This window comes from Antechinus flavipes, chromosome 5 (genome assembly GCF_016432865.1).
Source record: "Antechinus flavipes isolate AdamAnt ecotype Samford, QLD, Australia chromosome 5, AdamAnt_v2, whole genome shotgun sequence".
Lineage (NCBI taxonomy): Eukaryota > Metazoa > Chordata > Mammalia > Dasyuromorphia > Dasyuridae > Antechinus > Antechinus flavipes.
Window position 1 is genome coordinate 208,661,962 of NC_067402.1, and position 72,089 is coordinate 208,734,050.

Consider the following 72,089-nt stretch of genomic DNA (forward strand, 5'->3'; position numbering starts at 1 on the left):
ATTATATATTATATATCAAATCTGTTATTCGAATCAATTCAGTTCTATTCTATGCTTCTCAACATGAGATAGTTACCATGAAAAGTCAGCTTCATCTTTTATAACTATATGATCAACTTCCTTGCTTTCAACAGTGACAATTTATTTTATTATAGATATTGTTATATTATATCACATATGTAATATAGTATATATTATAATATATATTATGTTTAGTCTTCCTTTCCTCTAAATAGCAACCCCAAAAAACTGAAATTAATTGAGAGCTGATAATTTTCAAATGTGTTTCAAATGTTATTGAAAAATTGAAGAAGACTGAGTTATTAGGTTCAAATGATGGTAAAACTAAGGCAGAAGGGAAAAAATCAAGGAGAAAGAAATTATGCATTTGAAATGTGCTCATTATTATATTTATTACATGGAATCAAATCATATGTGTAAATTATATGCCACATGTAATTAAATTATATTATATATAAATTATATATAATCAAATATATTATAAATTATAAATATAACTGTGGAGTTAATACAGCTTTGTGTATCTAAGTGACCCAGGATATCTCTGATTCTGACAAATCATTTAAAGATAAGCAGCCACATGAACAGAGCTGCTCTGCTTTGTATATCTAGAGATATACAGAGAATAAGAAAAGGGAAGATCAAACCAAAGTGACAAACAAACCCATCAGGAATCAGGCTATGTTACAACCTTCAAAGTCAAGGCCAATGAGTTAAAAAAAGATTGGCCCAGTCCCAGAAGATAAAGGAAAGGAGAGACACTGAGAGAAGATTATAAGCACTTCCTGTGTTCCATCGGAAATAAATATTTCCTATGTTTCTTTCCTACAGTTACTTCCTAAGTAAATTGAGAAGGCACCAGACCATTTTATGACATGATGAAAGAAAAAAAGGAAAGCTGCTTCAGAATGCTTTGTGCCACGTTTGACTTCTTTATCTCCTTTATTTATGGTTTCATTAAAAGGGAGGGAAATGCCTGACAATGGAGGCTTCATTCTGTCCCTCTGCCTATAACCTTGCTACTTTTGGTTGTATCCATAGCATTTCACACACTGAGCTCAAAGAAAGCCCATTGAATTGATTGTAACTATGCTTTATAACTCTCCTAGGGCCCAGCACCCTGACCAGAACCCAGTAGAACTTTAATACATGTCCAGTAAATGAATGGGTGAAAATACTCCAGGAGGTCACCATGGTCCCCCTTTGCCATTTCCTTCCCCCACCACCCCCCAGTACCAAAGATAAGTTATATGTCCAACCTTCTTTATCCCTTGAATGGAGTCCTTCATCTGAGGAAGGCTAATAAAGCCTCAATACACTCAGAAGATATGTGGAAACCTCAAAGAAAAAGCTTTAATAGATTTTTTTTTTACTCTTCCTTTCCCCTAATAGCAACGAAAAAACTGAAGTTAATTGAGAGCTGATAATTTTCAAAGGCGTGGTCATTCTATGTTATTGGAAAATTGAAGGAGACTAAGTTATTAGGTTCAAATGATGGTAAAACTAAGACAGAAGGGGAAAAACAAATCAAGGAGAAAGAAATTATGCATTTGAAATGTGCTCATTAAAATACCAGTGAATACAGATGAGAAAAGTACAGAAACACTCTATTTAGAAGTCTTATGTGTAGATAGCTTGAGACCAGTTTCTTATCCTATGGAACTATGTGGGAGCACGAATAAATTATGGTATTATTAGTAATGGTTGTGGGAAACTTCTCATAGAGTTATGTAGGCTTAGAATTTGGCCCACTGTGTTTATCCAGAAGCTGTAACTTTTAAAAGAAAAGCATTTCTTTTCAACAGAAAATGTCCTTTGCTCTAAAATGTATTCCACGGAAAAGCTCAAACCAGCTTTCCCCACGACTCTTAGTCTTTAAAATAACATATTATCCATTATAGGTAGAATAATATTGCTGTTTTACATCTGTCCAGAATTTAAAATATACAAGAAAACTTAATGAATTACTGTTTTGTGAGCCCTGGGAATAGAAGCAGATGACCTGGGGTTCAAATTCTAGTTCTGAAATTTACTAATTTTTTGATCCCAAAAGTCAATGAATGTTTCTTACTCTCAGTTTATTCATCTGTAAAAACGAGGATAAAAATAGTATCTTCTATAAAGGGTTTCAGTAAAATTCAAAGAAGATACTATCACCCATGGTACAGGAACATGCAGTGATTGGGGTGGGATGAGGAATATACAGATGGAGACCCTTAGTGTATGTATATCCTGGACCATCGATGTTCCTTAAAGTTGGTAGTAATGGTAGATAGTCTCTATTTCTTCAGAAGCCTAGATAACCTCAGACCAAAATGGCTCCAAACCTTTGGTTTATATCCTCATCTAGCTTTAATCATACTGAAAGAAAATAAACGCAGGGTATGGATAATTTATTTAACTAAGAAATTGCATAAATTCTTTATCTTGTCCTCATTTCAGTCAAAGGTTGAGGAAAATAATCAAAATCTCTCTTTATTAAGTTTTGACTCCCTACCCTTTCAATCTCACATTGAACATCCATAGGTAGTTTCAAGGTAGAGGGCTATATATTTTCTTTAATAGATGTTTAAATAGCATAGAAATTGAAAGCAAACTCTTAGTGTTGTTGAGTTGACAACCCTCATGTGTAGTCTCAATGAATTGGTTCCCTAACCCCCATATGCCATTTGATACTTGACTCGATGCCAAATTCATTCTCATCAATCCAAATCCTAAGGCAATCTAGAGTTATGTTGGGATCTTTCCTTTTTAATTACAAAAATCACATCCTCTGTTTTGGCTGCTTTTAAACTTTATTGCCTTCATTACTTTCACTCTATTCTTGTTCCTTCTCCCACCACTGGATTTGGACTTTGCCCCTGAGATGATTGGTTTCTGTTATGTAGTTTTCACATTATCTTTTCTAGAACCAGACCACCATGTATCTTGCTAACAATTTCCAAATCATGTTATTCTATACCTTTGCCACTCATTTCACTTTTTACCTATAGCTTTCTATTTTGTGTTTTCCCCTCTTGGAATATAAGCTCTTTGGGGGTAGTAACTTTTTTGATTGGTTATTTTTATATCCTTATCATTTTATATTTTTTATCCTAATTTAAGTATATTTTATCCTTATATAAAGATATTTTATATCCTTATCACTTAATGCAGTCTGTTAATTAGCATTTACTAAGTATCTACCATATTTTAAGCACTGTGCAAATGCATGGTATACAAAGAAAGTTAAAAAAAAAAAAGAAAGTGCACAGTGTACAAAGAAAGTAAAAAAACCAAAATAAGCAACAAAAATAATCTGTCTGTGCTCTTGGAAGCTCACAGTCAAGTGAGGGAGACAACGTGTAAACATTTATGTACAAAATAAAATAGAGACAGGATAAATTAGAGATAAAGAAGAAAGGTAAGGAACTAGCATTAAGGGATGCTGGGAAAGGTTTCTTGTGGAAGGTTGGATTTTCACTGAGACTTGAAGAATGTTAGGGAAGTCAGAAGGGGGATAGGAAGAAGGAGAGCATTCCAAATACAAGTGGCTGCTTGTGTCAATGTATGGAGTCAGAACATCAGATGTCAGGTTTGCAGAATATCAGATCACAGAGAATATGAAAGAGAGTAAGATATAAAAAAACTGGAAATGTAGGAAGGGGCTCATTATGAAGGGTTTTTGAATATCAGTCAGAATATTTTCTATTTTTCCTGGAGGCATTTGGGAGCTACTGGAATTTTGAACAGAGGATGATGTATGATTCGACATGTACTCAAGACAAGAGCATCTCCATGGATAGAAAATTGACAAATCAAAAGAGTCTGAAGAATGCTCTTTTGAATCAGGGCAGAGGCCAGAGGCGTAGACTCTTCTATCAGCTGTGCAATATTTGGACATACATTAAGTGGGGGTAAATACTTTGTAAATAAAATTTTAAGAATAAGCCCACTTTCACCTCATTTCCAAAATATATAGAGAATTGACTCTAATTTATAGGAAATCAAACCATTCTCCAATTGATAAATGGTCAAAGGATATGAATAGACAATTTTCAGATGATGAAATTAAAACTATTTCCACTCATATGAAAGAGTGTTCCAAATCATTATTGATCAGAGAAATGCAAATTAAGACAACTCTGAGATACCACTACACACCTGTCAGATTGGCTAAGATGATAGGAAAAAATAATGATGAATGTTGGAGGGGTTCCGGGAAAACTGGGACACTGATGCATTGTTGGTGGAGTTGTAAATGAATCCAACCATTCTGAAGAGCGATTTGGAACTATGCTCAAAAAGTTATCAAACTGTGCATACCCTTTGATCCAGCAGTGTTTCTACCGGGCTTATATCCCAAAGAGATCTTAAAGAAGGGAAAGGGACCTGTATGTGCCAAAATGCTTGCAGCAGCCCTGTTGTATAGTGGCCAGAAACTGGAAAATGAATGGATGCCCATCAACGGGAGAATAGTTGGGTAAATTGTGGTATATGGATGTTATGGAATATTATTGTTCTGTAAGAAATGACCAGCAGTATGAATACAGAGAGGCTTGGAGAGACTTACATGAACTGATGCTAAGGAAATGAGCAGAACCAGGAGATCATTATGTATAATGTTGAAGTGTCTTCAACAACAATACTGTATGAGGATGTATTCTGATGGAAGTGAATCTCTTCGACAAAAAGAAGATCTAATTCAGTTTCAATTGATCAATACTGGGCAGAAGCAGCTACACCCAAAGAAAGAACACTGGGAAATGAATGTAAACTATTTGCATTTTTGTTTTTCTTCCTGGATTATTTTTACCTCCTGAATCTAACTTTTCCTGTGCAACAAGAGAACTGTTGGGTTCTGCACACATATTTTGTATCTAGGATATACTGTGACATATTTAACATGTATAGGACGGCTTGCCATCTGGGGGAGGGGGTAAAGGGAGGGAAGGGAAAAATCAGAACAGAAGTGAGTGCAAGGGATAATATTGCAAAAAAAAAAAATTGCCTAGGCATGGATTCTGTCAATAAAAAGTTATAATTATTTAAAAAAACAAAAAATAAAATAAAATAAAATTTTAAAAAAAGGAAAAAAAAGAATAAGCCCACTTTCCCAGCTACTGAGGTAATAGATAGAAGTATTACCCACAGGTTTGGGGAAATGCTTTGTAATGTCTGTTCTTGTTATATCCTCACAATGAATATTCCTTTGTAAAAGTTAGTTGATGTTAATTGATTCAATAAAATGAAGTCATTAATTGTTGGTGATTAACACTGGGGAAAAGAACCTGGTTGCAGTCCTGATAGACTCTAGATATTGCAAATTTGTACTGATTTCAAAACTTCTGGAGGGTCCATGGTACATGCTACAAAAGCACCTCTTCATTTCTCAGGACAATCACTTTGTGGAAACTGGCTTTGTCCCTTCCAGAGATCTCCACCAGAGAGGTGGAGATCTATGGAACTAATGGCTTTAAGCATCACTTAACCAAGATCAGACTAACTTCAGACCTCTGTAGAGAACCCATGACCAGAATGTCTTCAGGCTGTTGGCCATTTTCTTGTGCATAGATTGGGAGCTTGCAGGTGTTTCTTTTGGTTTTAATGAATCTTTGTTTCATCTGGCATGCATTTTCCCATTTGCTGGGGTGTTTCCCAAGGGAGCTCAACTTGGCTGGAAACTTTTACATTGCCATCTTTGTTGGAAGTTCTTGCCTGAATGGGATATTGATGGGATTCTAAAAGGATGTTTATATTGAGGAATCATACTGTGTGGGGTTTGCACGCAGGGTTTAAGGGAAGACATTAAACTCCCTCTCTGGAGGAGTGGAGTTATTGGTTATAATAGCTTTTTCATTAGGGAGGATTGTAAGTCTTGATTTCTCTTACCCCTTTGATCAGAGGAGGATGTTATGAGCTTTAAAAGAAAAGAGGATTTGGATATAGTGCCTCCAGAAGTTAGAACAGTGACTAGCACTTAATAAGAACTTAATGAATCTTTATTGACTTGAATTCTCACTGGTATTCTAACAGCATTCTTGAATTTACATAAATTTATCTCTATAAGTATATTGCAATATTTGTAAAGATGGTAGTGTCTTAATTAGAAGCCAAGAGCAGATTAGACACACTGAGGGAAAACAACTTCAGGGACGCTACAAGAAATACAGCAGAAGGCTAAACGTATCTAAAGGGAACTTGGTAGAAAATCCACAATGGGCGGGACGTGGTTGTGGAAAAGATTTTGAACTATTGGAATCTGGGAATTACCACTTTGCTGTATGTGCTCTCTAAGTTTGAACCCACTTCCCTGTGGTGGATGAGTGTATTACACAATCTTCTACCACCTTAGTAAATAATTAATTCTAAAAACTAGTTATCTGACTTGACTGACTAGCTGATGTCAGTGAATAATCATAGGATTAAAGCAGCAATACTGGTGAAGGCTTAAGAACTATAATAATAACAAGATTTCTTTAACCCTTAGGAACCCTACAGAATCCTGATGGGACAAGTAGTCAGTCTACTCTGGGGACTCAGCTTACCAATTGTGGTAGAAGTTGGAATAGGGAACTCCAGAATATATACTATATTATACTTTGGGGAGACAACACATTAAAGCATGTTTAGTTGCAGGAAAGATGGAAAGATCCAGAAATTTTAGTTATACAGAGGCAGGGTTGTATCTATTTAACAAATTTTTGTGTCAATGATAATATAACAAACCATCAGAATCAAAGTTTTCAACTTAATAACCATGGTTATTCCAACATGGCCAACTCAATAAATATAATATATTTAATAATACATATATTATAAATGTAATACATAAAAGAAATATATAGATATATTAAATATATCAAGCTCAATATGATAACTAAGTACACTAAACTAGTGAACTGGAATATATGTATTATTATTATTTTCCAAATTATTTAGGTGCTTTTTTGGTTAAAAATTTGACATTATTTAAAAGTTTTAGTGTATATAGTTGAAAGAATGTTGTTCCATATCTAAAAATCCTACCTCCTATATTTTCCAGTTGTGTAACCATGGACAAATCAGTTATTTGATCTCTCTTAAACCTCAGTTTTCTTTTCTCTAAAATGGGATGATAACAGAACTTATCTGTCCCAGTTGTTTTGGAAGGCAAATGAAGTTGTATATATGTACATATAAATACAATGTACATATATTGTATATATGTGCATATATGTTATATATATACATGTGAAGCATTAAACACACTATAAAGATATTTATGCCATCTATTTTCATTCTATTGTGTATTTTCCTCAACTGATAAAGATAACTAAAATCATGTAACCATGAGGTTATGTGAAGACAGGTTAAAAAGATAAATGATGGGAAGTGATGAAGGCCATATTAAATGGAGATATAACAGTGTACGTGGATCGAATAGTATACAAGTGGAGACTTATTTGCAAAGAATGAAAAAGTTATATGGCAAAAGTTTCTTCACATGAATATGCTATTAGAGGTTTCTTATAATAAAAATGATGGGAAACTCTTGATTTAAGATATTTTGTAGTGTAAAACATTGGTATAAGATATTTCTTCTCACTATTAAACAGTCACTAAGATCTTCCCCTTGTGAGTTCCATGAAGTTAGGGACCGTCTTTTGTTGTTGCTATTATTTTAACCTTTCTTTGTATTCCAAGTACTTAGACAGTCTCTGCACATAATAAGAACTGAGTGACAGAAAAATTTGAGCAACAATATACTACAGAAGAACTGAACAATGAAAAGCAACCCAAGAAAGAAATAGGTAGTGGGCTTAATGGAATGAGGAAAGGAGAAATGGAGATGAGGTGGGAATGTGAAAGTAAGAGATCTTGGAAAGAGTGTGGAGTCTGAAAACAGGAAGGAGATTGACCTCAATAATCTATGGCTCAACCTAAGCTGAATCAGCAGGAAGAGGGATGTCAGTACAATGAGTAAACCCGAGTTAGGAAGGAGAAGGAGAATGAATGGAGGCTATGTGAAGACAGGTTAAAAAGATAAATGATGGAAAGTGATGAAGACCATATTGGGGTGGAGATATAACAGTGTAGGTGGGTTGAATAGTATACAAGTGGAGACTTGTTTGCAAAGAATGAAAAAGAGTTGTATGACAAACGTTTCTTCATATGAATAAGACTAATTTCAATTTAGAGGTTAAACATGTTATTCCAGGCTTTTCCTGTGTAAAGTGGTTATTTTCAGGGTAAACAAATGGACCCACCGCATATCTGAGTCAGAATAATTGCAGTTTGAGGCTTCCTGGCTTCTAGTTTAATATTATTTTTTATTTTCTCCATGCTGCTTTATTTAACCTCAGTTTTCCTACCTGTAATATTGATTCCAGCTCTACTGACAACATTCCCTCCTCAACTCTCCCTCCATTTGGAGAATGAAGAAGACATTTTAATACAAATTATAGGGGATTTAGAACTGGGAGGGATTTTAGAAATCCTGTAATTCAATTCTCTTTTTTTGTCTCAAGTGAATATTTTACAGGTGGAAACTCAGGTGCAAAGAATTGCTCAGCTAGAGGGTCTTCTGAGTCCAATCTTATTTCCAGGTTAGTACAATAAACTACAATGTAAAGAGGCTCTTTGAAATCTCAAATTCTTTAAATAGGCAAAAATAGACTACAGAAGTACACAAACCCCCAGTTTGAGAGTGGCAGTGGACTTCCTTTTCCAATACTAATTTCTACTGAAAATCATAACCAGGGAAAACAAGTGTAGTGAGACTAGCAGTATTCTTTCTTTCTTTCTTTTTTTTTTTTTTGTTTTGTTTTCCATGATCTGGAATCTCAATATCATAAATGTGGTATTTTCTTTTTCTTTTTTTTTTAATTTTTTTTTAAATTTTTATTTAATAATTACTTTATATTGACACTCGTTTCTGTTCCGATTTTTTTCCCTCCCTCCCTCCCTCCCCTAGATGGCAAGCAGTCCTTTATATGTTGGATATGTTGCAGTATATCCTAGATACAATATATGTTTGCAGAACCGAACAGTTCTCTTGTTGCATAGGGAGAATTGGATTCAGAAAGTATAAATAACCTGGGAAGAAAAACAAAAATGCAGATAGTTCACATTCGTTTCCCAGTGTTCTTTCTTTGGGTGTAGCTGCTTTTGTCCGTCATTTATCAATTGAAACTCAGGTCTCTTTGTCAAAGAAATCCACTTCCATCAAAATATGTCCTCATACAATATTGTTGTCGAAGTGTATAATGATCTCCTGGTTCTGCTCATTTCACTTAGCATCAGTTCATGTAAGTCTCGCCAGTCCTCTCTGTATTCATCCTAGCAGTATTCTTTCAAAGGCAAAGAGAGAACAAAGTCCTGAAATTAATTCTTTTGGAGTGATTTGACCTGACTTCAGGATGACCTAAATTCAAATCCAGCCTTGGTCACTAATTATGCCACTTTCAGCCTCAGTTTCCTCAACTGTAAAATGGGGACAATAATAGCATTTACCTCATAGGATTATAAGGATCAAATGAGATAATTTTTGTAAAGTTCTTATCATAATGCTAGGCATATAACATAACTTGGGATTCAAAGTCTTGTGCATTAGGACAATGTATCACAGCACTCTTTCTGAGGATGAAGGGACCATCATTCTTTGTGTTGAAATTGTTTTTATTTTTATTTTTTATTTTTCTACTTTCTTTTTAAAATTTTTAAACTTTTTATTATTAAAATAATGCATAGCTTCCAACATTCACCATTGCAAAGCCTTGTGTTCCAAATTTTTTCTCCCTCCCTCCCCTCCCCACCTTGGACAGCAAGTAATTCAATATATGTTAAACAAGTACAATTCTTCTATGTATGGTTCCACAATTATCATGCTGCCCAAGAAAAATCAGGTCAAAAAGGGAAAAAATGAGAAAGAAAACAGTAACAAAAAAGTGAAAATACTATGATGTTGTGATCCACATTCAGTACCCACAATCTTCTCTCTGGGAGCAAATGGGTCTCTCCATCACAAGATCAATGAAATGGGCCTGTTGAAAAGAGCCATGTCCATCAGATATTGAATTGGTCATCACATGTTCTTCTTGTTGCTATGTACACTGCTCTCTTGGTTCTACTCACTTCACTTAGCATCAGTTCATATAAGTCTTTTCAGGCCTTTCTGAAATCATCCTGCTAATGATTTCTTATAGAACAATACTTTCCAGTTCTTTGCCATACCATAAAAAGGACTGCTACAAACATTTTTATATATGTGGTACTTTCCCCCTTTTTTATGATATCTTTGAAATACTGGACCAATAGGGACACTGCTGGATCAAAGGGTAAGCACAGTTTGGTAGTCCTTTGGCCATAGTTCCACATTGCTCTCCAGAATGGTTGGATGGTTCACAACTCTACCAACAATGTATTAGTGTCCCAGTCTCCCACACCCCCTCCAACATTTATCATTATCTTTTCCTGTTGATGTTGTTTTAAAAGACTTTATTTTGTATTGGTTTTCATGTCTGATTGTATAATAGAAGGTAACATGCATTCCTTAGTAGACTAATTCAATATTTAAGAAATAGCCATCATGAAAAAGGAAATTTCTGTGGCAGACATTGTGCTAAATGTTTTGCAAATATTATCTCATTTGATCCTCATAACTCATGAAGTAAGTGCTACTATTATTTCCATTTTGTAGTTGAGGAAAATGAGGCAGATAGTGGTTAAGTGACTTATCCACATCCACACAGCTAAGAAGTATCTGAGGCTGGATTTGGAGTCAGGTCAACTTGACTCTAGTCCCAATCATTGCATGATTGTTCCTTTCCCTTCTTTATGATATTTTATTTCCTGAATATTAAATTAGTTTATCACAGAATACAGAATACATATTACCGTGGGTTATCCAATTAAACTGTGGAAACCAGTGCACAACAGTGTTTAAAAATTACAGCAACACATAAAATAATTTTCTTTGAGTTCTCAGAGAGAATGCTGGGAAATACTATCTTAAAGCCCAAAACTTTGAATTCTAAGTTTCCACTTCTTATTTTCTTCCCAAACAGGCTTTTGAGTTTACTGCTTAAAAAGCCAAAACATTTTGCAAAATCAAATGAAGAGTTTGCAGTGTAAATTTTTGAGACTTGTGAAGATGGTTAAAACTAAGAAAAGTCATCTAAATCTTTTAAAAAAAGGGCCCTTTTGAATCCTGTGAATCTATTGAAAGAATGGAGTGAAAAACATCTATTTAACACTTTTGTGCTGGGAAATCATTTAGTAAGAACTTACTATGTACCAGCACTGCTAACTACTACTAAAACTAATACAAAAGGATTTTAATACCTTTGATATCTACTCTCAAGGAACTTTGCATTCTAATTAAGGAGACAGTACTTTAGGGGAGTGATTACCAGGGAGGGATAGTCATGAAAAAATGGTCATACTAAGGTAATATACCGTGTCATAAGCAAAATGAATATAAAGAGTGATTCTTTGGATCTCTTTATATATAGGCCCAGGAATAGGATTTTGTAGTTTTTCTGAATTGTATAGTAGGTTCCCCAAATGGGAATTGATGATACTGTATGAGTTTATAAGAAAATCTTCCTAATTTCAATAGGAGAGAATTGCAGATTTAGGTGATCTAAGAAAAAGATTAAAAGAGTATACAATCTAAGAACTGGAAGGGACCTAAGTGATTACTAAGTCAAAAATAATGGGTATAGAAGCACATTGAGTTTAGTAAACTTCATTAGGTGGGCGGGCTACAGCTGGTGCCAGAATTAGATGAAAAAAAAAGAAAAAACAGGAAGGGTTGAGTGAAATCAGCCAAAAGGAGGAAGACCACCAAGAAGACCAGAACTCCAACATAGTAACACGTTCAACCAAGGCCAGAGTCAAGAGGAAATAGGATGGAGATTTGGAATAGTAAGGAGTAAATCCTCATCAGAAAGAAAACAAAATGAAACTTCTTGAAGATCAACATGCTTAACACTTTATTTGTGCTACATTTGATTTATATTTTAATTAATTTTTGGGATTAGGACTCCCTTAAATAACCAAATTCAAATGCAAATAGACTACAACTTAACAGTGAGAAAAGGGAGTGTTTAATGTATTATTAATGACTTCCATACAATGAATTTGTCATCAAATGGGGGTGTTTTGAAATAGTAAAAGAATTGTCGATAATAGTTTTATGGTTATAATTTATAGGCGTCTAGATAAGCCAAGGAATATGAAATCATTAAAATCAAGGACAAAAAGGATTATTTCATTTACCCTGTAATTAAAGGAGGGTGGCTTCCTATGACATATCTGAATTCTTAGTCTGGTGTCCTTGGAAATGCCTCAGATGACAGAATCAATTCCATTTTCCTGAGGAAAGTATTCAACTTAATACTTCAGATGGATTCATCTTTTTGGGGGTGGGGTGGGGAAAGGGGAGGCAATGAGGTTAAGTAATTTGCCAAAAGTCATGCAACTATTAAGTTTCTGAGGCCAGATTGAACTAGGTTCTTCCTGATTCTAGGGCCCACTACTCTATTCACTGTACCACCTAACTGCCTCCTTCAGATGTATTTGTGAACAATATGGCTACACTTCCCAGTGGTTCAGATTGCAACTCATACATGCCTTTTCATCCTGGATGTCAGTGGTCTAAGTACTTCTAAAAATCCTCTCAAAACTTCTGTGTGGGAGAATAGTTCTCTTGAAGACGGACACCAATGTAATATGAAGGTTAGCCATCATTTGTCACTGAATGAGCTTCCTCTCTGAAGGTATCCTTTATGATATTTCTCTTGTGCAATTCTTGATTGATAAAGTGTTATTGCACATTTATGTCCATCAAGAATCTCTCTATTTACTTTTGGGTGCCCATCTTTAATTCTTCAAGAACTATGGTATTTTATGCATTTTAGTCATATAGCATCACCAGAAGACTATTGTTGGGAAGATAAACAAGGCAAACCTGAGACTGGTGTCAAGAGACTTCCTAAATTCCAGGGATTTATTTTGCTTTTATGTTTCCTCTTCTGATCATAGTTCAATGACTAGGGAGCCTGGGAAATGCACCTTTCTACCATTTCCACCTACCTTAGGGATAATCTTGAGTTCTAGAGTTTCTGGATTCCAAAATAAAGTTCTGGTTAACCCCAAAAGAAATTTCCTTTGCCAAAAGGATCACCTCTTAGCTAGATGGAGAAAGACATAACAAGAGGTTCCAGGACAATAGGACTTTGCTAAATCCTCAGTCATTATCACTGTGAGTTGCTTAGACTGCGTTTCTAATCTGAAAACACATTATTATGGAAGCCAAAGGAGTAGATATTATTCAGGAGGATGAGTTTTCAATTTGTTAAAGGCTGTAGTTAATAATTAAATGAGCATCAATAATGTTTGAGAGAGGAGTTTCTGTAGAGTGATGGATTCAGAAGTCAGGTGACATGTAGTGGAGGCAATAATTCTTTCCTGTGGTAGCTAAGTAGCTTAATGAATAGTATTCTGCATTTGTAGCCAGGAACACAAGTTGAAATCTTGTCTTAGACAGTTAATAGCTGTTTTACCCTGGGAAAATCACTTAACTTAGCTGGACCTCAGTTTTGTTTTTTTTTAATCTTATATTGGGATTAATAATAGCACGTACATCCATGACAAGATTGTGAGATTTAAATGAATCAATATACACAAAGCAATTTTCAAACCCTAAAGTGCAATATAAATCTTTGTTATTGTAATTATTATATGGCAATGAAAGGGAGGCAATGAATGGTTTAGGGGGATGGCAAGGTTAACTGACATAATGTGTATATATATACACACACACACATATGTATACATACAATCTATTCTATATATATAACTGATATAATATTTACATATTTTATATATATTTATTATAGGTGGCCTTGCCATCCTGTTAAGCTATACTCCTTCCTTTTATTACCAAATAAGAAATAATTATAATATCCAATATTTAGTATGTGTGTATGTGTACATGTGTATAAAATGGAGCTTTTTCTTGTACTTTTTCAGTTCACCTAACATGGAGGCTTCTTGATTGTGAGACAAGATATCTTGCATTGTTCCACCTATTACTTGGGTAGGAATAGACTTTTTGGATTTTCTCCTACCTGGAATAGACAGTGTCTTTCAAATGACTAGTCTGGAACATTTTCAGTCTCTTTCCCTCAGATTCTAAGTAAGGTAAAAGTGAAGACCTAAATTCATCCGTAACATAGGCTTCATGAACTGATTGGGTATTACCTCCTTTTCCCATTTACTTTGTGGCCCCAAGAAATAGGCTTGGGGCTGAGTTTTATTTTCACTTGTTCTGTTTTTCCCATTTTGTTCTAAATACAAATGGTAAAATCCCTGTTGGATTCAGGCAGTTCATCTTTGGCAACTGTGGAAGCAAGATCCCAGGCTGAATATTACAGCCAATTAGTCCAGTAGAAAAGCCGTGAGAATTAGGGGTGCTTGGGATTTAAGCTAAAGGCAGGTTTTGAATTGATAGCAATGATTTTAAAATTTTTGTTCTTAATATCTCCTTATTATGTGGGTTCTATTTATAGATATTTATTATATTAGATTTAAAAGCTAATTTTGAATTTGTAGATCCTCTGAAAAAATGTCAGAGACCTCCTGTACTCCCTGGACACCACTTTGAGAACCATACTATATAGTCCTATATAAGGACTAGCTAACTGTGAACTTAATCTTCTTTTCTTCCCAAGAGCATGAAGTATGGTGGGAGTGAGAGAGGGTAGATTATGCTGCCCAGATGTTGGAGAGGGATATTTATATGTTTATTCTTGCTATAACTTGGAATCAATATTCATTTTTAAAAAGTTAATCTATTAAATAGTTAAATAGAACAGATATAGGAGATTTCCTAAAATTAGTGGGAATATCCTAAGAGAGGGTTAGAAATAATGACAGAGAGCCTAAAACACTACTCAACCCTCCAATGTGTACTGAAGAATCCTGCAGAAAGGAGAAATGATAGTTAGGCCAGGGTAGACACTGACATATCATCTTTCTATATCTTGCCATCCATTTCTCTGTCTCCCTGTCTGCCTACATTCTAACTCTGTCTCTCTTTTCATTAGTTCAATAAGATACCACCCATGCAAAAGAGAAATGATACATACAGAGATGAATAAAGTGTGTGTGTATATATATAATAGGGGATGAACCTGGAACATATCTGTAAGTATGGAATGAGTCAAAAATGGACAGAGATACTTTGAAGTGGATGAAAACATAATCGTTGGGGTAAATGGGAGTGCCTTCACAAGAAGTATCACCTCTTTCTTAAAAGACTGGAATAAAAAATGAGCGGGGTTAGCTTATAATCATTCATTTAAGGTGGGATGCTGCCCCTAAATATGATGGTAAATTTTTGAATCTTTTACTCTTTGGAGATAATATTCTTTTCAAATAGAACAGTAATCATTATTATTTCTTATTAATGAAGTTTGATGACATGCTGACCTTCTCTATATTTGTATTTTTACCTCTTTCCAAGTCAGTAAGATAAAAAACATGTTTTTAATGGTACCTAATTACATAGCAACCATTTCTTTTATATACTTAACAGACATATCTGGTCCCTGAATATTGTACATTTAGCATTGTCCTCACTTCTAGTAGATTTCAGGAGGATGAAATTGGATGTAGAAAAATTACATATTTTTACTAACCTCTAATTGAAATTTAGAATTTCTTTCAATTGGTTAAAAACATGATTCTAAGAAGGGGGTCACAGCCTTTAACAGATTGCCAAAGGAATCCATGACATTAAAAAAGTTTAATAATAATACCTCATTTAGAGCAAAATGGTGGGAAAAGCACTGGATTTGAAGTCAGCTGAGGTTTGAATTTCAGCTCTCTCATTTACTATGTGATCTCAGGCATTGGACTTTTTTCAGCCTCAGTTTCCTCATTTATAAAATGAAAATAATAACATAATACCTCCCAGTACTATTTTGAGGAAAGGAGACTTGTCAACTTTAAATCACTGTATATGTAGAAATGACTGATTAATTCTCCACCAAAATTCCACCGCCTGTATCAGGCAGTTAATCTTTGGATCTTCAAAGGTATTTCAGTGAAAGGCGAACTCTAGCTTGGAATTGTTGTTGTTAGTTCTTTGCTCTTGAAGAGGGCCACAACATCAGGAAGGTGATGTTGTGACATGCAAGTGAATTGGATTTAAGTGAGGGAAGGCTGGGCAAAGTCACCTGTCACACTTTCCCTTCCTGATTCACTTTATTAACACTTGCTTTATTTCTGTCTTGTAGCTTGGAATGTAAATTTTGAGAATAAAAATTATTTTAGTCTTTGTACTCCTGTTGTATGTTTTTTGTTCCTCAGAGGACCAATGACATCACGAGGGTGATGTCTTGATTTGCAAGTAAATTAGATTTAAGTGAGGGAGGGCTGTGCAAAATCATGAGTCTCACTCTCTCCTGAGCCATCTGGGTCCAGTGGCAAGAGAAACATCAAGGGGAATGATGATGACAGCTAATATTCCTAACTTCAATGCTTAGCACAGTTCAGTTCAATAATTTGTTAATTGTGTACAACTCTCAATGACTCCATTTGGGATTTACTTGGCAAAGATACTGGATTGGTTTGTCATTTCCTCCTCCAGCTCATTTCCAGAGGAAGAAACTAAGGCAAAATGGGTGAAGTGACTTGGCAGAGTCTAGTAAGAGTCTGAGGTTGGATTTGAACTCAGGAAAGTGACTCTTCCTGACACGCTATCTACTGCACCATCTAGTATAACATCTGCTTAGTAAATCTCTCTTGATTGTTAACTCACTGATTGGAAGGACCTACCAAGCTGGGAAGGTTTTAAGAACAGGCTCAAATAGGAAATATTTGCTTATTATATCAGGATCTGCCCAGCTAAAGCTAGGAATTTTTGTCCTTTTTTTTTTTTTTTGGCTAGATTTCTTCTCAAAGGATTTTTATGGCATAACTTTTAAATGTTGTCTATTATAGTCTATATATTATAAAATCGTTCTTATGGATGGATTACTGTTGCTATTGAAGTGTTCTTTTGAAGTACATGACATTACACTTCCCACCTTCCTGCCTTTGTCCAGCTTGTCCCTTGTGGCTGGAAAGTGCTTCTCACTTGCATCTCATGGAATCTCCAGCTTCCACCCTCCATTCCTTTAATGTGATGTTCCCTCACAATTCTCTCTTGGTACTTGTTGGCACTACACAATAATTACTTTGTATTTACGAAGTTGATATTTTGTATTTATTTATTTGTGTTTGGGTTCTGGATTTGAAACTAATCTTCCTGAGTTCAAATATGATCTCAGACACTTATTTGCTGGGCAAGTCAACTCACCCTATTAGCCTCAGTTTTCTTATTTATAAAATGAGCTGGAGAAGGAAATGGCAAATTACTGTTATTTTTGCCAAGAAACCCCGAAATGGGATCACAGAGGTTGGACACGACTGAAATGAATGAATAGCAACACACTTTTAAAAATCAAATGTAAGCTCCAGCAGGGTAGACTTTCCCATATGTATTCCCAGAACTTAGATGTCGCAGGTGCTTAATTAGTGCTCATTGAATTAAATACTAAATAGCAAATATTTAGTATTAATAATAATAAAATACTTAATAGCTAACGTTCATATAACATTTATTATGTTCCAGATGCCATGCCTTACAATTACTCTGGGAGGGAGCTGCTATTATTATTCCCCTTTTATAGAAGAGGAAATTGAAGTAAATAGGAGTTAAGTGACTTCCTCAGGGTCACGCATCTAGTAAATGCCTGAAGTTGGATCTGAACTCAATTGTTCCTGATTCCATACTTAGGAATCTATTTTGTATGAAAAGATAGGTCAGTTTAACAACTATAGTTTTTTGAGAACATTTCCCTTCCTTCTTGTAAAAGTGGGTATCCCAGATTCATGTTAAAATTAAATGAATGAAAAAACCCCACATGTTGAGTACTTATAGTGGCCAGGACTGCTATAAGTATTAGAGATAAAAATTCAAGTGGCAAGCCCTTGATGAACAGGTTTTAATAGGGGAATAGAAGAGGGAGAAGGGGAATAGATTGAGAGAGACGTTTTGATCTAGGAAGTCACCCAGGTATAAGAAGGATCACAAAACTATCAATTAATGTCATTTTTTCAGGAATACTAGTATTAAGTAACCACAGGATTATATAATGATCAACTCTAAAAGACTTAGCTCTTCTTAGCAATTCAGGCGATACAAGACAATTCCAAAAGACTTAAGATTGGAAAATGCCATCCATATTCAGAGAAAAAAATTATGGAGACTGAATGTAGATTGAAGCATATTATTTTCCCTTTTTATTTTTTCTCATGGTTTTTCCCTTTTGTTTTTACTTTTCTTTTGCAACATGATTAATATAGAAATTTGCTTATAAAAAGGAATAGTTGTGTAAATGTGATTGTTCCACAAGTCAAAGTGGAAAGTGAGGTGGATGGGGTGGGAGGGGTGAGGAGGGAGGAAAATATAGAATATTGTGGCTAAGGTGACAAGGCTTTGGCTCAGGAAGGACATACCCAGTGGGTTACATTTTCTCCTCATGGGTATTTAGAAGCTACATTACCTCAAGATTTGCAGGACTCTGCTGGCTCAAGCCTCTCAATCACCCCATCTAAAGCCAGCATCCCATTTCCTGGTGTCCACCTCCCTGAGCATTCTTATTTCCTCACCCAATTCCCCCAAAGCAGGAGCTGTTCCCTCTGCACCATGGGCTACCAGACTACAATGGTGGACTCTCCCAATTCCAGAGTGCCAAATGACTTGAATGTTACCACTTGTCTCTTTAGCCTGGTTCAACTTTATTACCCATTTAATGGAGCTTTGACAAAACGTCGGAACCAAACAGCCTGGGGAATCACAGAGGCTATGATGTTTATTGTGCTGAACAGAATGTGATAATCCATTAAAGGAACATTTTCAACAAGCAAGCAGTTCAAGGTACAATCATAGACAGCAACTCTATATGAAGAACAAAGCAAAAAAAAGTTAGAAGACACTCAAGAAATAGAGAAAAAGTAAACTGCAGTTAAACGTCTTGATACTTTTCTCCTGCAAACATACCTATGTTGCAGAAATGGTCGAAAAGCTAAATGTCCAGTCTTACCTAGCAGTGACCAATGACAATGAAGAACAGTCCTATAAAATTTATCTCCCACAAAAATAAACTATATATATAAAAAATTTTATGATGTTCTCACTGTTCCAATGGCCACAAGCATTTTTTTTCAGTCTGAAAAAATGAGGTATAGTAGGCCCTAAGAGGTAGTAATGTGTTTTGATTGTACAATATATAGAAAATAAAAGACAAACTTCATCAGAGCTGTAAATACCTCGGTGCTCAGAGTCTGACCAACATGCATTGACCACTGAGGTTTCTAAAAATGTATTATACTGAAGGCTTCTATGGAAAATGCCTTTTTAATTTCTTCTAAAAGAGCCACTAGTTATTTCCATTTGTCTAATGCTCAGTTAACATTAACATGCCTAGGTTTAATTCTCCCATTGGCTTTTTTTGGGGGAGGGCATGTTTTATAACAATGAGTTCTTTGCCAGCTTCAAAAAGCATGTGAGCCTTCAAATAAGCTCAATGAAGAAGCTAGAAAGGAGTGGTTTTTTTCTTTTTTAGTTTGGCTTGAACACTAAAAAAGCCATACTGACATACGCCTTCATGAAAAACTACCTCCTGGCCCAGTTCATAATACAATGTTAAAAAAAATAGACATACTGACTAAGAGAAAGAGGCATTAAAAACTCTACATAGGAAGCATTTAAAATAATCTGGTTGAAACATATTTTTAAAAAAATCACATTTGTGTAAAATATATGAAAATACTTGTCAAGCATTTTCTTACAATCTACTAATTTTAAAACATGTTTTTATGATTGCATTATGCAAAAGCCAAGCTCACTGCTTCCTACCTACAAAGCTTCAAGTTTCTTTGAAGGTTTTTTTTTTTTTTTAGTGAAAAAGTAATTTAAAATGTGTTCTTTTCTATCAAAATTCTTTTACAAAAATAATTTTGATTAGGGATTAGTTGCAGTCTTAACTGTTTCAAACATGGCAAAACTAATGCTGAAAGTTAACATATTCATTCCATTTAATGTCTGGAGGTAGGTCTTTGTCAATCCATTAGTCCATTTCTTTAAACAATTCATTTGAGGTACAAACTTGGACAGTAATGTTCAAACAGTACAGTTAAAATTTTGTTTTGTTTTGTGTTTTTGTCATGTAGTGTCATTGAAGAAAATTATCCTTACAAAACCTAGGAGCAATTCAGTACAAAAATATATTCAAGTTAACAGTACATTACATAGAAATCTAGCAGAGAATAGAAATAAGTACATTTAAAATTGGGGAAAAATGAAAAGAAAAATACATGTCATGCTGAAACACTAAAGACATTGCTTCTTTAACTGTAATTAAGTGGTGAGGGAGAAATGAAGAGAAAATGAAGAGATCCAAAATCATTTACCCAAAGGATTTTTTTTTTCCTGCATTTTATGTGTATAGCAGCAAGTATTTATCAGGCTGTAAAAGTAATTGTAAAAATCAGAGGTAGCATTGAGTAGTGGGGAATATATTGCATCTGTTGCTAAAAGTGCAGTTTGAATGAAAAGATGGGAGCACTGAAATTGAGGTAAAATACCAGTCAACCATCCTATGTCAAAAGGCATCATTGGAATTAATACAAAACCCCACTTTGAGGTACATAGTATTCTTTTTTTGTTTTTACATTTAAATCGATACATAATGAAAAAAGGTATGAATCCTTTCAATTTTTCATCACTAGTAGGGTGACTGTGGCATCACTCCCACAAATTTTTAATTTATCCCCTTTCCTATGCTTCACATTAATTGATGTCATTAATCCAGAAGTACCTTTATTTTAAAAAAAAATTTTTTTTAAAAAGATGGTCATTTTACTTGATAACCATCTACAGATGCTTTCAGGATAATTGTTACTGATTTCTAAATGGAGTTTACCTATGGAGAAAGTCAGTTCTACCCAAATGAGTGTTTTCCTGAAGATGAGTACTACTGAGTGGTGTTCATTGCTCCTGTCAATATGCTCAGTATATCCATAAATATGCATTTTGGCAACACAGATTTGCCTTACTTCCCTTCTGCAAAATGAGTACAACCTCTTCTGGTTTATGAGTTGAGAGAAATGACAAATCAGCCTTAAATCTTTCTTGAAATAACAGTAAGTGAAAAAATCAAGTAAAAGTCTACAAGATAATTAAAAAAAAAAGAGTAGCATCTATCCCTTATCTTTGGTGTTCTAAACAGGGAGTTGACTAAGATAGAGAGTGGGTTGTTGGTGGTGTCTGAGGCCTAAAACGTGTTTCACACCAAGCCTTTCCTGTATGAATGCCCATTATAATTAATATTACAAGTTTCTTGTTTACACGCAGTGCAGTGAATGACTAAACCTGATTCAAAGATTTTTCTGACCCATTCACCCTTTCTTAGCAGCTCAACAAACTATTAGTAGGTTAAGAAAATAGAAAACAGTAATTAAAAGTTGCATCGTTAATCTGTGTCCCCCTGTGTTACAGCAGTTTTTCACTAAACCTGGGACTGTGAAGGGATTACAAAGAAGGTGATTAATAAAGTCCTTTTTAAGGTTATGTGATTTTTTTCCCCCCAGGCAAAAGTGGAAAAGACCATGGCAAAAGAAAACAAAGTGGTCGCGGCAGTGTCTTCTCCCTTCGAAAGACCCAACTGCTGATGAGGTAGAAATGGAATCGTGTGGTCTCCTAATCATCCTCTGCAGATTCTTGTGAGGAGGTCTCTTCAGTCTCTTCCTGGAAAACATGAAAAAGGACAATCATTACTCCCTGTGATTATGGGCCTTGTAAGTAAAGTGAGAGGGGACTTTCTTAGAATGGAAATTGTGACTTGAATTTTTGCTGGCTTCCAAGGATGAGACTAATTGGCAAGTACCTCCCACTTTCAACGTTTCTTAAACAAGTAGTTGAGGAATCAAGGTGTTGTTTTTTCCCATAGTAGTCATTAACCATTGTTGATTTAACATTTGACATAGTGACAGGCAGAAAACGTAATTGTTTTCAGGCCAAAGAATGTCAGTGTGATGTCTGTTTCTTCACTGGTGAGTATGGAAAAAGAAACAAATGCATTTCTATCAAGATCGTTCAAATTTGGCGTTAAGGGTCGAAAAAGAAAAGGGAAAAATGAAGGAGTCAGGGGGAGAGTTTTTATCCTTCCGCATCATTAGTAGTGCGGTAATCATCATCTGCTACTCCCCTTCAAATTTATCCTTGTCCTTTTGTTTATTAAAGAATCAAGAGGGAGAAAGGAAAAAAAAATAATTTTTGTAAAAGAGCCAAAGAGAGTAGATGATTTTCTTTAACTTAAAAAAAAAATGATAACCAAAGGTTTACATGACTTCTCCGACTTCCAAACATTTAGGCCATACATAGAAATGCATAGTGAAATGGTGGCTCACCCCGGCAGCACAAATTTATTCTGTCTTGATTATGGATAGCTGGGAATAGTTTTTAATGTTGAGTCTAAGTGTTCCTCCTGCTGTCTATGTCTTTGGAGTTGGTAGGGGCCCTCGGCAGACCTCCCTGTTCCCCACACCCTCCAACTCCCTCACCAGGCAGCCCTCTTTCCTTTGCTTATTTAATAAGCTTGCAATACCTTTCAGGACATGGGTGGTAAATGGGAGACAATAAACATTTCTGATAAAAGGGTTGTTAGCGAGAAGTTGATTTTTATCAAATGCGGCTCATCATCTCGTAAGACGGCATGTGAACAAGACCTAGGAAGACTAGGTAAACATTTACCCCTCCAGCTAACTGAGACCCTTTAAGAATGGTCGGCTTAAAACAGCTTATAACAGTCTTCATACTTTAATAGATTTGATTTTCCACATGGCTTCATTTTGTCTGGGTGGCTAACTGACACAATTTATAACTCTCTTCCTTTCCCAGGCCACTACAGTACACCATTCAGTAAAGCATGCCTTAAAGCTTGTCTGCATTATATGACCAAACCTCCATTCATTAGTGTTTGAAACACTTCAGCTGTGAAGGGGCTCCTAAATGCTACCATGTGTGACACCGCTGCATAAGAGTGGCCGCATGGAAAGAAAAAACATACACACACATGCACTCCTCTCTCTCTTTTTCTTTCTCTCTTTCTCTCCCCATCTTTGTCTTTGTCTCTTTCTCTATATATCTGTCTCTCCTTCCCCCCCCTCTTTCTCTTTCTGTGTTTCTCCTGTCTCCTTTCTCTGTTTCTGTCTTTCCAGTTCTCTCTCTCCCTCCCTCCCTCTCCCTCTCCCTCTCCCTCTCTCTCTCTCTCTCTCTCTCTCTCTCTCTCTCTCTCTCTCTCTCTCTCTCTCTCTCTCTCTCTCTCCCCATCTCTTTCTTTCTGTCTCTCTCTCCTCTCTGTTTCCATCTCTCCGTCTTTCTCTCTCTGTCTCTCTCTTTTTTTCTCTCTCTCCATCTCTTTCTTTCTCTGTCTCTTTCTGTCTGCCTCTTTCTCTGTCTCTCTCTCCTCTCTGTTTCCTTCTGTCTCTCTCTGTCTTTCTATCTGTCTGCCTCTCTTTTTCTCTCTCTCTCCATCTCTTTCTTTCTCTCTTTCTCTTTCTGTCTCTTTCTCTCTCCTCTCTGTTTCCATCTCTGTCTTTCTATCTCTGTCTCTCTGTCTGTCTCTTGTTTTTTCTCTCTTTCTCTGTCTCTCTCTCCTCTGTTTCCTTCTCTTTATCTTTCTATCTCTGTCTCTCTCTGTGTCTGTCTCTCGTTTTTTCTCTCTCTGTCTCTTTCTCCTGTTTCCTTCTCTCTATCTTTCTATCTGTCTCTCTCTGTGTCTGTCTCTCTTTTTTTCTCTCTCTCCATCTTTCTTTCTCTCTTTCTTTGTCTCTCCTCTCTGTTTCCTTTTCTCTGTCTCTATCTCTGTCTTTCCATCTCTGTCTGTCTCGGCCTCTCTGTCTCTTCCCCCAACTCTTCTCCCTTGCCTTTAATCATAGGCCACTGCTTATTTCAATTTCTTTTCAAAAGGTTTCAAACATCTCCCCCCAAAAAGACTGGAAAAAAAAGTTGTTAATCCAGGGAATAAACATACACACACAAATGAATGGATGACAGCTTAAAAAATATAACCATAGGAGCATATAGCCATGAGATTTAACACTGGTTTTGTTTAGTCTGCTGTGGGTTAGGTGGGAAATATGGAAAGCATGAAGTAAAAGACCTTCCTGCTAAACTGTGGGCCTCCAATATTTAAGCCTGTAGGTTTAGACCTCTTGACGAGGCAACAGGCCATGACCCTGGGACTCTACTCTCCAGAGGACTAGCCACAAAGGGAGATGTAGCGTGATCAAAGCCATGGAGAGACGAAAGCAAAAAAAGTCAAGGGTCAGCTGCCTCCTGACCTTGCCTTTTCACTTAATATTTAAATTCCAGGAAGTTGCTAACCTGTCAGACAGAAACTGGCTTCATTTTGGTAATGATTCACTTCTCCTTGGGACCAAGGGATGCAGATTTAAGTAACTACTTTAAAACTCACCACTATAATGGCCATTTTTTGGTTTTGTTTTGTTTTCAAAGTGGGACAGAGTTTATTGCTAGTAAGCATTTGAGCTGGGATTTGAATTTAGACCATCTGACTTCTAATAACTAGCATTTAATTTTGTGTTTTGACTCATAAAATATTTTACATTTTACCTCACAAACTACTCTGTGAGATATATGATATTTTGCAAATGAAGAAACAGGTTAATGACTTGTCTAGTATATGTGGCTTGTCCCTGGACACTTAATATGCACAGTACCACTTCACTGTCTCAGATGCCAGATCTTGATGCACTAATAGAATTCAAGTAGGTTAGCCAATTTGTTTGGTTTTATTGTATTATTATAGAATCTGATAATAATGAGAAACATTCCCTAATAAGTGAAAACAAAAAATGTGAGCAATCAACAGCCATAAAATGCTTTAACCCATTAATAATCAGGAAAAAAAATCCCTCTAAATGCAGCAGAGAGACATAGTGTATTGAGATCTAGATTTAGACTCAGAATTGGCTTTCTCCTAGACAAGCCATTTGCTGGATGATTCTGGGCAAATCATTTAACTTTTCTTAGTATCCACTTTTTCTTCATCTATAAAACATGGATATTAATAATGTCTATTTTACACAGTTGTTATAAGGATTAAATGAAATAACACACATGTAGTGCTTTGTAAATGTACACCTAATCGCATCTACTTTACATAATTGTTAAGATAAAATGAAATAGCATGTGTTGCTTTACAAATGTGCAGCCAGAGAGAGCAATAGATAGAGTACTGAGGCTGGAGTCAGGAACACTTATCTTCAACTTCAAACACTTGCTAGCTCTATGCTGGGCAAGTCACTTCACCCTTTTTGCCTTAGTTTCTTCATCTGGAAAATGATCGTTCCAATAGCTTTGCCAAGAAAGCCTCAAATTTGATCATGAAGAGTTAGAAATGATCGAACAACTTCAACAAGTGCTTTGCAAACATGAAAGCACTATATAAATATTCTACCTAGTATTAAAATTCCATTCTTATATTGGTGAAGATGACAAAAGAGGAAAATTGAAATTGTTGGAAAGGATATAGGAGGACAAGAATATGAAAGCACTTTTGGTTAAACTGTGAACTATATCTTAGAAGTCACAAACTGTGCATACCTTTGACTCAGCAATCCCATTAACCAAAAATATTGTCCAAAGGGTGAAAGGATCCATATGTACCAAAGTATTTATAGCAGCACTTTTTGTTGTTGCAAAGAACCAGAAATAAGGTGAATGCCGCCTTTTTTGGCTTCTTTCAAGTTTCAGCTTAGATTTCCCATTCTTCAGGATATTTTCACTTTGCTTTTTAATTCCAGTGCCTTTTCACTGTTGTCCAGTTTCTACAGTCTATAGCTTGTTTGCACAAAATTATTTGACTCTTGTTTCCCTTATTGGACTGTAAGGTCCCTGAGGGTAGAGACTGCTGTTTGCCTCTCTTTGTATTCCTAGACCATACTAAAGTGCCATATGTGGAACACAGTAGGAATTTTAAAAGTTTGATTGACTCTAAATTATAATATATAAATGGGATAAAATACTATTGACATTAGAAATGAAAAAAGAGAGATTAAGGGAAACTAATGAGCAGAGCCAGGAGAAATTTACATAATGCCTATTATTACATAAAGAAAAACAACTTTGAAAAACCCCAAAATTATGATTAACTCCATCACCAATTACATGTGACTCTTCTGGTTAGAATGGATGGAGTACTGGATGTGGAATTAGGAAAGTCTGAGTTTGAATCTTTCCTTAATGTGACCTTGGGCAAGCTAGTCAACATTTGTCCTTCTTTTCTTATCAATTAAATGATAACTCAGTTTTGACTCAATAAACTCTAAAGCCATGAATCTCTGACCTCTCTCTCTACAGAAGACTGATGACAATTCATGATTCCCATTTCTTGGTAGAGAGATGATGAAGAAGAGGTGAATTGAGACATAACATTTTCAGACATGGCTAATCTGTTGATTTGTTTTGCTTTGTTGTTGTTCAGTAATCTTTCTGTTTAGTGTGACTCTTTCTGATCCTCTTTGGGGTTTTCTTGAAGGAGATAGTGGAATGATTTGCCATTTTCTTCTCCAGCTCATTTTGCAGATGAGGAAATTGAGGTAAACAGGCTTCAGTGAGTTGCCTAGGTCTTTCTGACTTGATGTCTGACACTCCATCCACTGCACACTTTGCTTTTGCTTAACTATACTTATCTATCTAGCACAATGCCTGACACATAGTAAGTAATTAATAAATGTTTACTGATTAGTTGATTTCTTCTAAAGGAGGGTTTCTGTTGATGAGGGAGGAACACAGAGTGGTAATGATAATGATGCAAAAAAATAGAAGAGTACATCAATGAAATATTTAAAAATATTCAAAAGAGAACATAAGAAAGTTCAGAAGGTGTCAGAAACAGGGTAATAGTGTTACTACTGTAGTAAATTTAATGTATACAGAAGAAAACAAATCATACTCATCACAAGTTCACAGTTTCATAGCCATTTTCTTTGCATAGTGAAATTTTCCTGTTCATGGATGTTAGGAAAATTCACAATAAAAAGAAAAAAATTAAATATTTTTAAAGTAAAAAAATTAATTTTCAAATCTGGAAAGAAATAAAAATTCACAAATTTAAAAATAATCTAGGGTGAACTATTATGTTATTTAAAACTGCTAGACACTGATTACCAAGATCATGAAATATCAGTAGTTGGTTCAAAGTCCATTGTGACTCAAAGAAAATGATGATTTAGAGTATTCTTTGTTGTTGCTGAATACTTCTTAACACAGCTAGGTAGAGCCATAACTAGCATTTTTCATGCCCGAGGCAAGAAGCAGGAACCAACCTTTTAAGACAGATTCAGTAGGAGAGTATGAATGTGTTGGGGGAAATTTAGTATGAGAAAGGGACCATGCATAGGGTACCACAAAGCCTTTGTGTAGGGACAAAAAAGTTCTCTCTGGTAACTTTTTTTTCAAACTAATTATTCTTGCTAATTAAGTATACTAATTTCAGTTGTTTCTGCTTTTGAAAGATGTGTGAAACTGTCAACTATTCCCTCTAAATTTCAGCACTCTGGGGCTAAGTTTTGATCATTATAGATGGATATGGGAAGACAGGATTTTAAAAAATATCTCTCTTTGCCAATTTTGACATTCTTTCATTTTTTGTATTTAATGCTGGGTGCCACTTGGTGAAATTGTCATCCTATATGACTTTCAGAACAAATATGGCTCCCAATGGAACAAAAATGTGGTTCTGTTCTGTGTCTCAGCCCATCATATATATGTCCTACTATCTCAGAATTGGGTATACTCCCAGGATAGACATTTCTGTCAAGTCACATGAAGATAGACGACACCATGATACCTTCACAAACCTTTTAAACAGCCTATCTATAAAACAAAACAGGTTTTTGAACTTTCCATTCACTTAGGACTCCTTAAGTCCTAGAGCTGTCAAAAAGGGGAAATATGGAGGTAATGAAAAAAAAGGAAGTAGTCTCTAAGCCAATCTGAAGATGAGCTTTCAAAATTCAAGTGACCTCATTCTGCAATTCAATTCAATAAACATTTCTTAAGTGCTTATTAAGCATAGTGCTAAGTACAAAGGATACAAAAAGAGGCAAAAAGCCAATCTCTATTCTCAAAGAGTTTACAAACTAAAGCAGGGGATGAAGAAATTCTATTTACCTTTCCTGTGTGTGACTGTTTAGTCCCAAGAGAGTGTTCATGACTGTTCTCAGTAGCATGAATATACCAGGATCCCTCTTAAGGCAAAATAAATTCATCAAAGCAGAAATTATGGGAAATTACAAGGATCAGGACCAGCCAAAGTGAAGAAAATGCTAAGAATGATTTCCCAAAATGGCATAATTTTTTGATGTACCAGCCACCTAGAATCATATTCTCTTTATTTACCTCTTTATGAATTCTTCCACTAAGCAGTAGACAGACCTTTCTGGGCACTGGCATAATTTAAAAACTTGTTTTTAAATCTAAGTTAAAAACCTATCACCAATGAGATTGCAAAATTGTTCAGACCTCCAACAAAAGCTTTGAAGTAATAAGAAAGAGATTGAAACATGTAGCCAAGAGCTGAACACACCTCATTACGGCCTCGCTATGTGGGAAGGCACAGCTACAGCTTCCTGGCCAAGCGTGCTAACCCATTGGAAAGGGGCTTCGGGAAGGTAAGATAAAAGGGTCTTTCAAAGTGGAAGTGCACAGTGACATTTTTATGAGCACCAGTCACTAAGGTCTCTCTGAACACTGAACAGCCCACAGTCATTCACATAGCTACCTCACAAAGAAAATGGAGGCTGCCCTCTGAGGAGTCTAACAAGCATGTTTTCTGGCAGGGAGCAGAGGAAGGAGAAGGAGAGAGAGAAGCCAAATGGGACAGCTTTATTTTTCAGGATTATTGGTAAACTGCACCCATCTTTGTCCCGTGTTTTCTTTTGCTCAAGAAAGAAAGACATTTCCCAAATACAGCTCTACCATCGCTCATTCAGAATACCCTGGCTCTTAACTGAGCTTGGAAAATTCCAAAAAGAATCAAAAACATATTTTGGAAATATCATTGTCCTTTTGATTTGGTCCAGCAGAATGGATGTGGTATACCTTATGGTACAATTCAACTAAGTGATTAAAACACACACACACACACACACACACACACACACACACACACACACACTCACTAATGCTTGATGGAGTTCTAAAATGCTTTTTAAAATGTCTGAAGAGTTTAGTCATAGACCTTACCACACAGACACTGGTGAGGTTGTGAGCTGGCAAGAAATGTAGTATTTAATGTTTGAGAGCTCAAGTTCTGGGTTTAATTTTCAGATTCAGACTAAACAGCGGGTCTGTAGTGAGAGGGAGGCCGTCCCAATTCTTAAATTGAATGGGGAAATGGAAATGCTCACCCCTTCAAACTTTATTGATTGTGTAACCATGGAGTACCTCTTTGGGCAGATTGAGGAATGCAAAATCACAGAAGTCCGTGTCGGCTTTAATAAGGCTCTATTTTTTTTTTAACTGCAAAGAATTCCACTGCTCTTTTATTATGTAATGCTGCAGGCTAAAAATACATCCATAATTTAAGCCATCTTGCCAATAAATCTACAAATACCTGGTAATCCAGAAAGGGTAGTTGTGGTTTAATGACATACTCTTTTTGTCATCCTAATATGTTCAACTCCTTAAGGATTTAGGATGACGCATTTAAGAGTTTTTCAAGTTCTTCAATATCTCCAAGCAATACCACCAAAATGGGAATCAAGGACCCTCCTGTTAGCCATACTGACCAGGAACTAATTTTTCAGGTTTCTTTGCTAAAAGACTCAAGTGACCACAAAGCCCAGCTTTCTTGCTTTTCTGTCTGATATTTTAATTTAAAATGGATTGGGGCTGTTTAACTTAATGGAAAGTGATTATTTCCTCCAACTAGAAAAACTTTATGACACTCCCCCCCCCCAGCTTTTGAAATAGAATATATATAAACTATATAATTTGACAGGCACAAGAGTTCATGGTAGAAATTCTAGGGATAAAACAAATTTTTGATAGTTTTAAGAAAAAGATTAAATTTTTTGTTCATTTTTATATCTCATTTCTATTTTATACTTATGACCTAAACAAAAAATTGCATAAATCTCAAGGTTCCTTTGGGGAGTATATCCCCAACTTGGAAATAGGAACTATATTTTTAAAGAATAATTTGCAAAATGAAATAAAAGCATGTCACAGGAGCATTGATTTAGAGCAAGGGGACCTCAGATATCATGTTACTCAACCTTTTTCCATTATGCATGAGGAAAATGAATTTCAGTATAGTTAGGTGACTGAAAATACCACATAAGGAGTAAAGAAAAGAGTATGAATTTGAACATAAGACTCCAGTGCACTTTCCAATACACCAATACACCAAAGGATTTTAACGTTTTATGAGTCACAGACATGATACCATCAGCATTCTAGTGAAATGTGGAGATCTTTTCCAGAATGCATTTAAAGGTGTAAGATGAAACACAAAAGATTAGAAGAGAAATCATTTATATCGAAAAGCAATTATACATATATGTATACATATATTATATACACATATACAATATGTGTAAGTATATATATATATATATATATATATATATATATATATATATATATATATATATATATTTATATTTATATTTCATGAACTCCAGGTTAAGAACTCTTGCTGACTATATTATGTTGTCTCCCCTTGGGTTTGTATTTCATGGAAGGAGTATTAAGTTTGGAGATCAGGAGAGGTGGTGCTAGCCCTATCTTTCATTAACTAGTTGGTAATCTTAGGCAAATCACTTAATCTCCTTTATTGGTCAAATGAAGAAAATGTGATCTGATATAGTTAATGCTTCAAGGAATAAATGTGAGGAGAAAACAAGATAATACAAGTGGAGGTCTTTAGAAGAGTAAGAAGTGCCACCAAATTGCACTATAGGATTTTTGTTACTATGGTTATGAATTTATTGTCTGTACTTCTTTTTTAGTTTATACAACATTTGGGAGGAGAGACAGAATCTCCTTAGTTTAAAGTACAATAACATATCCTATGGAAGCTCAGGAAATTCACCACTCTCTTGGTGGTTCTAAGAAAGTTTCTTCACTTCTCAGTGCCTTAGGTACTTTATAAGACTTTAAAAGGAAAAGCTGATCTTGAAGTCCTGGTTGGATAGAATGTCCTCCCTGATGATTCTGTGTATTAATGTAATCACATTTTACAATCACAAAAACACTTTAGATAACTTTCCCTAAAATATAGAAAGAAATATAGAAATATAGAGGGTTCACAAAAAAGTAGGAAGCCATTATGATCATGCTTTAGAAACAATTTGATAGGGACAAGTCCTATGAATGTATTAATAGAGGGAATTCATAGATTAAGAAAACTCAATTCTACCTTTTGGCAGAAGGTTGGTAATTTTGAAATTTATAATCTTAAAGAGTTTCCTAGAAAACTGAAAGATTAAGTGATTTGCCAGTATCGCCAGAAACAGAATATGACCCTTGTGTTTCTGATTTCAAACTCAGTTTCTCTCCACTAAACCATGCTACCTCTTAGATAATTTGAACCTATTTTAAAAATTCACCTAAATTACTGATACTTCCTAGTAAATATTAAAATTCCTTTGAAAGAAAGAAAGCAGATAATCTTTCTTTTGGGGCTCCTGATTGATACTGGGTCAACAATACAAATGTCAGCTCTTCTCTAGGGCAAAATGACCATGGCAATTGCCTTTGTTTAAGATTTCATGCTAGTTCTAATCTTGGTGTAATAAACAATGGTGGCTGATGGTAATGAATCACATACTTAGAAAGCTAGTTATATCATAGAGAAGGATCAGACACAATGGATAGATGGCACATTAATTAAAAATGGTACAGTGGATATATGGATGGAGTCAGAAGAACTGAGTTCCAAGCTGATCTCACATACTTATTTTCTGTGTGACCCTGGGCGAGTCATTCAACTGTTTATCTCAGTTCCTTCATCTATAAAATGATCTGGAGAAGGAAATAGCCAACCACTCTAATATTTCTGCCCAGAAAACTCCGAATGGGCAAATGGGGGAAAGAATGAGACACAACTGAAATGACTGAGCAATAACAACAACGTCTTGTCTCAAACAGTAGGAAAAATGTTATCCAAAGGTCTTACTCTTCTGAAAGTCTATTTGTGATTTGGTTTAGTTAAAAATATTTTAAAAAGAGGTCAAAGATGATTTAGTGATGGAATAAATTCCTTATATCTTTAGGGAAACAATGAAAAACAAAATTTTTTCTATCAATTTTCAATAAATATCAAATTGCAGCAAGAGATTTATTTCCATTCTCTTTTCTGATGTTTAAGGAAAAATCTATCTTCCTCAATCCTTTAATTTTTCATCTTTAAAATTAAAAAAGAATTTTTGTTAATCTGAACTTGATAAACACCAATAAACAGGAACAGTTTTAGTAAAAAATGAAACAAAACAAAACACCAAAAATGAGGATTGTATATAGAACTGCAAATCTTTACCACATGCAACTTGCGATTTTTAAAAGTATGTAATAATTCAACATAATAGTTACAAAACTGTCCTGCTTGTTTATGTTGCCCTCTAAATTTCCTTCTTTTTTGTTTGACACATTTCAAAAACTCTTCATTGGTGCTCTTTTTTTCCCCCCTTCTGGCATCAGTAAGATCCTTTTTCTTTTCAATTTCAAACTCCTACCCCCCCCCAAAAAAAAAATCTCTGAAATTGTCATTGATCATTTCATTGATTATGAGTCATGAAATTGTTCAAACTTGCTTTTCTTTAGGTTATTATAGCTATCATTTATCTTTTTCTCTTGGTTCTTCTCAATTCACTCTATCATTTCATGTAAGTCCTCTGAGATTTTTCTGAATTAGTCCCATTCTTCATTTCTTAGAATGGTGCAATCATAGGCCATTGCATTTTACTATAATTTGCCATTCACTAATTGATGGCACTCACTCTCCTAGTTTCCAGTAAAATAGAAGGAATGCTATGAATATTTTTGTCCATCTAGGTTCTTTCCTTCTTTCTTTGATCTCTTTGAGGAATATATTTAGTAGTGGTATTGCTGCATCTAAAGATGTACACAGTTTAGTGACTTTTTGATGTAAAAATCTTTAAGATTTTAAAAGTTATTCATATTCATAACACCAGTGAATCATCTATAATGAACATCTTGTTATTTTTCTTTTTGTGGCATCTTTCCAATCTTATGTACAATGTAAACTTAACAGTTGTTCTGATGTGCATTTCTCTTATTAGTGATTTGGAGTATTTCACATTCTCTTCCATTTAACAAAATTTTTTTTGAGCAACTTTTGTGTAGGGCCATAAAAAAGTATTACTGACATTTGCAAATGCTCCTAATATACAATGAGTGTTTTTAGGTAGAGGAACCTATATTTTTATTCAGATTTCTAGAGTTTTGTAGTGAGGTTAGATTTTGAAAATTGGTTACTGTTTATTCCGTATTCAATCCTGGCCAAAAAATTTGGCAGGTCAAAGCTTCTGGTAAATTTACTAACTGATTGCATGTGACAGGTGGTTGGCATTCAAGCTTCATCCAAATGGAGGTGCCAAATATCCAAAACATGGATGTGAGAGGTAGGGAGAGGTCACTACTTGTTTATTTTTTAACTTAACATGGGGCCTTTCCTCCACGCTTAAGAAGTTATCACTCATAAATTGGAAGTTAGTCTCTGTTAAATTTGAATGTTTTCTTTCCCCCAAGTTAATCCCTCCCCCCACTCATCTTACAATAAAGTCATGAGAAAAAAAGCAGAAGTGGAAATATCATTTTGGAATTTAAAAAATCATGACCAACACAACAAAAACTCTCCACACTCTAGCACAAACAAGGTCAACCCCAGACACCCAGCTCTTTGACCTACTTGGGGGTCTATAAACAGCCTCAAACTGAGCAATGTGTTTTCACTTCTGTTTAGAAATTATGTCATTGGAATAACAAGACATTCTCTGCCAAGAACCAGTTGACTTCCTATTCTTGCCAATGTTCCTTTATTACAACTGTTAGCTAATTACTTCATCTGTTTATAGGACTGGTATTAACAGCTAATAATTATTTAGATTTGCTTCATTCTTCTCTTGTTTCTGCCCTTCTTCATCTTAGGTTCTTTTGAGGATTTCTATTTCTGATATTCCTTCCTTCTTTCACTTTTATTTCTTACTATAATGCTCTGTTTATATTCCCTTACATTCTGCATGAGATTTAATTTCTTTTCCCATTACAGAATTATTTCTACCTTCCTCTCCCAGTTTTCTATGATCTAGGAGATGTGAGGGGAAGGGATGATAGAATCAAAATCTTGGTTTCTCATACAACATAAGAGTGCCCTTAGTGCCTCTTAAAGAACGACAAGTTGGCACCAAAAGTTTACCAATACACAGAAATGTTTCACCAGCCTGAAAGAATTCATTATTACTGGCCCAGTGTAAATCATTACTCTCCCTGAGAAAGAGCAGACGAGTGGCTATTTGTAAATCTGATTTATTATGAACTATTTACTCCATGGCTGAAGTACGACGTAAAAGATGAGTGTTAGAAGGAGAATGCTTTCTCTTCTCTTCTCTACTCTTTGTGTGTCTAGACTAAAAGACCACAGTAAAACTGCCTCTTTTTTTTTTTTGCACAAGATGCGGGCTGCAATTCATCAACTTGCTGTTACCCTAAATGAAATCTCTAATTTTGTTCCAAACAATGTTTAGGTTGTCTGAAATATAAACATCCCCACAACTGCCCTTGAAGTCTCTGCAAAAACATCCAACATTTGCTATATATGTTTTTTTTTTTTCTTTGAATTGGGGGTGGGATGAAAGCGTGACAAACCAAGTCTCATTGAGGTGCCTTTACCATCATGTCTTCACTATTCCCAGGATGTATTTCTTACAGGTTAAAATAGTTTATATCCAAACAGATACCTCTGTTTCCTAGTCTCTGAAAAACTGTGTGCCTTTGCACTCTGGGCACTGCAAAGTGAGAGACAGATCACCACCAGTCCTTATTGCACTCATTCAAGGAGTACTACTTTCCAGGAATATAAAGCAAATGAGAGAAATGAGGTGAGAGGAGGCTTCTATTTAAGGGTGTAAAAACAAAACTGTTTCAAGAGAATGGAGGGATGGTAATGTTTTAACTATCATATAGGCAGCCTCTTCTGAGCTGAGCTTTAAGCCCAAGAGGAAGAAATGAATGAACAACAATTTGAGGGGATTGATAAAACAAAAAAGTGTATTCTGTCTTCTTGAAAATCACAGAGATTCTTTTGTTAGTATAATGAGTTTTCCAACACACACACACACACACACACACACACACACACACACACACACATCCCATTCTGATAACTTTCCTGGTGTTACTTAACCAAAATGCCCATATTTTCTTTTTCTTAAAGTTAAGGCTATAAACCTTAAATTATGACTAAGGATATAGCTGCTTCAAATCATCAGAAAGTTAGGAAATTTCTCCTTTGTATTTTTTTTGCTGATTTTATCAATTTAAATAAGAATATAGTATGGGCACATAGGAATTTTTTTTCCCTAATAGGTTGTGAAATCATAGTCTAAAAAGACAACAATTATGCTGAGATTTTCCATTTTAGAGTTTTAAGAATAAAACTCACTGATGATTTACAGTGAATTGCTGGTTTATTTTGTAAATGCAAGTTTGTGCAGGGGAGATTCTCTCATTTCAGAGTCATCTCTTGTTTTTTATGATGAGCACACACTCACATACGCAAGTTTTTGTGACTCATACAAATCCTGAATTTATCGCTTCACAATGGATGTTACTATGGCATTTTCTGTTGGTAAGAACTCCCATCCTTGGAGATCAGAGGACGTCAAAGCATTTGATGACATTATGCTCTCTTACAATAGTGTCTTTGTCAGCCTGTGTACATGTGACATTTACACGGCATGCGATTTATACTGCCTTAGCTTCACAGAATGCAAGAATGAAATCCCTGCTATTTCCCTCTAATAATTTAAAAGTAATTTTCATCATAAACTCAATGAAAATATTGATGTATGTGTTTGAGAGGCAATGGATAGTAACTGGATGCTAATTAGTATCTCTCAGAATCCCTGAGATTTATCTTTGCAAATTGGAAACTGTAAAACCTGAATATATTAAATCTAACAAAAATTTATACAAATTCAATAGTTCTAACATCTTTGTGAAGGAAGAAAGGAAAAGGTTCCATTAGCCCCATTTTACAGATAGGGAAAGTGAACTATAGAATAGAGGTAAGATTATATAGAATTGGTCCAGCATGATCAATTAAAAATCTGGGACTCTTCTTGCCCTGGGACTCCTTTCTTTAAATTACACTTCTTTCATTGTAGTAAAATTTTCACATAGCATTACTTAAACATAAAGCCTCAAAGCCTTGCTGATGAAGAAAGGATATGATTCTAACTTAATCCAGACTGCCACATGGAAAAGCCATCTGTGAGAATATTTTGAAGGAAACAGATGGAAAAAAGGAAGAGATTCTTCTGAATGTCATGTAAGATTTACATGATCCTCCATGAACTTCCATGTAGTCCCCATGTTTATCTAATTTATCACTATTTCCTTCGACAGCATAGATTAAGAAACCCACATGAACGTGTGTTCTTGCTGTTAATTCTAAATTTCAATTCTTCTCCTTTAAAGGTCAATTTGGTAGTATAAAAAAAGTATAAAGGAAGCAAACTAATCAGTGAAGACCAGCTATCTTCATCTTTTGCTCCTGGGATAACTTATCAGTTTGTTTGAAAGCTTAATTCATTTCCTAGTGTTCACTGATCTCATTTTTCTTCTTTTTCTGATTGAGAATATTTGTTCCAGCCAGGCTAATCTGTTTGCCCTCCACCACATATCATTCCTTCCCACCTCAGTGCCTTACATATATGACATTTAATTTTCCTGGAATGTCTTCTCTCACTTACTACCTCTGATTTTATTGCTCATTTTCCATCACAATTCACCCCTTTCAGGTAGACTTCCATTTACAAAGAGAAAAGCTGAGTAGAGTACTCTTGGGGGAGACCATCAACTAGATGGTGAGTCCTTAGGCAGGTCACTTAATTCTTGTCCCACAATGTCATAGTGTTGCTATTCTGAAATCATCATGCTTGTCATTTCTTACAGCACAATAATATGCATTACAACCATATACTATAGCTTGTTTAAGCATTCCCTAATTGGTGGTTATCCCTTTAATTTCCAATTCTTAGTAATCATAAAAACAACTGCTATAAATATTTTTGTACAAATAGGTTCTTTCCCCTTTTTTGGATGTCTTTGGAATGTAGATGTAGCAGTGATATTTCTGGATCAAAGAATATGCTTTGTTTTATAGCCATTTGGGCATAGTTCCAGAATGTTTGAATCAGTTCACAACTCTACCAACAATGTATTAGTGTCCCAATTTTCCCACATTCCCTTTAACATACATTTTCTTTTTCTGTCATATTAGTCAATCTGATAGGTGTAAGGTAGTACCTTGGAATTGTTTTAATTTGCATATTTCTGACCAATGATGATTTATTTAATGCACTTTCTTTATCTGGAAACTGTTCATATCCTTTAGCACTTGAGATTTGACTTGGATTTTTATAATTTGAATTTTATTTATTTATTTTAAAAATAAATTCTGTTCTCTATATATTTGAGATACTTATTGCAAAATCTCCATTCCCCTGTCTGTTTTCTGCTTTATTTATAATTCTAATTGCATTGGTTTTGTTTGTGCAAAGCCTTTTAAATTTTATATAATCAAAATGATACACTTTACATTTTGTCATGCTCTCTAGGTTTTCTTTGGCACTAAATTCTTCCCTCTCCATAAATCTGACAGATGAACTATTCCATGTTCTCTTAATTTGCTTATGGTATCACTTTTTATGTGTAAAGCACATACCCATTTTGACCTTATCTTGGTATATAGTGTGAGATGTTGGTCCATATCTAATTTGTGCTTTGATGTTTTATAGTTTTCTCAGCAGTTTTTGTTCCAAAAGTTTGGATCTTTGTATATTTCATATAGTAGGTTACAATGGTCATTTACTATGATGTAATTTGTACCTAGTCTATTCCACTGATACGCTATTTCTTAGCCAGTACCAGATTGTTTCAGTAGTTAGTGCTTTATAATGCAGTTTGAGATCTTTCCTAGACTTTTTTGAAAACTTCCTGTTTGTCATTTCCAATAGCACAATAGTATTTCATCACAATCATTTACTGCAATTTGTTGGACTATTCCCCAATTGATGGGCATCTCCTCAATGTCTAATTCTTTGCCATCATAAAAAGAACTACAGTAATATTTTTGTATGTATTTATGCCCTTTTCCTTTTTCTATGATCTCTTTGGAATGCAGACTAGTAATGCAATTACTAGGTCAATAGGTCTGCACAATTTTATAACTCTTTGATCATCAGTCCAAATTGCTCTTCATAATGGTAGAATTAGTTTACAAATCTGCCAATTATTGTATTGGTATATTGATTTTTTCATATTTCCTCCAATATTTGTCATTTCATTTTCTGTCATATTAGCCAATCTGATAGGTATGTTAAAGTTGTTTTAATGTGAATTTCCTTAATCAATATTAATCTAGAACATTTTTTCATATATTTATAAATAGTTTTGATTATTTTTCTGAAAACTGCCTGGTTCATATACATTGACTATTTATAAATTGGAAAATGACTTGTATTTTTTAATAAATGTGAATCAATTCTTTATATAACTGAGAAATAAGGCCTTTATCAGAGAAACTTGCTCTAGAAATTTTTCCTCCACTCTTTTTCCTACAAATTTTGACCGTACTAATATTATTTGTTCAAAAGTTTTTTAATTTTATGTAATGAACGTTATTCATTTTACATCTCATAAGGTGCTTTGTCTCTTGTTTGCTCATAAATTCTTCTCTTATCCAGATATATGACAGTTAAAATTTTCCATGTTCCCCTAATGTGCTTATGATGTTACTCTTTATGTCTAAATCATGTACCCATTTTGACTTTATCGTGATATATAGTGTGAGATATTAATTTACACCTAGTTTCTGCCAAACTACATTCCAGTTTTCCCAGAAATTTTTGTCAGCAAGTGAATTCCTGTCCCAAAGGTTGGGATCTTTGCTTTTGTCAAATACTGGATTACTATGAGCATTTACTCCTACGTATTACATACCTTCTCTATTCCACTGATTCACCACTCTGTTTCTTAGCTAGTACTAAATTTTTGACAATTATTACTTTATAATACAGTTTGAGATTTGGTATTGCAGAGGCCACTTTCCTTCCTATCAATTTTTCCTAATTAATTGCCTTGATATTCTTGATTTTTAATTTTCTAGATGAATTTCATTATTTTTTTTGACTCTATTTGCAAAGGTTATTGATTATTTCAACTAGTTTTTAACTAATTCCCTAGTTGAGAGTAATGGTTTTGTTTCCTTGTTGCCTATTCTAATTCCTTCAATTTCTTTTTTTGTCTTACTGTTATAACTAGCATTTCTAATACATTACTGAATAAAATGCATGATAATGGAAATCCTTGCTTCATCCCTGATCTTACTGGGAAGGCTTCCAGCATATCCCTATCACAGATACTGCATGCTGATAGTTTTAGAAAGCTGAAAAGCTCCACTTATGCTTTCTAGCTTTTTTTTTTTTTTTTTTTTTTTTTTAAAGAAGTGAGTTTGTATTTTATCAAAAGCTTTTTTGGGAGGCATCTATTGATGTAAATATATGATGCTTTTTTGGTTATTGATATGTTTTTCCAATAAGATATCTCACATTTTCTTCTATTTTTTCTTTTGATTTTGCTTTATGGATTCTTGATATTTTATGTAATCGTTAATTTCTATTTTCTCAAGTCTAATTTTTAAGATATTATTTTCTTTAGTGAGCATTTGTATCTCTTTTTCCATTCGTCTAATTCCACTTTTTATAGAGTTCCCTCCTTTAGTGACTTTTTGTACCACTTTTCCCATTTGTCCAATTCTGCTTGTTCTCTTCAGTGGATTTTTGAGATTCTTCTACTATTTGGCAAATTTTTTTCCCTTCAATATTTTTTGGTGCCTCTTTTATCAAGATATTGACTTCCCCCCCATAATTTTCTTTCATTGTTTTCTTTTTCTTTCTTTCTTTTTTTTTTAATTTTTCTTTCTTCTACCTCTCTTATTTGATTTTGAAAATCTTTTTTGAGCTCTTCTAGGAATTCTTGTTGGGCTTATGTTTAACTTGTATTTTTTTTTTTTCCTTTGAAGCACTGCTTGTAGTTGCTTTGATTGTATTGTATTTTGATTGTCTTGATCTTCCATGTTAGGTTTTCTTTATGGGTTGGATTCTTTTTTGTTGTTGTTTGCTTATTTTCCCAGCCTATTTCTTGCTTTTGGACTTTATCTTAAAGGTGAGCTCTGCTTCTGGAGTTACAGGGATGTTGTTTCAAGCTTCATATTTTCTGTGCTATTGTTTTCAGAGCTAGTTCCTGAGTTCTGTAATTATGTTTTCAATGCTTCCAAGGTGATATGATCTAAGGGGATGTATGATTACTGTTCTCCTGGCCTGTGCCCTGATCTTTACCCAAGAAGGAACCTTGTTGCCTTGTAGCCACAGGTATCAGTGCTCTACTTGGCCCTGGGACTGTGATCAGGTTTCTTATCTCCTTAGTGTCTGTCAGCTGAGAGTTCCCAATGCTACTATTTCTACTGATGCAGTTGCCAAACTATTGATTGTATTACTGGGATTGTCACAAACTTTTCCTGCCAACCTCCTTAATTTCTTGGGCTGGAAAAAATGTTTTTCTCTAACCCTTTGTTAATTCTGCCAGTTCCAAAGTTGATTTGAGGCATTATTTTAAAGTTGTTTGGAATAGAATTTGAGAAAGTTCAGCTGAATTCATGCCTCTACACCATCTTGTCTCATACCCTAAATTTTTTAATTGTAAAAATTATTTCTATATTTTCAAAGAGCTGTGATTTCATCACCATGAGCATTTACTCCAAAGTCACATCACAAAATTACATCTTTCTCCATTCTTTAGTAGCACTCTCTAAGAGAAGTTAAGACTTAAAAAAACTCTTCATCTGCTAACTATCTTTCTGATGATGAACCTTGAATTTAGCTATATTAATCCTTGGATAACATAAGTCAACCTAGTAGTTACCTAAAGACTTTTCAACTTGGTAGGAATAATAGAAGTTGCCTCCGTTGACATAACTTTAAATATTTCCATGACATAGAGGACATTTTTATAAGGGATTCCCATTTCATAATTTAATAATTCATTTGCTGAAAGTCTTCTTTATACCTAACCTAGATCTGTTCAGCTTCCAGTTAACCTTAATAAAACAAGGACTATCTAGACATAATTACTACTTTGACAATAACAATTCATTTATTCATGATACTTCACTTCAAAATGATAAAATCAAAATTCAGAGATGAAAGAGACGTTAGAAAAGAGAACATTTCATGGAGCAGTGATTTACTCAGAGTCACATAGCTTGTAAGTCTGGGGGGCAAGATTTAAACCCAGGTTTCATGTCCAAAGCCTTATTCATTACATCATAGACTTCAATGTATGGGGAAATCCCTGGGAGGAAAATTCTTCTACCAATACAGATTAGCAATTCTTTATCAATGTAGTCTTAGAGGCTTGACTGGGCTGCTGAGAGTCTGAGTACCTTGCTCAGGGTCACACAGCCAGTCTGAATCCAGACTGCCTCTCCAGTTGTATTCTTAGGAATAAAACATTTTCTTAAGGAATAATTTTTTTTTTCTTATATGAACTGGACTTGGTAAAAGAAACTCCAGAAGGAGGAATTTTGACACTGCCAAAGGCTTACAGTCATTATGGCTGAAATATATAAGGACAAAGTGTATGATTTCCCAAGTTGTGAAATCAGGTTAACTTTTCCTGTCAATTAACTCCTTTTTAGGGCTATGCATATTAAATAATTTTTTGAACATGCCTTAAGAACTTCAGAAGATGTTATATAATATTATTATTATAAGGAAAAAATTTAACAAACATCCTGAAACATTTTGACTTGTAAAAAATATACAGATAGTGAATTCTTATGAAGTCAATGGATGGTTATATGGAAAAGGGTAAAATCTGCTCATGAATATATTTGGAGTAGGAGGTGTTACAAAGACTCAAGTTGTTATTACACACAACCTAGAGTTCAAGAACTTAACACATCAAACTTGTATTCCATTATTCCAAATTTAGATCAGAAGATTAAATGAATTTATACAGTCTCTACATTCTCTTCACACATTATCTCTTTAAATCTGAGGTATACCAATTCTATTACAAGAGAGATCTTTAATAACAGTAATATTATCTGTTCTAAGAAATTAAATAGAAGAACATTGATTGAAAGGATTGTATGTCCATACATAATTGTGGGAGTGAGGTGGAAGGGACAAATATAGGAAGAAGTTGCTTTCATTTCATTCTTAATAGTAATCAGGAATGAATTCAGGATAATTTATATCTTACCTGAGCAGGCTTCTTTTGAATCACTTGTTGTGGCTAGGAGAAAGAAAAAAAAAAAAAAGGCAGTGTTAAATTCATTTAAATGACAAAGGTAAGAATTATTTTGGATATATTTATGTACTTATTTATAAAGTTAAGAGGATAGTTCAAGATTAAAATGATTCTTTATAAAACATTTAGAGTCTAGTTACCAAAACATACACAAAAATTGTATGAATACAAGTGGGAAACATTAGTGATAGAGACAAAGATAAACAGAGAGGTATTGATTGGCCATGGTTGGAATGTGCCAGCATAAGAAAAATGTAAATATTGGCCATATAAATTAAATTACCAAAGTTTGCCTATTTAACATAACTAGCTCAACCATAACAATATTCATCCAAAAGAACAAAAGATCAAGAACCTTGAGAGAAAGGATGAAAAAAATGTGAGAAGAATCACTAATAATAAGAGAAATGCTAATCAAAAAATTTTTCTGGTTCTATCTTACATTCATCAAATTGACCAAGATGGTAAAAATGGAAAATAGCAACCACTTAAAAGGATCTATTAAGATAGGTATAAATGCACTGATGGAATTGTAGAATGACCCAACTATTCTGAAATGCAGTTTGGAGCCATAATCCAAAAATTAGAAACCTGTGCATATCCTTGGAAGTACCACTATTGGATTTATACCCCAAAGAGATAAAAAAAAGTAAAGAATTCATACTTAAGAGTATTATTTTTTGTTGTAGCACAGAATTGGAAACAAAGTGTCCTCAATTGGATGAAAGAATTATGATACATAAATGTAATGTACAATTAAAAAAAAAAGGAGTACTCATAAAACTGATGCAAAATGAGGTGAATAGGATAAAGGGAACAATTTTTTATAACAACAGCAACAATTTAAAGAAAACAAGTATGGAAACATTTATTGATTCAATGATAAATTATGATTTTATAAGAGGATAATGATGCATGAACATCTGGGCAGATAAGCGATAGATCAGAGGTAGAGAATAAGATATACATTAAGGCAGAAACTAGGCATTGACCAACACCTAAAATCCTACATACCAAAATAAGGTTGAAATAGGTTCATGATTTAGACAATAAAAAAATGGTGATACTACAAGCAAATTAGGAGAGCAAGGATAGTCTACCTCTTAGATCTGTGGAGAAAGAAGAAATTTATTGTAAAAAAACTTAGAGAACATTATGAAATGCAAAAGGGATAATTTTGATTATATTAAATTAAAGACTTTTGTACAAACAAAACTGATGCAGACAAGATTAGAAAGGAAGCAGAAAGCTGGGAAAAGTTTTACATTCAGTGTTTCTGATAAATTTTATATTAGGTGTTTTAAAAATATTGACAAAAGAATTGACTCAAATTTATAAGAATTTAAGCCATTCCCCAACTGAGAAATAGTCAAAGGATATGAACAGCCAATTTTCAGATGAAGAAATTAAAGCCATTTCTAGTCATATAAAAATGCTCTAAATCACTATTGATTAAAGAAAGGCAATCTAAGACAACTCTGAGGTACCACTATATACCTCTCGGAGTGACTAAAATGACAGAAGACAATGGTAAATATTGGAGGGAAATATGGGAAAACTAGGACACTTAATACATATTGGTGAAGTTATGAACTGATCCAACCATTCTGGAGAACAATCTGGAACTTTGCCTAAAGGGCTATCAAACTGTGCATACCTTTTGATCCAGCAGTGTCTCTACTGGCTCTGTATCCCAAAGAGATCATAAAAAAGGTAAAAGGACCCACATGTGCAAAAATATTTGTAGCAGCTCTTTTTGTAGTGGTAAGAAACTGAAAATCGAGTGGATAATTCTCAGTTGAGGAATGGCTGAATAAGTTATGGTATATGAATATAATGGAATATTATATATTCTATAAAAATGACAAGCAGGTTAATTTCTGGAATCTGGAGAGACTTACATGAATTGATACTCAGTGAAGTGAGTAGAACCAAGAGAGTATTGTACATAGGAACAACAAGATTATGTGATGAACAATCCTGATGGATGTGGCTGTTTTGAACAAGGTGACGATTCACGGCAATTCCAACAGAATTGTGATAGAAAGAGCGATCCAGAGATTGAACTATGAAGACTGAATATGGATTATAGCATAGTATTTTCACTTTTATTTTGGTGGTGGTGGTTATTTGTTTACTTGTGTTTTTGTTCTTTCTCATGTTTTATTTTCCCTTTTGATCTGATTTTTCTTAAACAACATGCCATATATGGAAACATAGTTAGAAGAATTGCACGTGTTTAACCTATATTAGATTGCTTGCTGTCTAGAAGAAAGAGAGGGGGAAAGAAAGGGAGGAAAAATTTGAAACACAAGGTTTTGCAAAGGTGAATGTTGAAAACTATCTTTGCATATATTTGGAAAAATTAAAAGCTGTTAAAAACACTAAGATATACATTTCCAATTAAAGATTGTGGATAATTTTTCTCTCATCTACATTTATTTATTATAGGGGAACAATTTCATAAAAGAAAGTAAGCATAGTGGGTGGGGAAGCCAATTATAGCAAAACTAAAAAGAAAAGAAGGAAAAAGAAGAAAAGAGAATGATCATTAAATCATTAAAAATACACAAAAGGAAGTTCAGAAGGAGACAGACAAGAAGGACAATATTGGACCTACTATATTAAAAAGAAGAAAATTCACTGTTTTTTGCAATCCTCTTTTTCTATTCTTTGTGTAGGGAAATGTTTATGTTTTCAAGTTTATAATTTTGAAAAAACTAAATCCAATCTACCAAAGAGTACTATGCAAATTAATAACAGTATATGTGTGTGTGTGTGTGTGTGTGTGTGTTATAGTATTTTGTCATTTTAAAGTACTTTACTCCACTAATTTGAACGTAGATAGCATGTGTTACTATTCTTTATTTTATTTTATGATCAGGTTTTATAGATTATTTTATTTTATAGATTTATTTATTATAGGACAGTGATATGGAAGAAAGAATATTGATTATAAAGGCCAAAGACTTGTGGTTTGAATTCTGGTTATGATACTTGGTACCTATTCAATTTTGAGCAAGTCACTCAACTTCTTTGGGATTCGGTTTCCTAATTTATAAAAAGGGATTAGACTAGATGGCCTTTGAGGTTCCCCCAGTTCTCTTTCAAGTCATTCTATAAATGACTATATCAAGTTGTTATTAGAAGAACATGAATCTTTTAGCTTCAAATCTGGAACAAATCCTCTACCAGCTCCTTGAATGTTGGAAGTATAAAATCCTTTTATGATGACATTGCTGGAAATAAAATGATTTCGGTTTTCCCATACAATGGGAAACATACCTCTCTTTGGAGGGGTGTGATTCCCTTGTTCAGTTGCCTTCCCTTAAGTAGTTATTAAATGATCTGCTGTTCTTAATAATTCATTTCTAGTTTGCAAAGCATTTTACAAATTCTATCTTATTTTAACTTCACAACAACCCTAGGAGGCAGGTGCTATTATTGCCATTTTACAGAGGGAGAAACTGAGGCAAACACGTTAAATGATTTCTCCAGTCATACAGATAGTAAGTATGACAATCATATGGCAAACTGAGGACAGAGTTTGACTTCAGATCTTCTTGATTCTAAATCTAATATTCCATCCCTAGTAACATATAGCAGCAGCACCACCAGTGTCTGTCTTTTCTTCCTCCTTCCCTCCCTCCCTTCTTTGCTCTCTTCCTTTTTTCCTCTTCCTCTTCCTCCTCCTCCTCTTTCTTCTTCTCTCTATCTCTGTCTCTGTCTCTCTCTCATTCGCTCTCTCTCACTCAGGTAATTGGAGTTAAATGACTTGTCCAGAGTCACACAGGTAGAAAGTGTTAAGTTCCTGAGGCCAAATTTGAACCCAGATCCTCCTGACTTCAGAGGTAGTGCATAACTGTGCCATCTAGCTGCTCTTTACCAGTATCTTAAAAAAAATTCAAATGCGAAGGATCTAGGCTCAGTGAACATGATTACAAAGAGAAGTGGCAAGAAAGTTGTATTCAGGTCATTAAAAAAATCATTCTTCTGTATGCCCTTTGCTTTAAATCAGAGTGGAAAAGATATCCTGAAACCACACAGTTTGTGATGATGTCTTCTCCAGGTGGATGGTTTGCCTAGGACTCATTAGAACTTTTCTACCCCTTAGGGCTCAAATGTTCTTGCCAAGAGATTATTCATCTCAAAAGAGTCATTTGTAAGAAAAGGCTACAGTGAGCCTTTTAGTAACCTCCATCTCCGACACTCTCCTCCCTCTTTCTCCTCTTGGTGATTACACCTGTACACATGTTTACTCTCAAACCACATCAAATCCACAGACATTCTTGCAGGCTGACTAGTTCCAACTGCTCAGAAATCCCCACATTTTTTTGGCTGTGGATTCTGCATTCATGTGACTCCTGCATACTCTGTAGCTCAATGAAATCCTCTGAAAGAGCTGCCAACTCACCCAATTTTCCATGAATTAGGTCCTGACACTTCAATGAGGGGAAAGACAATGTCTGAAACTAGGCCAGCTCTGGCTCTCTGCCTAGTCTGCTCCAGTCCTCCTACCAGCTGCACTTCCACAGATCACTTCATACTTTTCAGACCACCAAACAAACAGACCTTTGAATCCTTTCAATGCGGGTTGGGATGACGGCTGCCAGTATGTTTTCCCAGCCTCTGGCACCCAATGGCTCCAGACTGTATCCAGAAAGTTGGTTGATTTTTTTGTTTTGTTTTTATTTTTATGAATGGCTTTGGTAGAGAACTGCAGACTGGAAACTACGGTCATTCATAAAAAGGGAAAGAAAAAAATGGCACTTCCACTGTCTGGAAATCTTTTCTGATACCAACCAAATTGCAAGTCTCTCTATCTTTCTTGGGCTACTTCCTATCTTAGTCCTAAGTATGTATACTGATACACTAGTTGCCATTTAGGGTTCCTCTAATCAGAAAAAAATTATATGGATCACCCTTTTTTGGATTCTTTTTAGGAGAGAATTATATTACATTAGATATAGATTTTATCATTTAAATGTTCCAAGTGAAAAAGTAACAAATTAACTTTTTTTTTTCATGCAACCTACTGCGTAAAACTATCTTGTATATATTTCCTGCAGAATTTTTTTTTGCCTTTTCTTTTTTTTTTTTTTTTTTTTTTGTTTATTTACATTTATTGTTGAGTTCATCCCTTCTTGACAGGGAGGATATGGGCCTTAATATTGACCCTATTTTGTTTTGAAAATGAGGTATAGAAAGAGTATATGATGTTCAAGGTCAAACAGAGAATTGTTGAGTACACCGGGTCTAAAAATTATATGTCACGCCTCCCATTCTTTTGTTCTCATCTTCCTAAGTCCCCTTAAAAAGGCAGTTCTGATGAACAACCATAAAAGGGGGTTGATTTTTATCTTCTGGATCCCCTGTCAATACATTTTTGCTTTACTGTTTAATTCCTTAGGGCAGCTAGGTGGTGCCATAGTGCATAGAGTGAAGGGACTGGAGTCAAGAAGACCCATCTTCTTGTGTTCAAATCTGGCCTCAGATACTTATTATCTATTATTACTCTAGTCAAATAGAGTATTATTACTCTAGCTGTTTGCCTCAGTTTCTTTATATGTAAAATGAATTGGAAAAGGAAATGGCAAACCACTCTAAGAAAACCCCCAAATGAGGAGTCAGATATGATTAGACAATGATAACAACAACAAATTAAAACCCTGACCTCAATAAGTGTGATTAGTTATGTTAAATGATCTCTGAAAACGTCAGAATGTTTGAAATGGAATACTTTCTTATACAAATATTTGCCTTGTTTCCATTTTTAGCTTGGGAGAGTAGGTATGAATGAAAATTCCCTGGGAACATAGATTTAGATATCAAAGAAAATGTAAAAGATCAAAGGATTTTAAAGGAATACTTTGGGAAAAAAAATTAGCATTGACCAGAAGTAAAAGACCTCAATAAAGTGAATTTTTCTTTTATAAGGATTTCTTGAAAGCAGGAGCAAATGTTTTCTAAAGACACAGTCTTCAATGCATATAAACACAAATATGTATATATGCTTTACCTTTTTTTGTGGGAAATATAAAATAATCTTTTGGATTATCAATAATAAGGTTCTTATGATAAAACTTATTAGGCTGAAAAGTAAAGTTGCCTATCTCTTTAGCTACCATTTCCAAAATTAGCAAATTACAGAAAGAAGAATGGATAATGAGCCCAGTTTACATTTATAAAATATTCTTCATCCCAAGACATGTTACAACTATAGAAAGTTTCGATATCCTTCACAGCCAGACACCTCCTGAAAAAGCTCACTGAGAAACAGTGAAACAGCTGAGAAAAAGGTTAAGGGAATCATATAGATTTCCAAGATAATACACAAACTCCTACTTCTACAAGGGGAAAGATATTATGGAATTTCCATGGCCCACAGAGGAATTTGGCTTTTAAGTTTAATGGAAAGACCCTCATGTGGGAAATAGCCCGCTACTCCATTTATCTCCTACAGAATAATAAAGGGCTAGGCTTCCTCAGCCTTTTGGGAATCAAACCCATGATTCCAGGGAGTCTAGGTATTATAAAGCTGATATTTAGATCACTAAGCCATCCTCTTCTAGCAGGAACAAGAAAATCCCTTATGACAAAGGCTTGATACATAAGCAATTAATTTTAATAAAAATTTAAACCTTGAATAAAAAGGAATTTGAATTGACCTTTACCACCTTTAAAACTTTTTATTAAATAAAGTACAACATATACATAACAAAATAAGACTAAACATCATACTCTGACCCTCTAGAAGAAACCAGCCTTTTAAGGTAAAAAAAAAACAAAACAAAAATAAGAACATTAGTAGCTCTCTGGGCTATTTGAAATCAGCAAGATTTTAATCTAATTATTTTCTTTGTTTTTTTTGGCAGTCATTATTGTAACACTGGTAGCAGTTGTATTCAGAATCATATAAGACTTTGCTTTGAGTAAATACCTTTTTTTTTTTTTTTTGAGCTGCTTACTTCATATTGTAGTTGTAATAATGCCCAGGACATGTTTTCCCTGCAATATCTCTTTGCTCTGGACCAATAAAAATATTAAAAAATTTAAAAAGAGACAAATGATATTTTTAAGTGAATGCCACATTGGGGAAGGAGGAAACATTTCCTTTTCCAATGCACAGACCCAAATCATCTTACAAAGTGTTTTAAAATGAAAACAAAACAAAACAAAAAACCTCACACAACAGTTGGCACTTGGAATCTATTTTTGACATTATAACAAGTTCTATTCACTGGAGTTAAAGTCATTGTGTATATTGTTTACTTTCTGCTTTATCAGTTTATTCAAGTTCTCCCCTGTTTCTCTAAATTCATCTTTATCAATGTTTCTTATTGCACAGAAATTTTCCATTATAGTGACATAATAAATTTTTAAAGTTATTATCCAATTGATAGACACTTTTGTTTCCAAATTTTTCCTACCACCCAAAAATGCTACTTGGAATTCTTTAGTATATATGGAATCTTTCTTTCTTTGACATCCTTGGGGAAGATGCCAAGTAACGGTCTCCCTGAGTCAAAGGTTATAGTCATTTTGTTGTATAGCCATTTTTCAGTCATGTCCAGCTCTTCATGATCCCTTTTGGAGGTTTCTTGGCAAAGACACTGCAGTGCTTTATAATTTTCTTCTTCAGCTCATTTTACAGAGGAGGAAACTGAGGCTAATAGGATTAAATGACTTTCACAAGATCACAAAACTAGCAAGTGTCTGAGGCTGGATTTGAAATCAGGTCTTCCTGACTCCAGGTCTGGCACTTCATGTACTGAACCAATTAACTTCTCATGTTCATTAAAGTCACTTAAAAAAGGCATAATTTCAAATTACTTTCCCAAATGGTTTGCCCAAACCACAATTCTACCAAAAAACAGTAGTGTGCCTGTCTTCCCACAGCTCTTCCAACATTATTTATTTTAGTCTTTTGTCATTTTTGCTATTTTTCTAAATGTTAGGTGAAACCTTGCAGTTTTAATTTGTATCTCTTATTATCATGATTTGAAGCAATCTTTTCTATTGTTAATAGTTTGTTTCTAGCCCTTGAATTCCTATCTATGAATTGAACAGTTAGTTTGCTCAATAAACATTTATTAGGTACCTACTATATGCCAAGAACTGTGGTAAGCATTGGAGAAACTAAAAGAGGCAAAAGACAGTTCCTGCCCTCAAAGAGCATACAATTTAGTGGAACAGACAATAAGCAAACAGATATATACAAACCATATAGAACAAATAAGAAATAATTAAGAGAAATAATAAGAAATGATTAAATAATTAAAAAGGGTTGGGAAAGGCTTCCTGTACAAGATACTTATTATAAAGTACTAATTATTGCAAGATATTGTTCAAAGTGCTGGTGATATTCAGACAAAAATTAAAATGGTTACACTCTCAAAGAGTTTCTTGGGGGTAGGGCACAAGATACAGACATAAAAACATAAAGTAGACTCAAGATAATCTGTGGGAGTTGTCATCAAAAGCCCCATTCAATCCTCTTGAATTTAGCCTTAAAAGAGGGGATTCCAAAAGCTAGAAGTGGAGAGGGAGTATTCCCTGACAAGTCACTTATCTTTGGTCTGCCTCAGTTTTCTTATCTATTAAATGAAAATAGTAACAGTATTTATCTTCCAAGGTTGTTGTGAGAATAAAATGAGAATCGTTTTAAGGGGACAGCTAGATGATACATTGGATAGAGTGGATAGAATGGATGGAGTCAGGAGGACCTGAGCTCAAATCTGAACTTATTAGTTGTGTGACCCTGGCCAAGTCACTTAATCCTAACTGTCTTAAAAAGGGATATCTATAAAGCATTTTTTAAAACCTCAGAGCAATATAGAAATGCCATAATTATTATTATCACATCACCTTCTTCATCATCATCATCACCATTATTATTACTATCCTCATTCTAGGCAGAGGAATGGAAGTGGAAGATAAAATATCATATGTGGAGAAAAGCAAGTAAGGCAGTTTTGCACATAAGAGTTTGTGAGAGGAGAGTGATATGAAATAAAGTCTAAAAAGCTTAGTCAAGGTTTTCAGGTGAAATATGCAGATGTTGTTCTATCTCTGTGATAAGTAACTTTTGAAAACCAATAATCAATTAATCAATATAAAACGTGATAGGCTGAAGAATGTTGAGATTTAAGTCTTTCATTTATATATGACAGAGCTCAAAGACAGGTGAGAGCAGGGTGGATTTCTTTTCACTGCTGTAAATAAGAGTCTTTTAAGTTTAAATAGAAAGGCTTCCTCTTCTATTTTAGTGATATGGCAGTAGAATATTGATGAATCATTTCATGACCTCACCCACTAGACACATAAATCAATAGCTGTCACTGTAATTCCTTGTGGTCTCTCCACTAGTTAAAATTTAATTTACTCTAGGTTCCAAAACACTGTCTTACCAAGAAAGTTTGTATTATTCGACTATGATTCTTAATGCCTCTTGAACTCGCAGTCTCTTTCCAAGTTTATTCTTCTCTTCTCCATCCCAGATACAATTAAAAAAAAAAATAACCAAGAACCACCCATGAGATAATGGTAGAGGGGGATATACGACTATCTCCAGTGTTCTGCCTCATCTCATGCTTTCTCTTCCTATACATCATGGTTGTCTTCATGACACTCTGTCTGACCTTCTCTTGTTCTAGCCCCAGGCCCTCCTGCCATCCACCCTTTCTGGGGTATTGGATGTCTGAAATCATTTGCAGCAAGACAAATCCCTTTTGTTCGTATATTCAGGAAACCTCAAGAATGAAAGATCTAACAGCTAATTTAATTTCAGGGTACAGTCAGCATGCAATTATTAGCATTAATGGAGGGGGAAGAGGTCTGGGAAAACTAAAATAGCAAATAATTAAAAAATGATTTGTATTTGGCTTTGGGGTGTGTTTTAATACTTGAATTTGAATATGCTGTGTCTGACATTTAGGGAATTCATTTTAGACAAAATGATGGCGCCAAACTGAAAACAATTCAGAGCTCCTTGTTCTTCTTAGAAATTTTCCTTTCTGAGGACAGATTACTTTCTCTTAGATTGGTATTCAAGTTACTGTAGAGACCTTTTCCAGGGCTGGTGATGAGTTTAAATAATCTGGTTTTCAAAATGATTCTCTATGTAAATTCAATTCAATGCAACTCTGTTTAAATATATGGGCAAGGCTAGTCATGTGGGCTTTAATAAATGGATAAGGCTAGTCTGGAGATTCAAGGACAAAACCAACAGCTATTACTTTCAAAGTATTTTAACTAAGGGAAGGACACATTATGTACATGAATCACAAGAAGCAAAGTAATTGGAAAAGTAAGAGTGCACGAAAAACTGTAGAGGAAGTAACATCTGAGGTGAGCCTTAAAGGATAAGGATTTCGAAAAGTATAATGAAAGGAGGAGTACATTGCAGACATGGGAGTTGTTTGGAGCGAAAGCACTGAGTCATTTAAAACTTGAAAGCAAGGATTTTCCAGCAATAAATAACAACGAGAACCCTCTTTTCTGAGATGGAATGGAAACACATTTGTTAAGCATAGAAAATGTAAAAACAAAAGTGAGAAATGGCCTCCTTGGTCTCAAGAATTCTTATTCATGGTTCTCAGGGAAAGTCTATTCTCATGGCGGGAGAGGCTAGCTGTAGGATGAGATTAAGTACAGGAGACAAAGGGCTAGTGATTCTTAGGATATAACCAGTCAACTTGTCTCTCAGTAAGTCAACAAGCATTCATTAAGTCTCTACCACCTGCCAGTCACTGTGCTAGGTAGGCACTTAGGGATACAAATAAAAAGAATGAAAAATTCCTTACTCTCAAGGAGCTTCTATTTTAATGAATTCAATGACACTCTATGACTCCAAGTTTTTATCATATTTTAATATAAATAAATAAAAGGAATATAGTTGGACATGTAGAGTCAGAACTCTCTATAAGCTATGTCTACCATGGTCAGATGAGATCTCTTTAAGGAGATGATGATGCTACAAGATGTTTCTGATAAATTTGTATCAGAGCTTTTAAAACAAGGCTCTAATATCACTGGTACTGTTACTTATTGAATACAAACTATCTTTTTTTTGGGGGGGGAGGGGGGCAATCCCTGATTTGAGGATTACCCTGCCCTCTTGTGGTGGGAGGTCTGAATATAGATCATAAACCAAGCTGTAACATTCAGTTAGTGGCAATTCTCCATTGACACAAGTAAAAATCTGTGTTGGGTCATAAGTTCTTTCCCCTGTGCCTCATGTGTGCAGTTAGATGATGACTGTACTGTGTGTGTATACATGTAGCCACGGATGGTTGCAATTTGACAGTAACATCTGGCCCTTATAGTGCAAAGGAGATTTTGTAGTGTTCTGTACAAAGTCTCATACAAAGTGATAAATCTATGGGGAATTTTGGCAAAACCTGTGGAATTTCTGTTTGGTGTGGGGGTTGGGGCAAAGGGAAATGTTCTTTATTTTCTATTTTACTCGGTCTTACTTTAAAACTTTAATTAAAAAAAAGACAGAAGTTCGATTACTCTAAAAGTATTTATTGGATCATTATACCAAATTTTCCTTGCCATTGTTGAATCTCTTTAAAAAAAATAGCAAACATTTATGATGTGAAAATGTACGAGTGTGTGTGTGGGTGCAATTTGTTTACTTATTGCCTATTAGATTTAGCCTATGGCCACCAGAGTTATCATTGTGGACAAATTTGGGGTGACTATAATTTTGCATCTCTTTTGTTTCAGAAATCTTAAGAAGGAGGGAGGTATTAAGTCATCCAGTATGACTGACCCAGGATTTTGACTTGGAGTATGAACAACATATCAACTAAAATAACACTGTTCAAATTAACTGTAACTCTGAAAAATTAAGTTTTCTATTTATAAATGTGGTTAGCTTATGTATAAATGTAATTCATAACAGTTTATACTGAAGGCACCAAGGAAGAAAAAAAGAGAAAACACTCTATTTAAAGTAAGAGAAAGATAAAGCTACAACTAAAAACATTCTGTCCCTGATATGCAAACATCTCCAGGAGAACTTTAAAGTTATTGATTAGACTAAAACAAATGTACACTTTTAGTTTATTGTGATTTACTATTAAGTAATCATGCAGATATAGACTAAAAAAACAGCAAATTACCAATGAGAAAAATATTGTAGAAAAGAATATAAAAAGATTTTCCATTATGGAGGAAATAACAAAGTAAGAAAAGCCTGTAGAGAATTTCACAAAAGGAAGAAATGTAAGTTCATGGAAAATATATGAACAGAGATTTGAAAGAAAAAATTAGTACAAACAAGGAAAATGATTTTTTTCCCACCAAAGAAAAATCTTAAAAAAAAAAAAAAACTTGTATATCTTCATTTCCTTCAAAAAGCTTATTAGGAAACTTAAAGATTCTAATTAAGTTTCAAATAAAAATCAAACATGGAAAACAGTTTTGGGTTCAATGTTATTAAATTCATAGTATCAAAGTTGTTTTTCAACTTACTGCTGATTTACAGCAATGAAACAGATATTTTTATTCTAAGTAGAAGGCTGTGGTTTAGGGAACATAGATATAAAGCATTCTGAAGGGAATAGTCATACACAGGTGAGGCAAAGGATATGATCTCAAGTGTCTTTTCATCTCAATTTTTTTATGATTCTCCACTATATTTTTTATGTTTACCCTCAGACAAAGGCCAACTGGGAATCAAAAAAATTATTGCTGGCTTAGAGTAAAAGAAAGGGTTAATTTGTTCCTGCCCCAATCCTCCTGTTTATTGAAACAGTCCATTTCCACAGTTGATCAAGTTTAGTTACTTGTTTTCTTCATAAATTTCTTTTAAATTCTATGTAACAATTCAATTGGTTAACTTGTCTTTGCACATCACAACAACATCAAAGGAAAAATAGTAAAAATTTTAAGTACTCCAGCACCCTTTAGGGGAAATAAAATATTTTATGTATAGACATTAGGCTATAGCCAAAATCCAAACTCGGGCTAATATCAACTTTAGTTAGGAGTTTTGGCTAATGTTCAATCTTGATCTCATAAATAGACCTATAAATATAGTTAACATGAAATTAAGATCATTAAAGATGAGCAATTATTAGCACTTCAAACATATGTGTAATGCTTTTATAATCCCAAATAACAAATAATGCTTATTCTTTCTAAGATTTTAACATAAAAACATCTAATATTAATATGAATTGGAGTTTGGATGTAAGATATACCCACTCATTCTCACATATTTTTATGATAATAGAAAGCATGGAACTTAAAAAAAAAAGATCTATTTTTCTTCCAGCTGTTCACATTCTATGATGATTCTATTTCTTTCTTGATCACATTTGTCTAATAACAGCATTTAATGAATTGTTTTGGTTTTGATGATATTTGTTCTGGTCCTTTTATTAAATTTAAACAATAATAGTAACATCAACAACTTTTTCCAACATGAAATTTCAGCATTTATAATTTCCCAGATTTTTAGAAGAAAACATACGCTGTGTATACTTGATTACTAAACAGTAAATCACATTAATCTAAAATTGTACATTTGTTTTATTCTAGTCAGTAACTGATTCCATTTCTCTTCATATGAAAAACGAATCTAAGAAAGAGAAGTCAACATTTCAAATGTTGCTTTCTGACAGAGTTAATCTTAAGAAAGAGTTGTCGAGCTCACATTGCTTGAAATGGAAAAGTAAGATTATTACATTTTATGGATATGACACTTAATGTTACAATTTCTTATTGTTTAAAGGGGCTAGAAATAGATAACTTCATTTTTTGAAAGTTCTATGATACTGCACTATGTTAGATAAATTTTGATATTTTGACTTCACAGCACTCTTTGGCACTGGCTTAAATCTGAAAAGAGAAGTCTAGCTTTTTACCTTGGGGCAGTATCATTTTCAGTCTATGAGATATTAAATATGGCATGACATCAACTTAAACCTTCTGACTCTCTAAACAATTGCTAAAGAAAATGAATTCTTTTTTCTGTTTTCACAATTAAATCAATTTCAAGTTATCTCACTCAAGAGATAACTTCTTTGTAGATTTTCCCCCAAGGACTTTTTTTCCCCTGGATTAATTTTTTTTTTCCCTCTAGAATTCATAGACTGAAAGTTTTTCATTCCTTTTTCTGAAAATCAAAAGTCTGAATCATCTGGCTTCAAAAGCTGAAATTCTGATTGTTTTCCATTTTGATTGAACTTCTGTAAGCTTCCTGTGCCTGTGTTTTAGCTCAAATCTTTACGAGCTATACTCTGAGACAAATATTTTCCCACTTTGATCTCTCTAAAAATGAAAGAGTATACAACAGAATAGAACTATATGATCCAAATAATTATGCAGTGTCATCTTTCACAATATTCTAGAATGTCTTTCTTCATATTGACAGTTTGTGATGGCATTCACAGCAACAAAAATCAATTAAACAGAATTAAATATGAAATGTTTAATGATAATGACCCTTGATTTACAATGTGATTTCCTCAGAGTCAGTGAAATAGGTTATACAATTGTTATCATTCTTATAAATTAGGAAATCACTTCATTTCCTCCCTACTTCTCTCTGTCTTCCTCCCTCCCTTCCTTCTTTCTTCCCTACCTTCCACTATTCCTTCCTCTTTTCCTCTCCCTCTTTTCCTTCCTTCCCTTCCTTTCCTTCCGTCCTTCCTTCTTTCCTTTCTTCCTTCCTTCCCTCCCTACCTGCTTCTACCTATATGTAGTTTGTCACTAGGATTAGCCCTTTTGCTTGGTTGCTGAATCCAAACCTGGTGTATATTCCTATAAACAGGGGTCTCACTCATGTGCAAAGTGCCTTGGATGGTACATCTTCATCAGAGAGGTTGGAAGCCTGCTTTCAAAAGAGTTGTGAAGACTTGTAAGGGATGCATCTTGGAGAGACATGTGGAGGATAGACTTCTGTAACTGGTTCCAGTCTGTTGACTACATGATGAATGGGGGGCTTTTTGGCTGGAGCAAATTAATACTCCACTTCTGATTGGTAGAGTAGGAAGTGAACTAAGATAGTGTTTCTGCTTTCTTATCCCACCTTCAGAAACTGAGGTATTCTAAGAGGTATGTCCCTGGGTTTTGGGAGCAAATGTTTGTATATTTGTTCTTGCTAGATCTTCAAAGTAAATATCCCCTTATAAAAGCTAATTGCTGTGAAGTAGTTAACTTGGGAGCTAGTTACTAGTACCTAATGATAGGGCGGGGGAGCAACACTGGTAAGGGCTTATAACTGGCATTTGATCAGTCCATGTTCAGTAGACACACAGTGTGTACTAGCTAATTAACAGAACTCATAATATTATGCTTTAATGAAGTTTACTGATAGCTTCCTAGCAGATTTTAAGTTGGTCTCTGCATACTGTATAATATCTGTATCCTGTTAATACACTCTATGATTCTCTTATTGTTGATTTTTCTATAAAAATAAAGTGACCAGTTCTATCTTTGATTCATAGTGTATGTTAAGTATCTTTTTTATTTCCTTTTCTACTCCTTTATTGGGGAAACCCTGGATTAGATGTCAAAAATAGAATTACTTCTAGAGTATGAATGTGAGAATTGAGAAGGCTACTTCTCCTATTGAGAAGTCAGGTTTCTCTCAGAGCTAAACTCTGAGCAAACATGATGGCAGATAAGATTAATGCACATTGCCAATTCCTGTGACTTCCACTGAGAGGCAACTACCTTGTCACTGTATTAAAAGAGCAAGTATATTTATACTCCACACACAGAGCTGACAAACAGAGGGGTCTTATGAAGCTGACTTTGTCACTTACCTCTCGTGTTGTCAATAGGATCATTTCCACCCCTTTATTTATCAGTCAGTAAAGAAATAAGCATTTATTAAATATTTACTATGTGATAGGAACTACACTAAGCACTGGAGATCCATAGAAAGGCACAAATAGCCCCTTCCCTCAAGGAGCTCACATTCTAATGGGGGAGGTACAAACATCTATGTACAAGCAAGAAATGTATGAGATAAATCAGAGACCATCTCATAGGGAGAGCAATAGTATTAAGTGAGGACAGCAAAAGTTTCTTACAAAGTGGAATTTCAGTTGATTTTGAAGGAAGTCAGGAAGCCAAAGAAGAAGAGCATTTCAAGCATGGGCATAGTCTGTGAAAATTCATGAGTCAGGGGATGGAGAGTCTTCTTTGAAGAAAAGCAAGGAGTACAGTGATGAATATGAAGAAGAATAAAGTGTAAGAAGATTGGAAAAAGAGAAAAGTTACTGCCTATGGTTTAAAAGCCAAATAGAGGATTTTATCTTTGATCCTGAAGGTGATGAAGAGCCACTGGAATTGACTGAATTGATGAGTAACAAGATCAGATTTGCACTTTAGGACAATCTCACTTTGATAGCTAAGTAGATAACCATATGTCTCTTACATTTTTAAAATTTGACAAATGCTGAGATAAAACTTTACTGATGATTACTTAAAAGATATCTTTTCTATTCATTACTTAAATCAATTCTTGGGTCCCTACAAGATTTCCTTCCTTTTGGTCTTTAAGACTATATGCTCCCAGGGTAACTATGTGGTGCAGTGAATAAAGCACCAGCTTAGGAATCTACCTGAGTTCAAATCTGGTCTCAGTAACTAGCTGAGTGACCCTTGGCCAGTCACTTAACTCCAATTGTTGCTATAAGGGAAAAAAACATGCTCTCTGGTTTACAAATTATGCATGTTGGCATAAGATATGTCTTTGCACTTATTTTCAAAGCAAAAAAAAATATTAAAGACACAGTAGGATTAAATATAATTTAAACAAGAGAAATACATTTGAAAAATCATACCTATATTCCAAGATAGCTAAATTATCTGTTGAGTAGTAGGATCAAGAAATCAAATATTTTTTTAGTTGACTGAAAAGTTGACTATTTGGTTTGTTACTGTAGGTGTGGGTGTGGGTGTATGTGAGTAAGTACTTGTACTCCCAAGTATACAAATACAAATACAATATACAAATTCTCCCAAGTATCACACAATTTGGCAAAATTCAAGAGAAGTACAATAAAAAAGACAAGAGGATTTTGGAGAAGGAAAACGCAAAAGAAATATGAAGAAAAAATATTCTGGATGATAGGAGATATTCTGCTGGAAAGGGAGACTATAAGGAATTCTACCCTGGAAAACTTTTTCCAGGGAAGCAATATCCTCAGGAATGATGATGATGAAATTTTTAAGAGACTTGCCTACATTTAAAGGTCTCTATTTTAATAGTCTGCATGTTCAATGGGGCTAGTTTGGAGATGATACTAAAAGATCACTGAATATTCTATTAATTCAGATACATACTAATTTAGGTATGTATACTAATAAGAGAATTTTCACCCTATTAATTGTAGGGGATTGTTTAGGAAGGAATTTCATAACAGATATTCTAGGCTGGGATATTGTGTTAAGGGATGGGTGCGATGTCATAAGACATGTCCTGGAAAAATTCTGTGCAGGATTTCAGGGTTTTAAAAATAGTGCATGTGTGAGGAGGATGGTATCCAGAGGCTACCTTTTTCTTTCATTCCTCGTCGTCTAAGTGTTCTGTTTGTTGGTTCATAGAGTTTAGTGGGTTAGTATTTTCTGCACATGTTCATTTTCTTGGAATGTGACCACCCATGCACCATGTCACTTGTTATTGTACAATCTTATACATTTCCACATAGAGTAACTGAGCTTTTTAAAATCTTCTGTTCAAAGCCATGCATATATGTTAATATTTATACATGTTTACATTAGAAACACTTACTCGTCAAAGCTAACATATTGATCTCTTTATCTCACAACTTCAAAGTATGTACATTTGCTCTAGCTTCATCCTTTTAGGAAGAATAGAACTTTGCCACCAATGGAGAATTTGTATTGAGATATTCTTCAAACAGGAAAATTCCTCATTCATTTTTCTCTTAGAAAAATACTTGGTAGAGACTACCAAGCATAGAGTGAGCATTCAGCAAATACTTCTGATTAAATTATGGACCACGATAAATTCTTTCCCTGTTCTCTCCCAACCAACACACAAAGAAATGATTGTGATTTCTTACAAAATTTAATACTCAATCATTGATCAGACTATAAGGGAATTATGTAGTTAGTTGTATTAAATCCTCAAGGGGAACAGTTCATATAAACATTAGTGCCTCCAAAATGCTGCTTCATCTTAGGTTTGGGACTGTAACAGCTAATTTTTAGAACCAATCTTAGGGAAAACCAAAGTTTAGAAGAATTTGATAATTTACCCGTGTTATTTTTCCATTTTTAAATAAAATAAAGCAAAACAAAGAAATGATTTTTATCAATACCTAAAGTAATGGTAAACTCAATTGGATTATGGAAGAAGACGATCCAGTCACTTTATGAAATTTCAGGCAAGGCAACATGGTATAATAGAATCAAAGACCCTGAGCTTGAATTTTGGTTGTACTACTTACTTCCTGTGTGGCCTTGGAAAATTTATTATTTTTTAAATCTCTCAGCCCTCAGTTTTCTTATCTGCAAATCCAAGAAAATGGACTACACCAATTGTGTTAAACTCAAACATAAACAGGAGCCATTAATCCATATAGAAGGATGCTTGCAGGCCACATATTGACTTAACCTATAATTAGCTACCATTATACTATCTCATCCCAAATCCCAAATTTTCCTAAATACATTACAATTGTCACAATCCTGGGAAGAAGAGCATAAACTAGTTTTCCTCCTTTTGTATTAGTCTAGATGTGAGATTAAGGGGAAAATATACTTTATTCTATGGCTCCTACCTTTAGAATATGGGTATTAACAAACAGGACTCACACTACTTTTTCCATCCTTTATTAGTTAGATCCTATTCTGTCATCACCATACAGACTCTACCTCTGCAGAGATTTCTTTGCATAGGTACAAAGAAAGAGAGGAGGAATCAGTGAGTGGTATTACATGGCCAAACAACGCTGCCTTGTGCACTGGCAAAATGGTGTTTTTGTTTTAACAAAATGAAAATGACAGCTCCAAGTGTAGTTCTACCTTTTTTTTTTTTGGTGAAATTTTATTTAAAAGCAATACATCAAAATTATCGATTCTCTCTGTTTGTCTCCATCCCCAAACAGGAGAAAGCATGGAATTTCTGGATCAGTGTTCAAATTTTAGTATTTTCTATATCTCTGTATAATAAAAAGAGTGTCACTTTCTCTCCTCCATCCCTGAAACATCTGTTAATTTAGAACATTCACTAATCAAAAGCATTTAAAGTAGATCAGATTTTTACCTACAATGGGCCATATTTTAAAAGTACTACTTAAAACAGCAAACTAACAACTTTAAAAAACTGAAAATTCTGGATTAATCATCTATGTTGTTGGACAGAAGTGGGAGGTAAGGGGAAAATGGCTTCATTGTATGCTTGGATTCTCAGGTAAGGGAAAGTATCAGGATGATAAAGATACTCTCCATGCTCTAGTCATCTGTCACAGTGGATATTTGGTGGTTGTAATGGGGGAATAGAGAAAAATGGGATTTTTTGTAGGGGACAATTTTTTTTGTTTGTTTTTATAGTTTGATGGTTCTGATATGAAATTAACTCTACCTTGTGAACAGTTGATACCACCCTGGTTAGCTTGCAGTTTTCCCCTAGAAAAGTGATGTCTGAGGCCATGTCACTAAAAAATGACCAATTGTCCTATGCTATAAGTCTTTCCTGAATACTAACTTTCTGATCACATTCAGAAATTCCAGGGATGGGTAGTAAGTGACTAATTAGCATCCATCCCATAGTATGGAAGCAGACTAAACTCTAACTAACTTAATGGGAGTCAACTAGAGTTCTGTTTGGGTAACTTGAAGGAGATCAGAACCCAAGTATGTTCTGGGGCTTGGTCTTCTGTTTGTCTCATGTCTCTCTTTCTACTCTGTCATTTCAGCCCTTTGTGGGTAGTGCCTTTGCTCAGTGAATGGGTTGTATAGTGAAAGGAGATGTTGGTCTAGCTAGAATGCCTTTATCTCTGCAGATGCAGTGGTATCCAAGTGCTTGGCTCAAGATAATAGATGCTTTGGTATGTCTGGGCTAGTTGCCAGATTTTGGAGGTATCTGTGATCTGGGCTGTTTTTTTCCCCTCCCTGGTTGTTGTTGTGTAGGATTTTTTAAAATTTAATTTAATTTTTTTTTTTTTTGGTGGGATGGAGATATAAAAGAACATTAGTAAGGCATTACTTTTTTTTTTTTTTTTTTTTTGCTAATTCAATCTAGAACATAAGGACTGTTGCTATAGTATTTTAGAGGCAGTTGTTTTTGTGGGCTATTGAACTACTGGGGGAATTATATCTAAGAAATCCTAATCTCTTTTGTTAAAATCATGGTTGTGAGGTGACTTTTAAAGAGGCCCCTGAAGTTTTCCCATTCATTCCAGAGTTGACAGTTTTCTCTCTTAGAAAGAATTTACTGAATAAAAATTTGGATGCAGTATTTTAAGAAAAATCAATAAATATTCAAGTGCCAGTCACTGGGCTAAGGGCTAGATATAAAAAATGTAAGAAGGATTATCTATTTTAGGTGATGCATAAACCGTTGAAATCAGACATTTTGATAAATTTATCATTCCACCATACTCAATTCATAAGAAAATTAGAGAAGAGGGAGTTTAAGCCTAAGCACTATTCTCGGGGTTTCAAGCTGACAATCTGGAGCTAGCAATACCTGACCAGCAGATCTGGCATTTAGTTATAAGCCAGGCCATCTCTGTGGCCCACAGTGTATGTGGTCGAGGCAATTATAAGATCACACAGGGGCAGGCAACCAGAACACGATTTGTGATTTGTTTTGTCCGTCTAACTCATGAGGGACAATGGCAATTTCCTTTGCATTGTGTGTAATGCAGATTTTGCAGGCACACATTTCACAAAGATGTTATCCAAGCTGATTTCCTTCATTCAGGTCAAGCTCAGCTATTTAAAGGACTTGATTTGTGGAATCAAGGAATGCCCTCCCCCACATCCTAGCAAAAAGCGAGGGGAAAAATGAATGGAACAAATGATTAACAGAGGGAGAAAAGGACACACACATTTAAAATATTAGCAGGGAACCATTACTTGGTTGTAAAAGTAAAACTGCTTAATAGTAGCTTGCAAGTCACATATGATCCAGAGATTTCCATTTCTTAAACACAGTTAGTAATAGTAACATTAAAGATATACATGTTAGGTATGTCTGAGGATCCCTTGTAGCTTTTTTTTTTTCTCTATAACATCATTGTAATATGATATTACATCAAGAATGTCGAGCCTAAAGCACTCAACTACAACTCTGCTAGATTTTACAGCTTAAAGCCATTTCCTTGTTCTTCCCTATCACAAAAGACCCTGTATTGCTGGAAAATAAAGTACACTATTATCAGGGCTCATTTTTACAAAACATTTATTTAACTAAATGTAATTGAGTCATATCAATAAGATTTCTGGATTATGACATATAAAACTCCAGTTTCCTGAAAAAATTGTCTTCTTTTAAAGAGATCCCATTTCAAAAACCATAAAATAAGCATTTACATAAAAGGTAATTGTTTGTGACTTAAGTGTATTTGTGTTAGGACAACAGTATTGAAGTTTTTCTTCCTTTCTCCTTTTCTCTCTCTCTCTCTCTCTCTCTCTCTCTCTCTCTCTCTCTCTCTCTCTCTCTCTCTCTCTGCCTCCCTCCCTCCCTCCCTCTTTCTTTTTCTTTTTTTTCTTTTTCTTTTTCTCTCTCTTTCTTTCTTTTCTAACTCCCTCCCTTCCTTTCTCTTCTTCATTTTTCACTAAGTGACCAAATATGGAGTGGTGAAAATACCTCTGGACCCACTGGATCCAGAAAGCTCAGATCTGAGACCCAGCTCTAACATGGACTTCATTCATGGACAGAATAAAGATATTGGGCTAAGTATTCCCTATGGTTCCTTTAGGTCCTGACAATCTGTGTGTTTGTGAAATTTTCCTGTTGTAGGAATGTAGACAAAACTTTGTATCCACAGTCACTTCAATAGTTGGATTAGACTGGACCACAGATATAGTACCCTTCCTAAATGATCTAGCTTTTGAACCTCTTCTGTGTGCTATGAACACCTTTGGCTCTCTGGTAAAATCTATGACTCTTTTCCTCAGAATGTATTTAAATGCATAAAAATCAATTTTTGCATGTGTCTCAAGCATTTGATCTCCCTTTTCTTTCCAGATTGAATGCAAAAAGGAGAAAGGATTCATCCTCTCTCCTACATCCTAGCATTAAATGATACCTTACAGCAGAAACACATAACCATGGGAGACATGTGCTTACATGTAGCCTGAGACAGGAATTTCCTAAGACTGTCAAATCTTCTGCCTTTCTATTTCCTTCTCTAAATACAGATTAGTGACCAGTGCTATTAGAGAAATGAACTTCACAGCCTTGGGATTATCTCATGGATAATCCTGAGAGTTCCAGAAACATGTAATAATGACTTTCCACAAGAATATTTCTCTGAGAAGAAAACTGACAGTAAAAGAATCCTAAAGGTAAAAGATTTAAGAAAGCCATGCCCTAACTCTCTAGATCTGGATCTCAAGAGTGGTTTAGAGATGGAGGTCAAAATAAATGGAAAACTATCTGTTCAGTCTGCTCACAAAGGGTCTATCTCTTCTCTGTGTTCTTGATGCTGTTCTAACACAGCGGTGTCATTCTCACTGAAGTTCTACACTAATATTTCTTCTTCTTGAGAAAGGTCAAGATTTTGATCTTCACTTGTGAAAGAGTGAGCACCTTTATTCCATTTCTCACACACGTGGGCTCTGTGTCCCTGCACAAATCAATTAATCTCTCGATGCTTTAGGCAAGGCTCTAAAGTATGAGGGTGCTGTGATGTATGAAAAGAGCTGATATGAATCATTAGGATGAACAAGACATCATTCTTCCTTCCTTTTCTCCTTCATTATAACTGCCTGGCTAAACTTCTTTCCCTTTTCTTTTTCCTCCTGGACACTCTCTTCCCTTTCATTCTCATTTCTTCCAGGAATGTCTGTTCAACTCCATCCCTTGGGCTCCTTCCCTCATTTTAACAGTTGTGGGTCTGGGCTCTCCATCTACCTGGCAGTGGGGCAGGCTTGCTCACAGGTCAGGAGAATTGCTCCAAGACCATAATGGATTGACTTAATGCACAATGAACTTGTTCACGATAGAAATCTTTTGGATGCTCTGTCTTTATTATTTGTCAGCTGTCTTCACTGCAAAACTTTTAGTTTTGCACTTTTTTTTCTCTGTGTGTCTCTATCTCCATCTCTCTCTCTCTCTTAGAGGAAAAATTAAGTGACTTATCCAGGATCACATAGCTAGTACATGACTGAGGCTGGAATTGAAGTCCAGGGCTGGTCCTTTATCCACTGTGCCACCTAACTGACCTGTGCCATTTCCTTAAAGCTTCATTACAAGAACTTATGTGTTTTAATATCCACCTTGCAGCTGCATCCTCCTATATGTGTTGTCTCCTCCCATGAGAACATATTCTTTGAAGACATGGCTATATCATTTCTATATCTGTATCCCTAGAACATAGCACAGTGCCTGGCTCATTGCATTAACCCTTAAATGTTTTTTCATTCATTCGTTCGTTCCTTCATTCTTCTTTGACATGAAACACAATACTGTTTCAAAAATGCTTTGGCAAATACACTTTGGAAATCTAAGATCCATAGCTTTAAAATTTAGCTTTATGCCAAGAGGAAGAAATAATTAGCCTAAAATGGTAGCATTGAATTATTTCATTAGAGCCAAGCTTTAAAATTTTACCCATTTTCTTGATGCTTCACAGAAAGACTAGAAATAAAATTTATATCCTATATTCTGATGAAATGAATGAAGATTTATTCAACAGAGAGATAAACACTGATCAAGGTTAAGGATCATTGGCAAAACTTGATGGAAGGTTTCATCCGCTAAATGATCCAAAGTTCTAATTGTTCTAAAGGACTCTAATCGAGTCCTTCTCTGTTCTCTTACCACTTAAATTTAGGGATATAAAAGACTTCAGAGTCCATTTAGTTTAACCTCTTTATTTTTACAGATGAAGAAGCTGAGCCAGAGAAATAAATTGATTTGCCAAATCTAGCTATGCTGAATTCACTCCAGTCACAGTCTTTATCCGTGCCCTTGCCAAACTTATGTTCTGCCCCTGGATCATTAGCTCCATTAGGAGAGTGTTTGCTTTACAGAACCAGTCCTTCATGTTACTTCGTGGCTATTTCTCAATATGCTGCCATGTATGTACATGTAGATGATGCCCTCTTTACCTCCTCTATATGTGTTGGCTCCCCCATTAGTTTGTACATTTTTTCAAAGGCAGGCAATGCTTTTCTGACATATTTACATACTTACTATATACCACAGTGTCTGTCACATAAAAATGCTTAATAACCACTTTTTAATTAATCTATTTAATCATTTATTTATATTAATATTCAATGACAGAATCCAGATTGAACCCTGTCTCCAAATCTAGTACTCTTTCTACTATAGCATTTAAATGGAAAAATCCAGCATTCATATTCAAGGCTCACTAGTAGATAACATTAATAAAGTTACTTTTATTTTTTTTCTCTAATTTATTATTTTTCATTTAACATATCTCCTGAGGGAGACAGGAGGAAGATGAATATTATATTTTATATCAATAGAGAGTTTCTGCAATTGAAAAAATGTGTCATGGATAAATATATCAAAGGCAAAATGGGTATATATATTCTAGTTTTGTGGTAGCTACTGTAAAGGCTGAGAAAAGGAAGGTTAAATATGAGAAAAAGGAAAAAAGACAAGAATGAATGGGAAATAATGTGTAATAGGAATGGCAAGATAATTTGGGCTCAGCTTGTAAAAATTCTTAAAATGTCACCAGAAGAGTTTACATTTGATACCATAAATTAAGGACAAAGAATGGCCTTCAAGCTAAGAGTGGTTTCTATATTCTTAAATACAATAAAATTCCATCTAAAAATGTAAAAAAAAAAAAAATACTCTTAGCTCTTAAGTCATGTAGGAACAAGTGATCCCAAGGCCTTAGTTTGTGGACTCCTGTTAAAGGTAATAGGGAGTCAGCCACTGGTGTTTATTACATAGGGAAGTGATGTGATTAGATCGGTGTTTTAGGAAATCACTTTGGCAGCTGTGTGGAAGGATGGATGGGAGTGGGGAGAGACTTGAGGCAGGGGGACCAATTAGAAGGCTATTACAATAGTCCAGGTGGGAGGTGATAAAGCCCTAGAATCATAGTCATGTTGAATAGAGAGGAGGGAACACATAGAAACAACATTTAACAATTGACTTAACAGGTAGCCAGAGAAAAAAGTCAAGAACCCAGAATGATATTGAATTGTGAACCTGTTTGAGTGAAGGATTGGTTGGTGCCTTTAGCAAAAAGAAAAAAGAAATTTCCAAAGCCAGGTAGGTTTGGGACAGAAAGATAATGTTGGACATGTTGAATAACAGATGTCTCCAGACATTCAATTGGATAAGTCCATTAGTGTGTGAGCCAGGATTGAACTCAGGGGAGAGGTTGTAGATCTGGGCATCATCTGTGTTAGAGATGATAATTAAACCCATCAGAGCTGATGAAATCAACGAGTGAAAGAGCAGTGAAAGAGCACTGAGAGAAAAGTGAAGGGGGCACAGGATAGAGCCCTACTTGAACCCTTTCGTTTTATAAGTGAGGAAATGAGATCCCAGGAGCTTAAATGACTCGTTCAGGGTCAGAGAGCAGAAGCAAAATACATTTCAGGTGGCCTGATTCCCAGCCCTTGGTTTTTTCCTCTTAGCCACACAGCCTCCTTAGCTTGGGTTCAGTGCTTGTTACCACAATGGATAACCATGTACTTTTGAGTGTTTAATAAGAAGAATGTTTTGAACACTTACTAGTTGTGTGAACTGTGACAGGTCACTTAACCTCTCAACTTTAGTTTTCTCATCTGTAAAAGAGGCATAATACCTCACAGGATTGTGAAATGAGAAATCTATGGTACATAAATAATAATAACAATGATAATAATAATAATGATAAAATGATAATGATGCTGACGGTGAGGGTGGCAATAATAGTGATGATGATGATGATAAAGTATCCTGATACATTTAGGACCTTTCTTTTTGTCTTTTGATCTTCTTGGGGATATATGTCAAGTAGCAGTTTCAACATCAGAAAGCACGGACATTTTAATAAATTTCCTCACATGTTTTTCCTTCAAATTTGTTTCAGATGCACTGAGCCTCAAGTTAGTTCCTGAGTTCAAATCTAGCTTCAGATACTTACTAGCTATGGGACTTTGGAAAAGCCACTTTATCCTGTTTGTCTCAGATTCTTCATCTGTAAAATGAACTGGAGAAGAAAATCTCAAACCATTCTAGTATCTTTGCCAAGAAAACCCCAAATGAAGTCATGAAGAGTTGGATATGACTTCTCTTCAATAGTTGTCATTATTGTGGTCATTCTCAGAGGTTTTGTATTCAACCCTCTTTTCTTCCTTGGAGCGTTCATCTCCAATAGTTTTAATATATCTAGCTATACATTTAAATTATGTATTACACTAATATTGAGATTGGCCTTTTAAAAAATATGAAAAGTCTCTAAGAAAGCAATTGATACAAGAAACAGGTCACAGAAATATGAACTCTGGCAGCAGAGAAGAGAGCCAGCTATGGGAGAGGCATTTAGCCTTTTAAAGGGAGCTATATTTCATTTATAGAAGGTGAAAAAAGTTCTTTCAGTTTCTGGCGTATGCCTAAATCCATCATCATCTGCTTTTGATGTCTGTTTTTAACATTTACTTGCTAACCTGCATCCAGGTAGTCGAGGCTTAAGCGAGTTTATTTGGCATCTTTTGCTACAGGAGGATGGGAAGTTGGTTTGGAAGCATGAAAAAATAGAATATGATAACCATTCTTGTTTTGTCTTGTTTTTGTCACTTGAAAAAGGTCCTTCAAATATAATAAGTTTTGAATTTCTTATATGTGTATTTCCACGACAAATATTTTAAATGAGAATAAAATCTGAGAAGTAATACATAATCAATTAAATTCTCTTTCCTACAGATGGCAGGTGGGAGCACATCAGTTCACATAAGAAAAGGCCCTATGGGTTTGTACAGAAGTGAGAGAATTTGGCTCTCTTTTCTAAGAGTAGCAGGTGGAGAAATTTCTCCCTTGTAAAACTTTAGAAGATGAGTTGCTATATCTTTGTCTAAATATGTGTGAAGTGCTCTGAGCAAGTTGGAAGAAAGGTGCTATTCATATGATATTATTATTCCAATGCTATATAACACTAAAGAAACAAATGTCTCTATTCTCCAATTGGAAGCCCTCCAAAAGTTAACGCTGTGGTGGAAGTATTTGGCTCCTCCTCTCACTTAATAATCCCAGAGCAATGGAGGGTTTCTTTTCTAGGAGGTGTGTTGTCATGTGCCTGCTGAGTTTGAAGAGTGAAATGGAATTGAATATGAATAAGTAATAAGTAAATGTAATGTTTGATGAATGATAAATGTTTAATGAAGCATGAAATTCTATACTTTCCAACTCCAACTTCACACATGTATTCAATATAGCCAAATGTCCTATACCAGTGTTCATTTTTTGTTTTGGCTTGGTTTTAGTACAATATTCTTTGCTGAAATGGATTGAATCACTCTGATCAATCAATCAATTAATGAGCAGATATTAAGTGCCTATCATGTGCCAGAAAATAATCACCAGGGAAAGAAGGGTAAAAACAATCCCTGCCCTCAAGCAGTTTACATTTTAATGGGGGCAACACCGATAAGATTGGCAAATGTGACCAAAAAAAGGAACTTGATAAATGCTAGAGGGGCTGTAGAAAAACAAATCTACTGATGCACTAATAGTGGACCTGTAAATGGGTACAACTATTCTGGAAAGAATTATACACAAAACATCATTAAACAATGCATGTTCTTTGACCTGCCTATACCAAGGCCAGAGCTAAACCCAAAAGAGATTTTTTTAAAAAGAGGAAATGTTCCCAATTATACAAAAATATTTATAATACTTCTGTAGTGGTGACAAAAAACTGAAAACTTAGGGGATGTTCATCAGATTAGGGAACGGCTAAACAAATTGTGGTATATGAACGTAACAGAATACTATTGTGCCATAAGAAATGAGGAAATGGATTTTTCAAAAACATATAAAAAGCATGTTTTACATGATTAAACATGAACAACCTATGTCAGATTGTTTACAGCCTCAGGGAGCAAAGAGGGAGACAATTTGGAAAGTTTTTAAAAAGAAATATTAAAAAGATAAAGAAAGATTTGTATGATAATGCAGAGAAAAGTGAGTAGAATCAGAATAGCATCAATAGACTCAGAAGAATTATTATTTGTTTATCATTTGTTGTGTCATTTCAGTCTCATCTGATTCTTTGACTCCATTTAGCTTTTTTTTTGACAAAAGATATTGGAGTGGTTTGCTTCTCTACCTCATTTTACAGATGAGGAAACTGAGGCTTAATGAAGTTAAGTGTCAGGGACTTAATATGAACTGAGGAGGTTGTCTTCCTGACTCTAGGCCCAGCATTCTATCCACATATTACCTAGCGGCATATTAACTATTGCAAATATTATATTACGTTATAAATATTATAAAAATGAACAATTTTAAAGACTGAAGAATGAAATAATAACCAGGAGAACAACTTTCACAATAATAACTCTGAAAGCTGAAAGAACTTTGATTATCTCAATAAACTTTCATAATTCCCAGAGAACTGATATTGATACTTTATGCTTTCTACCACATGACAGAGAGGTGATAGATTCAAAGTGCAGAATGAAACCTATAATTTTTTGAACACAGCTAAAGAGAGAATGTGTTTTGTTAGAATATTTATTAGAAGAAATTTGTTTTTCCTTTTTTTACCCCCAATGGGGAAGGAGAAAAATAGGTTTCTGTTAATTAAGACAATAAAATTTAATTTTAAAAGGGAGAAGAGAACTGAAAGTTTAAGTTGGCAACATCACAGGAGAGTCAGGATGCTAGCACACGTGCAGTTTCCTAAAAAGAGAAATTGTTTTTATTGAATTTTTTGAGTTAACAATATAATATACTTTGAGGATAGTGTATACATGTAAGAAGAACGTTCTGTTTATTTTATGAATAATATAATTTACCACACTGGCAAAGCAAAATTTCTATTAAATAAAATTATTTATAAATTTTCTTTTATACACATTAATATAACACCCCAAATTTTATGGCTGACCCATTAAAACTTATGGCAGACCAGCACGCCACATCCTACCCTCTGAGAACATCTGATCTAAACAAAATTTGGCTGCTTGAGAATGA

General features: G+C 34.7%; 1 long non-coding RNA gene across 1 annotated transcript; it reads right to left on the minus strand.

Moving 5' to 3' along the window:
* Positions 1-18,312: 18,312 nt before the first annotated feature.
* On the minus strand, positions 18,313-42,789 carry LOC127564927 (uncharacterized). The gene is made up of 2 exons (XR_007954392.1): positions 42,704-42,789; positions 18,313-21,847 (listed from the first exon to the last, which is right to left on the minus strand). It is a non-coding gene; the product is annotated as an uncharacterized LOC127564927 (long non-coding RNA).
* Between the last annotated feature and the right edge of the window lie 29,300 nt (positions 42,790-72,089).